We start from the raw sequence: 65,089 nt of genomic DNA, 5'->3' as shown, positions 1-65,089 counted from the left end.
GTGGAAAAATACTTCAGTTCTCTAGTATTAGTTCTAACTTATTTGTCTATACACATGTGCAAAACAAGATAATCCACATGGTCAGGAAAACAACTGAAAGAAATGCATAGAAAATTGTTGTGAGCATATTTATATTTTAATGAAGATCTTTGATACTACTTTAATGCATATTATAATACAAGGTGTCCTGGAGTTACTGAACCTCAATATCTCAAGCAGTCAAAGAAATATGAAATGCAAGAGCGAATCAGATAAAACATTACTACAGTCTGTGTTGATCCTTTCTATTTCCATATAACTGCAAAATTCAGGTAACTTTTTGTCATTGGACATTCTTTATCATATTTCTTATGCATGATTTGTAGGCTAAAAATACAGTTTTGAAAGTACATATTACTAGAATTAATTCACATCTTCATTGCCACTTTTATTAAAAATCAAGGAGAGATGAGGGTTTTTTGTCAAAATTCAATGTCTTAAAATAAAATTGTAATCTATTTTCAAAGAAAAACTGAAAAAAATCCTCCAGTAAACTGAAATTTATTTTATTGACAATATTCACAATATAAGTTTCCTTCTTTTCCTTCATATTAACACTTAAAAGAGTTTAATTTATTCAGTTGTAGCTTTTCAAATCCAAACAATTTAGCAGTGTCTCCTTAATCAAACAAGCAAACATTTACTTTCAGGCATTGCTCTTACAGGTTACTAGAAAATTCTAACCCCCCAGCACTAAAGACTAATAACGTATCACATATCTTTTTGTTGGAACAGAGATAAAAAACTTGAAAAGATGAAAGTGGAAAGAGGATAAAAAAGTGTAGAGTTGCAACCAAAATTAATATGTCTTAAATATCCATGAGTTTTTGAACTATTTTCTAAAATGTCTCAATGGTAACCCCATAAATCACAGACTTCTCAAAATATTTGGGTTCCAGTTTGAAGAGATTCTGACAGCACTGCTTAAAGAACTGGTACGAGTTCAAGGCTCTAAATACTGCTGCTTATGGGGGGAAAAAGAAAAAAAAAGCATTCCCTTCTAGAAATCTGTAGCTTAACAGAACACATTCTATATACGCTAAAATAGAGCCAAAGTTCAATTTAAAGTGCTGTTGCACACTTTACCAAAGCTCTTGACTTTGGAATTTTTTTCTCAACTGGGCTTACAAATCCTATATCTGTTGACCTTCAGAATATGGTACAAGATCATTTATTCTCTCAGCTTTTTGCTTTTGTGTATGTCTGAACGATGTGATGAAAGAGGAAGAATTGTCTGGAGAAGTCACTGGTGTTTCAGCCAACATGGACAAAAATCACTCAGCTGAACCTGCCAGAGAGACATATAAGCAGGATATAATCAACCAAAAGATATTAGGAATACTGCTATCAAACAGGCTAGATTTTGGTCATCTAAACTGGTTTATAGTAGTTATGAAATACAAATATTTCCTGTATTTGTAGGGAAGGAGAACATTTCTATTCCTGATGGCAGCTGGGAATTAAAATTTTTAAGTTCTATTAGTTAATTTAAATTGCTGCTTATGCTTAATGTAAGGATTGTAATACATGGGGAAAAATATTAACCATTACTTACTGATTGGCCAAGTATATTACTAATATTGTCAGACATAGCAGAACAGAAACATTCAGTATTAATATATGTTAGGATATCTTTGCTTAAGTCAACTCTTTTGAAGCTGCTAGTGAATATATTTTATCAAATATGAAGGATACTCTCATAATCATAATCCTGAATTTTATTTATATTTTAAATGAGAGATGAATCACACAAATGGACCTCAGGAACGCTGCAGACATACTGTATACTGTATACCAAATTTCTAACAGATCCTTGTGTTGAGGTGCTTCTGGACTACTCTTCCAAAAGACCAGAGACTCCTACATTGTCTTTTGTTACATTAGATTAAGATTTAAAACTTCACTGCTTTTATACCTGCCATGAAAAGAAAGTAAAACTGAAATATTAATAACTGTGACAAACATATAAATTTTCTGTATATTCTGATGTGTTGTCAGAAAATACTCAATCTGATTCAAAGATGGAAGGAACTAAAGTTAATTGTCTTAGCTACAATAAAATGTTTACTTCTTTTGTTTTGACTCTGTCTGTCTCTTGAGGTTTTTCCTTGAGGCTGTGAGTCATGATTCAAAATACAATCAAGCTTCCTACAGAGTACATTTTTCAAAGGAGCTGATGCTTATGATTTGATGTTTCTGGAAGACAACACGAGATACATCATGTGGCATTTCAAAGGTTTAAACTACATTTATAAAATATGTGTATTACATGTGTTCTGCCTTTTAGGGCACAGCACTAGGCTATACCAGTAGTTGATATTAAATGGTTCCAAGGTGCTACTATCTATTGAGAAAACTGAGTTCTCATAAAGCATATAAACAATTAAGAAAAAGAGAAGCAATGTGAATTAGTAGCATTGTAGTTCTTTCACTGACATCATAAATGGCTCCTTTGAATGTTTTGATGTTGTTTTGACACAGAAATCTTACTACAAATTGACACATTTTCCTATGTGCAGTTGCTTTGTGTAGTATTCTTTTTGCACTGAATCATGGTAAAATGTTGACATTATAAAAGCTAACATTTTTTATCTTCTCTTGCTCCTCTCTATCCATATCCATCAGGCCTTATCTTCAGATGCTTACAAATAAGAAAAGTTCTGTGTTATTCTGTGACAATGTCTCACAGTTGTAAATTTAAGTGAGTTTCTACTAATGAGAAAATCATCTTCCACTTTTTGAGGCCCAGAATCTTCCAAATGCAGAAACTGAAATATGAATCATTTGGCATATAAATTAGCTTTGTAATTAAAAACATTTTTACATTAGAAATTGTCGCTTCCCGATCTGGCAACAAATCAAGGCTGCCTAGTGAAAGTACCATGCCTCCGCGCACAGGGAACAGACAGGACTCACACACGGTATGTAACGCTGAAAGTACAAGTTTAATGCCTCGCCACAAACCATATATAGTGGTCCAGGTGACCGCCCCTGTCAGATACTTGTGACCTCCCTAACTCCACCACTGGTACATGCAGGCACCACCTACCCAATACCCAACAGAAATAAACTCTCTACCTCTACTGTTACCTATTGTAGGGAAGAACACAGTGTTTCTGATTTCTTAGAACCACAGAACCATAGAATGGCTTGAAGAGACCTTGACGATCATGAAGTTCCAACTCTACTGCCCCAGGCAGATTTGCCCAAATGCTTTATCAGGTACTAAATCAGATTGCCCAGGGCTCCATCCAACTTGACCTTAAACACCTCTAGGGATGTTTCACAGCTTCTCTGTGCAGCCTGTCCCAGCACCTCACTATTCTCACAGTAGAAACAGTCCCCCAACATCTTATCTAAATCTCCCTTTGTTTAGTTTAAAAACATTACCTCTTGTCCTATCACTATCTATTCACATATAATATGAAAAATTGCTTTCTATCATGTTTATAAACTCCCCATAAATACTGGAAGGCCACAATGGGATCTCCCTGTAGCCTTCTCATTTCCCAGGCTGAACAAGCCCACTTCTTTCAGACTGTCTTCATAGCAGATGTGCTCCCACCTTCTGATCATCTTCTTGTACTTCCTCTGGACTCTCTCCAAAACATCTATATACTTAATGTGTTGAGAGGCCCAGACTTGGATGCAGTAGTCCAGCTGGAGCTTCATGAGGGCAGAACAGAGGGGGACAATCACATACCCCAAAATGCTGACCACCCATTTTCTGATGGAACGCAGAATAAGCTGGCATTCTGGACTGCAAGCAAACACTTCTGCCTCATGTTAATTTTTTTGTCAGTTAGGACCCTTCAGTCCTTCTCAGCAGGGCTACTCTCAAGAAGTTCTTCTCCCAGTTCGTATGCATATCTGAGATTACCTCAAACCAAAACCTTGCACTTTGCATTGTTGAACCTCTGTAGACTCACAAGGACCCACCTTCCAAGTTTATCAAGGTCCTTCTAGAAGGCATCACTTCCTTCTGCCATACCAACCTCAATGCTCAGCATAGTTTCATCAACAAATTTGCTGAGGGTGCCTTCAATCTCATCATCTATGTCACTGATAAAAATATTAGAGAGTACCAGATCCAGCATGAGCCCATGGGAGGCACTGCTTATAACCAATGCCCACCTGGAGGCCATTGACCACAACCCTCTGACTGATTTCTTGCAATCAATTCCTCATCCACTGAATAGTCCACCTTTCACATCCATTTCTCACCAATTTAGAGATAAGGATGTGGTGGGGAACCATGTCAAAGTCCAGGTAGATGACATCAGTTGCTTTTCCTTTTGTCCACCAGTGCTGTCACTCAATCATAGAAGGCCACCAGTTGGGTCGCACATGATCTTCCCTTGGTGAAGCCATGCTAGCTGTCTCAGATCACTCACTCACCTCACACGTGCTTTAACATGTCTTTCAGGAAGATTTGTTCTATGACCTTCCCAGGCAAAGATGAGAGGTCTGCAGTTTTTGGGGTCCTCCTCTCTCTGTCTTGTAAATTGGAGTGATGTTTCCCTTTTAATAGACAGCCTTGACTTTTCAAATATGATGGAGTGTATCTCGGCCACCACATCATCTTCGTCCCTTAGGACTCTGGTGCATGACATCTGGCTTCATAAACTTATACACATTCAGTCTCATGAATCAGTCTCGAACTTGCTTCACCCTGATAGTGGAAGGGAATTTATTTTCCCACTTCCCACCTAGAGATTCAGGTTCAGGGATGTTAGAACCCTGGCCATCAGAGAAGACTGAGACAAAAGATTTATTGGGTACCTCAGCCTTCTCCATATATTTTGTAGCCACTTTTCACATTTATCAGGGATACTGTTTTTGGTCTGTCTCTTCTAACCTTTGTGTCCGTAGAAATAGTAGTTGGTTAAGACTAGGCATTCATTTTCCTTGAAATACTAAAATTTGAGGTACAAATTTATCAGTAGCTAATTGTGCTGTAGACTCTTGGTCATGTGTGCATATTCCCCCAAAGCTCGACACATTCATGGCAACACATGGCCTGATTAGTTCAGTACTGCATTCGTCCCTGATAACTGACTCCAGTATTTATGATGAAATGAAGTGATATTTATATCACTATGGATTTCCAGCAGTTTCTCAGAATACCAGACTTACAATGGAAGTATCATAGAGACAAATAAACACTGCCTAGTTCTTCTCCCTCTGTGGAGAAGGACTGCTGTTAAAGGTAGTTCAGGTTAGTCATGTTTTCCTCCAGCTGTACTTGAAAAACTTTTTGACAGAGTCCACTGTTTCCCTCGTTGAAGTTCTTAGTGAAAAATGCTACTGCTGCCCTGTGTTTTTACCATCTGCCACCACAAGAAGAGCTTGGTTTTCTCATTGGGAACCTCTGGGAAGCAGTTTTCCCTCATCCTTCTCACCAGATTAAGCAAGGGTATCTGCCTAATAAATCATTATCAAATCAAGCTATTACCACGCTGGGAGTACTCCACTGGATTCCATCCATTTTCCCTTAACTCCTCTTAATCTGAGAGGCCCAACTCTGATCACCATATTCCAGGCATGGCTGAATGAATGTGGGCAACACTGCTTTTCAGTATGCTACTTACACATCTCCTAATGTAGCCCAGTATGCTGCTTTCCTTATACATTATTTGCAAATGATTACAGTTCAAATCTTCTTTGTTCTATTGGAGTTGTAGATGGGGGTCCAAAAAAATGTGTAAAAGTTTTGGGTTTTTTTCCTTTTGAAACCATGCCATAGGTCTCATTTAAATGAATTAATCAACTACATAACACTGGAAGAGTATGAAACATAGTGGTTGAGGCTTATTTATAATTAGTGTTAAAATTATAAAGCATATAAATTATAAAGCTTATAAAGCTTATGTCCAGGGGGAATAATAGATCATTTGGACTGACCTGCTGTATGTCAGAGGCTAATAATTTTCACTCAGTAATGTACTCTTGCCACTATCACAGAAGTCTCCTTGTTAACAAGGTTGCTTCCTTGCAATTGGTTGATGAAGAAGGACAAGAAATGCTGCACATACTTACATGTACAAAGAGCTACTGGGGAAAGAAAACATAAAATAAAAATAGAGTATCACTAGAGAAGTGAAAAGAAGCCATGCAAGGAAGGTCAAAATTCCAGTAGACAGAATCTTAAAGACCTTTTCCACAGCGAGCTCTCCCTTATAGGAAAGAATCAGGCTATCTTAGAGAAGGGATAGAGAGACCTATAAAGCCAGAAAGCTGAAAAACAGAAACAGTGAGTGGGAAGCTCACCTGACTGCTGGGGAATGGAAAAGGAGTAATTATCTCTGTTTGCTGTGATACTAGGTATTAGACTAAAATTTTTTATTCAGCTGGAGCATAAATTCTAATTGTAATGAGCAATTGCTTATACCACTGAAAAAGAAATGAAGGAATTGTATGTTATTTCATTAAAAATGCAGCATGAAAGAAAGGACAAAATCGTGGGTGAAATTCTATTGAGAAATAATAAGACATACGGAACAATTTTAGAAATAATGCCACTTTCTTTGTTCATACTAGAATAGTCTTATGTTGTTTCCAAAAATGGGTACCTTCCATCACTGCCATGTGGTAGCATGCCCTTGGAAGAAGTCCAATTGTAGAAGTATAAAGTGTCGGAATGGAGGAGGTAGAATGTTTGAACTGGACTCAGTTGAATTACTTTTGCTAGTCTGTGTCTAGCTCATAAATATAATTTTACATTCTTCTGAACTGAAACAGTGCTTAATGTAAAAGATGTGAAGAAAACAAACATGATCATCAGAAGTGACAAAGTAAATGTCATCTGTCTTTTTATACAAAGCTGCTTTGTGAAATAACTTTTTATCATTATCTTAGATGATAAATTGTAATATAAAAGTATTTCTGCCTATTTGAAATGTGTTACTATACAGACTATAACTGCTGTGTGATATTATTGGTTGCTGTAGATCAAATATCTTAATGGCTCAGAGGTGTACTGAGTATTTATAACATATTTACACATTTTATGAAGAGTAACCTATGCAAAAAAAGGTCAAATTAGTGATTTTCTATCAGATTTCAGTTTTGTTAGAATAACTGTATTTTTTTTTTTTTAATGTTTCCTCTTTTCATGGCCTAAACATAAAAATATTTACTAGGGCATGTAACTGCTTCTGTTTACCGAAAAACACAATTTTATGTGTGAAACTGTAAAATAGCTAGATGCACTTATTGACTTCATGCAAAGGCTGATGAACCTGGATCTTCTGAGAGATTGACAGTCCTCTCAACCAGTCTCTGTATTGCTTTGATTTTCACTAGTGCACAGCTGCCTTTAATAAATGATCTTGATGTAATATGACAGGTATGAAAACATGAAGGAAAGTGTTCTAATAGTGATTTCCTGAAACTTCAAAGCTTAAAAGAGGAGAGAGGCGGGACTGTGATGAAATACTGACAGTGGTTCATTAATTCTATGACTAATAATCAGTGTTAGAATGTTACTTTGTTGTTGTCCCCTGTTAATGACGTGCTGCACTGAAAATAAAGAAAATCACTTTTAAAATGATACCTACAGACCTTGAGAAATATGATGAAACTGAGGAAAAACTACTTAGAGATTAAATAATTCCAAATGTGTTATAAAATACCTTAAAGACAGATATGAAGGACTACCCACTGCTCCATGAAATAATAAGTATTTGATTGCCATTCTCACACAAAGAAAAATCAGTAAATGTGGGTATGCAGTCTATTCAGTTGTGTTAAAATGACGATTGACAGCATGCATATTTAATGTTTTCACATTTTATATATAGTTTTCTGTCTGCAAAACATTACATTTATGTAGGTGAGTTCATAAGCTTTCCAATGAACTTTCCACAGTATCTTACTCAGGGGAACAACTGTACAAAGGATTACCATTTCTGTAAAATTCAGAAGATCCTTGCTTGAATCCTAGCAAACATGCATTAGCATTTCTAGAGAGGTAAGGGCTATTAACATAATAGAAAGAACAACTTCTTCTCAATCTCTGCACAGCTGCATTCAAAACAATTACTTCACCTGATATTGCAGATGGAGACAAACAAAAATCATCCTATTAACATTCTAGTATTTCTATGAAATATTTCTGAGAGCATCACAATAACATACATCAATACATATACAAAATACATGATTGTGTGGGGCGCTAGAAAGGTTTTCCTGGCATGAGTATGTATTGATCTACATAATTCATGAATGGTGAAGAATAGGACCATTATATACAGCAAAAAGAAGACAGCTCTGAATACTACCAAACTTCATAATGTGTCAGTGTCAAGCTTAGCTTTTCAGAGAATCAAATAGATTTTATTCAAACATTAGAAAGTACAAGGTCAACCAGATTATTAAAATGAATATACAATAAACAGATAGATTCATACCCTGTGCTGAAGTTCATACAGAACTTCATTGGGTTAAGTGGTAGGTCCAGCTGTGTGACAAATGTCAGCACTTGGCCCCTTGCCACAAGCCCTTTTAGAAACATCTCTATTATTTTTCCAAAGGCTGTCAGGGCAGTGAACAATGCAATGCCAAATGATCCACCTTTTCCTCTTCAAGTTGTGCACCAAATGTTGATACTTTTACAAGCACTAAGAACCTTTTATTCCATAAGAAATAAAGGTTTCACAATGATGTTGCCCCTAGGGATCTTTCCTGATGTTCATTTATTTACTTCAGATAATGTCTAAAAAATCAAACTTTCTAAGTAACTTAGATAAAAAGTTGCTGTGTTTTGGTGACTGCAGATGAAGTGTCTGCCTGTACTAAGATGTTAGTAAGATGTGATTAAAATATCTAATTAGATTATAGCATTAAAAGAATATGGTCCAGTTCTAGCTCTTCTTAGTGCATCTTTAAATTGCTGTAGAGTACATGTGCTTATTACAGCATTTCTATGAGGACAGTTTGTGGATTGGCTATGCCAAATCAGTTTTCTCTTTGAAGTGTTTATCTGCCAATAGGTACTATCTCAGTTAACAGCAAACAATAAGCAATATTGAATTATACTGTCTAGAGGTATGAATCATGAATCACTTTAATATCTAGATTATTGTAACGGGTATCTATGTGTAGCGACAGCTTTGTGCTAAATGGAAGAACATCAAATTGATGTTACTAAACAGTTTTGCACTGTTTAGACCTAATTGTTTACTAAGAGATGGACTGAAAAAATGGGGGAGAAAACAAACAAACAAAAAAACCCCACCAAAACAGTGAAAGACATTGAAATGAAAGATCCTTTATACCAATTAAGAGCTAGTAAAACAGGAAATCAGAGAAAAATACAGAGAGGAAGAGTAAAGAGGCCTTAGATCTAGAAAGTATGAAAAGGTGTCTTGGCTGTTAGTGTTACAGTGCACTTCTAAGACATTTTGCTAAGGCTGGAGAGCCATGGCAAGATTGCTCCAGAAAGAAAACAGCCAATCAGATGACTGTTAAAATAAAGGACCTTCCAATCTAATCTTCCTATAAGTTACATACAAATTTCTTTTCCTTTCATTCATGTAAAAAAAAAAAAAAATCTTTTTATTTTGAGTATGATAAATACTTTTAAGTGCTTGGTTTCCATTAAGTCAACTGAAATTCAGGATTATTGAGCCACAGTTATCAGTCAGCATTCCTTGACTTAAGCGCAGCAAATTCTAGCCTGGGGTATCTGAAGCAGCAGGAACAAGTGCCCCAGCCTCTCTGCTTATCACCCACTTAGAGAAAGTGAGTGCCACACAGAATCACACACAAAATTATCAAGGTTGGAAAAGACCTAGAAGATCATCTAGTCCAACCATTACCAATACTTCCCTGCTAAATCATATTCCTCAACACAACATCCAAATATTTCTTGAACACTCCCATGGTCAGTGACTCCACCACCTCCCTGGGCAGTGCATTCCAATGCCTGACTACCCTTTCTGAGAAGTAATACTTCCTAATGTTCAGCCTGAATCTCCCCTGGCACAGCTTGAAACCATTCCCTCTTGTTCTATCACTGATTACACAAAAGAAAAGGCCAACCCCCAGCTCACTACAACCTCCCTTCAGGTAGTTATAGAGAGCAATATGGTCTCCCCTGAGCCTCCTCTTCTCCATGCTGAACAATTCCAGCTCCCTCAGCCGCTCCTCATACGGCCTGTGCTCCAGACCCCTCACCAGCTTCGTAGCCCTCCTCTGAACACATTCCAGGGCCTCAATGTCTTCCTTGCAGTGAGGGGCCCAAAACTGAACACAGTACTCAAGGTGCGGCTGCACCAATGCCGAGTACAGGGGGACAATTACTTCCCTGTTCCTGCTAGTAACACTGTTTTTGATGCGAGTCAGGATGCTGTTGGCCTTCTTGGCCACCCGGGCTCACTGTCGGCTCATGTTCAGCCAAGCATCAATCAGTACCCCCAGGTCCGTTTCCTCAACACAGTCCTCCAGCCACTCCCCCCCCCCAAGCCTATAGAGCTGCCTGGGGTAAGGAATGCACAAGCTGCCTTTTTGAGATACATAGACCAGGTGCCACACCAGAATCAACAGACCAAAAGCAGAAGTGCCTTGAAATGTTATTGAAATGCAAGATTCTCTGGCATGTAATAAGAGCACAGAAATGCCTGGGTTGGAATGGATCTCAGGGATAGTCCAGTTCCAATCCCCTGTCATGGGCAGCAGAGCCAGTCACTAGATCAGGCACTGGATTAGGTTGTCCAAGGCCCCATCCAGGCTGGTCCTGAAAACTTCCAGGGACAGGGCATCCACAGACTCTGAGCAACCTGTTCCAGCACCTCACCACACACTCAGTAAAAAATTTTCCCCAAATTCTAATCTAAATCTCTATTCCTTCAGTTTAAAACCATTCTTCCTTGTCCTATTACCATCTACCCATGTTAGAAGTTGGTTTTCACCATGTTTATTATCTCCCTTTAGATACTGGAAGGCCACAGCAAGGTCTCCCTAGAGCCTTCTCTTCTTCAGAATGAGCTAACCCAGCTCCCTCAGTCTGTAAAGATATTGGGGTATAAGATCAAACTACAAAAATTTTACGAAGAAGTCACAAGAACAGTGTTTGTGAAAACATTTTTCTACTATTTCTAAGCAAAACATGTTTTATTTTATTTGTAATATACTTGAAATCCATATAATCAAAAGTGGTAAGATGCAGGTAGCAAAGTTAGAGAGATGCTTATACTCACTGGAAAGACCTGGACGATTAAATAATAGCATTTATTCCATGTTCTACTACATAGTGATTCAGAGTTACATTGTGTTTGATTGAAGTATAATTCACAAAAAGTCTTATCACCAGTCTCAGAAGACATCAAAATATGCAGGTTTTGCCAGAAAACTTAGTGAAGGCTTTAATGTCCGCACTGAATTTGCATAAATTAACTCTAATCTATCAGGTAGTTCTCAGAGTGTTCTAAAAGTTTAGAAAAACTTCATCAGTACTGTCAAAATCATCATTAGGAAGTGAGCATTTATTTTAGAAATATATATCTTAGTTCATGTGCACACTAGAAACACTGATACTTCAGATGGCTGGAAACAGGAGTTCCCAGATTGTAAACACAGTGTACTTCTTAAGTAAAATAATGGCTAAGTACAGTCTTCAGGTGCAAAAAAAAAAAAAAAAAAAGTTCACCATTAATAAGTAAAATACCTGTCCCTGAACGGTAAGTGGAAACTTCCATTTGTTAATAAAATACTCTATTATCACTCAGTTTCATAGAGACGATTTTTTGCAGTGATGGGGTCAGAAGATCCAACATTCCAAAGCTGATACATCTGTGGAAGCCTTTCAAGCTTTCAGATAAAGCTTGTTCAACAAGCCTTCTAACATGATCACAAGACTATTTTCTTTCTGTCCCTAACTTGTTTTGTTTATGATCAGAGCAGGTGTTTTATAACAATTAGAGGTTCTGAGGCAACCTTATCTCGGAGGTGTAAGCAAATAGAGCAAGTACACTACCAATTCATAGAGGATATTTTTTCTCTCTTAGAAGGACCATCTGGTAACTCAAAAGAAAATGTAGCTGAATGCTTCATACTTTTCTCTGAATAGAGTGACAGAATTAGTGCTACCCCTCTGTTAGTATTAGGGTTATAGTAAATGGTTTTTCTGTACCTTTGTTTCTTTTGTGGGCCTGGAAGAGCACTTTGACATTTCACCATATGCACAGTGTATTATGTATCAAGAAACCAACAGATATTACTGAAGGGTTTTAGCAGGTTTTGTTTTTCAAAAGGAAAGATAATTTTACTGATGCTGGTTCTCTTTGCACAGATTTACGAATATGTTCTTTTATTCTCTTTTTGCCTTGGAACAAAACCTTAATTTCATATCAGTGAAAATTAATTCTTTGACATCACTAGCATTGAAAGCCCTCTGGGGCCAGCTATTTACAGCAGTGCCATTTTACGAGTCTTGCAATCATGGATATCTGACTAAATAAACTGATAAATGGTAGTAGCTTTAAGAAGATTAACCATTTTTTTGCTCTTTACATGATACATATGTTTTGCACAAAAAATTGTCTCATCTTTCTTTGTTTCTACTCTTCATTGTTACAGAACTGATGAAATAATTGATTGATTGACCGTTCTAATTTATAACAGTCTTGTTATTCATAGTAAGCTGCCGTCTCTCACTAAAAACAGCGAAGCAGAAGTCTAAAAAAGAAGAAATTCAGATGGGCACATTATGAAGGATTCCTGGAATTATCCTGGATGTCATTGTGGAGTTTCTTTTGTGGGGGGCTAAAATTCTCAGATTGCTGACACCTTCTGGCTGGAAGGGACCTTGAGTGGTCTCACCTCCTTTATAAAGCCGGTTCAGCACTGAATGCAGTCCACTTTGCTCAGGGCTTTGATATATCTGGTCTAGAGAAATCCAATGATGGACTCAGCCACTCTGGAGATTTTTTTCCAACATGTAGGATTCCAAGGCATTAATGTGATCATCCAAAGAGGGGATAATTAAAAATATACTGGTTTTCTTTGATAATTATCCACTAAAATGCCAGGAGATGTCCTCTTTTTTAAAATTTAATTTAATTTTTTTTAAATTATTTTTTCCCATTCAGAGTTATTTTCTATACAAACTGTATATACAAGATTATATTTTGTGTAAACTTAATATATTATGAGAGTGTATTGACTGTTTTTTCTCTGAAAAAAATGTGGAATAAAATTCTAAGAATGTCACAGGGTAAATTTGAATAGATACTAAGTTCTATGCCTGATCATCCACATTGTTTTAATGAGATTTCTATTCCGTTATACACAGAACAAAACTGAACAAGAGTTTACATGACTAGAAACAATGTGACAAATGAAGAAGTTCAGTATCTGTTTGTTCGGTCCTGATTCATTCCACAAAACACAAAACTAACTGAGCAGTTAGACTGAAAACCTACTTACTCTGAACTACCTCAACAGCCAATAGAGAGATGTGAACACCTCTCTCAGGTGGTTGGAATCAGGAATCAGATTTATGTAGGCTTGAAAATGATGTTTTGGAAGGAATTCTTGTTGAAAACTAATCATCCCCGTTAAATGTGATGAATGGATGCTACAGTTAAATCAGTTTGCCCCTTTTGCCATCAAGGTAAAAGTTGTCTCTTATGATGTACCAGCAGAGGTGTGAGCTGAAATTGAACATTATTCGGGAAAAAAAAAAAAATTTGTGCAATGGAAGATTTAATTTTTGAAAAAACTCAGCCTATGAGCGCAGGAAGCGTTTACCTCAACACTGTGTGCATAGACAAAAACACACCAAGTTGTTTTCTTGGAACAAAACATTTGGCAAGAGTTCAGTAAATAAACGTGCCAATTTTGTTTGAGCAAATCTAAATCAGAAGATGTATTTTGATTTTGGTCACGGTTGAGGTTCATCTGCACCAGAAAACAAACAAAAATGATCAGTTTATTTAGTCACTTGATTCAGAAAGTCTTTAGTCTAACTCTTGGAGCACTGTTCTGTTCCTCACCTCCTCATCACTATTCTAGATCAGACCCAAGGTTCCACCTAGAAAATCTTGGGGTATTTACACAGGAAAACAAGACTAGAAACAGCAGCCATAAATGACCTTATGCCTACTTGATCCGCAGTAGGGATATGTGCCAGGAAGAGGAAATGTTTGTAATTATGCAGGTGAATGTCTACCTCAAAGACCATCCATTCTCTGCTGTATTCCTTTGTGTCCTCTGCAATGTAATTTCTAACATATACAACACTAGCACAGGTGTAAAGGCAGAAGCTTTATCTCATTTGAAACCATACTTTTTTCCTGGAAGAACACCAGCATATATAATTGCAATAAGCACTTATGTATAACCATGTACATTTGAAAATCGATATTATCACAGATCTCAGCATAACAGTACTCCTCACATCAAGACAAAGACTTCTTTGATATGCCAATGACAAAATAAGCCAAACGAGGGTTTATGTTTTTTTTTATAAAGCCATTTATCTGTGTCTCTCACAGCAAGTAAGTTAATATCCAGCCATATAAAATATGATCACGTTTAGCCAGTTTAGCTGCTGAAGAGTGAAGATATTAAGATGGTGAATAGAACAGAAAAGAATAGAATGGAAAATAGAAAATTCTGGTTTTGTTCTTGATATTTTTTAATACTATGGGAAATCTCAGGAATATATTATAAAAAAAAAAAAAAAAATTCTCAAGAAAAAAATCTATGTATGTTCTACTATCTGGTACATCCCTAAAATGATAAAATAGAAGCTGGTTTTACATGTGCCATTTTACAATGTTTGTGAGTTTGGTCTTCTCTCCTTAATGAACAAAATGGTGTAAATTAATGTTTTATTCCTTTCTCTCGCTTGAGAAATTTTAAGTAGAAGTCTTTATTCTTCTCATAAACATATAATTTTCTCATGTGAAAATAAGCCTCTAAAAGAGAAATATTCTGGATTTAACTAGAATAAAAAATAAATACCTCACACTATGCAAGAAAAAACATAAGAAAAGCAAAGAGATCTTGTAATAGAAGCCCCAGTTTGGTAAAATCCCTTTCTCTAATTATGATGCACTTCTGGTTTTCTGTATAGTGATCCTCCTGAAAATAGAAACTTTATGTTTAATTGATTTATTTGTAATGATTCTGGCTCAGGGAAGAGACTCTTTGAAGCTGATTGATTACTGCAACAAGCTTAAGATTTCATACCACAACAAACCTTTTTGTACTAATAAACAGTGGGACAATAAAGCTCTGGGGCATGGTGTTTCCCTTCACATTAAAGTGAGGATTTGCAACATAAGTATGTGAGGGACATAGTTTATGTGCTCCCAAGAAGCAGGCATAATGAACTATTTCTTTTAATGGCAGATTATCCCTGTTTCTATTTCCTGGAGTGAAGACCTCGCAAATTGATGTATCTGTCCTCTGAGGTTTTCAGAGAGGCATTATGGCATTTTAAAATATTAATATGAGAGTACATTTAGCTGAAAGTAGCTAGTCTGGTAGTCTCTTGTGGCTGCCATACAGGTCACCAGAGACCTCCTGTCTCTCAAGGCAAATGATTTACTCTAAGTGTATCATTAAGATACACTTTTTTGGAATTTATGATAGTGCTTTCTTACAAAGTTATACCTTTTCTATAAAAATTTAAGCATTTTTATGCTATTTTCTCCCTTCACTCACTGTTCCTTAAAAACCTGGTCAGTGTCACGGGCAAATTTAAAGTGCCACCCCCTGCACTGCAGTAGTGGGTCTGTGTTGAACACTGATTAGCTAGGACTGGATGTCACATCTTGTTATAACTTTACATAGCTGAAAAATTTCCTAGGAGACTTGAAAAGAACCGCAATTATTCCTCCAATGGAAAAGGAAGAAAGAAAGAAAAAAGATAAAATCAAATGCAATAGATGTCTAGATGTTAGGAGTGGAAAAATATTAAACAAAATCATAGATACTAACATGTTTCTATTATTCCACTCTCACATTTTCTTCTGGAAGACACATGGTAACAAGTTTGTGACCTTCAGAACATCAAGAGAAATGTCACTGGTTTAGCTTGGCATTCTTGGAAAAGTCCAGAATACAGGCAGGTCTCGTTTCTGTCTAATGAAATTGGATTGTGTTTGGCACTATTACCTTTGTGCTCACATACACATTGTCTTTTGCCTTCTCAAAGGTGCTGAAAAGAGTTTGGTTCTGCTCACACGCCCATGCTCTCGGCATAATAGAGACAAGTTCAGGGGATGAAATCTTCACAGTGAACTTATTTTCTGGAGGCCACACCCACTGCCAGACAAAATCATTGCTCACCAGTACAAGATCATGGCCAAGAAGACTAGAGGTACCAACTTAAATACTAGTGTTTATTTTCTGTCTTTCATTACTTAAACCTGAGTAGATTTAAAGCAAAGGAGCACTATAATACATTAGCTGAAGTGCTGCAGTTTATATTAATACTACTACACTTGAAGTGTACCTGGCAGATTTCACCTCTTTTCATTAGTCAGTTTTGGGTTAGCCATGCACAGAGAGAAATAAAGAGTTCATTTGAACAAGAAACTGAAAGTTCAGTGAGAGTGCAGCTCAGTGACACTTGCATGTACAGTACATCTCCAAGAAAATCATAAAAGCATCAGTTAAATAATTGAAAAATATTCTTCCTTTGCTAGCATTGTTAAGACCACATTCATAACTGGGTTCAGATCCTAAAAATGCTGCTAAAGGCCTCAGTCCTGTTAGCTTCAAATGGTTTATCTTAGCTGATGTTTTGGTCCCAGGTACGTATGTCATTTGTTTTACTGCCCATTTGTTTAAGCACAAGTATACTCTCCAGCATGTGTAGTAGAGAGGAGCAGATGGGCCTGTGTTAAAGACAGAAGACCCTGGGGTGTCTGCATGCAGGAGAAATGCATCCATGTGGCCTCAGAGCAAGGCATTAGATAGCTGCCACCTGCTCCTTTGTGCCACCGTATTGGTTAGCAGTTCACTAAAGAAGATAGTGGAGATGCAAATGGGGAATAGCTACAGTCAGACATCCTAGATGATGTGCTCCCTTTCCAAAGCTGGGGGATTTCACATAGCTGTACAGTGACGACAAGTCAATATGAGCTGCTTCACAGCCCTTTAACCACTCTGGGGGAACTCAGAATTGGCACAGCTGCAGTCACATTCCCTTAGGCATCTCAGTACTAAGGGCACTCATAGGCACAGAAGGGCATGTGGAGCCAAGTACCAGTTCCCCTCTGCTTTTCCCCAGTGTAAAACTCACCTGTGCATGGCATCATGTACTTTCTCATCTCTAAATAAGGCAGATTGCACAGACTCTCTCATCGGTAGAGGAAAACTGTATCAATGTTTGTGACTGCTGGCTTTGAGATCTAAACTATGGCCCATGTTAATCTTTAAGTTAACCTTCATCACACTATTTTCTGTTTTCAGTTGCAGGTACTACCTTTATATCTGTAAACAACATGATGCAATTCATGTGCATAAAATAATTATTGTGAGATATTTTTTCTAAATAATAAATGTCATCAACACCTTGTCCAAAAGCTGAAGAGAAAAACAAATGTGATACTCTAAAAAAACGATATCTTTTTATTTTATTTTTTTTTAATTGAAATTGACCTTACCTTTAATTTTGGATTATTCTGATCCTTCTATCTTCTCAAGAAACAAAGACTTTACGTTTTTTCATTGGCAAAACACATTCAATAAATAAATAAATAAATAAATTTTGAAACAAAGGGGAAAAAATGAGGGACCAGATAAAGAAAAAAAACAGAAAGAAAGAAAAAACTCAAGGCCTGGAATGGATAAAGAGCAAAAACAAACTACTAATATAATCAGAGTTATAGAAATACAATCTGTGAAATTAAGAATAGTGATCTTGGTAATATTAGAGTGATTTACCATCTTCTTTGAATAATTCCATTTATACCAAAGTATTTCAGATGGTTCAATATTTCACACAAGCTTTTGTGTGGTTTTTATAAGAGAAGTCAGGTATAGACTGTTTCATTTATGAGGTTGTTTTATCCCTTATTTCATATGCCTATACCCATCTGTTTTTCTTTGGTAATTCAAACGGTTGAAATAAACCAGTAAGGACTGTAGGCATAATAGAAAGTCCCGAAGCATATTGAAAGCCCTACCCTTTCATTTACCCTTGTTCAGCTGTTTGTTAGAGACATTTCTGGCATTTATATTATTAAAAATTTGTTACCTAATTAGGCAAAAGTCAGTTTTCTTTAGGTAAGGAATCCTTACCATCACAAGTGCAAAGGCCGATGGGTACCCTTGTAATTCTCCTCCAGTTTTCATTTACATATATTCTTACAGGGTTTTCATATGGAAAGATATGTTCCAAATTTATCTGGCACACATAACATCTACATAAAACACGAGGTCGTTACTGCATAGCATATCACAAAGTGTTTCCTGTAGAAAATATTACAAGACCATTTGTTTTTCTCTCTTTGCTGTGTCAGTCACAAATACAAACAACCATGGTTAATTCCACATTTAAACTGGGGAGGGAGGAGGATATCTTTTAAGCAGCTTCCTTAAATATGATATGGCAGAAAGTAAGAGTGGCAGCTCCTGCAATGATAAGTGTGAGTACTCCACTTTCAAAACAGATAATACAAGGATCTTGTCAACTGAGGCATGTGGGACAGAAGTATCAGAGAGCATCCAGCTTCTTCTTGTTGTACTGCGGGAGCACTTGTATCTTCTGCTCGTCAAGTGCTTAGAGTGCATACTAAGTGATATTGAAGGGATTTTTATCAGCAATCAGTTCAAATAAATTAAGCACTTTACTTTCCTAAAAACTAATCTTAAATGCATCTTTAAATTTAACCTTAGCCAGGAGGTTGAATGCTGTCTGTTAGAAAATACAACAAGAGCAATGAGAATTAAAGGGACGCTTAAAACTTCTTTTGTTAATTTATCTCCTTCTAATCCTCAAATTTCAGCAACAAAATAGTTATGTCTGAGGATAGTGGTTTTTTCTTAAGAACTTTATATAGTATCCAAGAAGCAAAACCAAGCAATTTATGTGTTATTCAGTTGTAATGAAAATTGTGCCCATGTACGCAACAAAACTGTTTCATTTTCAATAGATATTTAACAGTGGCTATCATTTGTCAGTGGAATCGAGATATTCAATGTCTTTAAACATCTACTCCTTCAACATTAGTCCTGTCATGCATCTGCCCAGGAAGACCTGGTTTAGTGTTGCTGCAAGACAGAGTTTGCATCATTCATGTGGAGCAGCCACTGTTTCTGGGCTTGCCGGGAATTCTGCTTGTCTGTCAAAGAGCTATTAGATGAGATCTATGAAGCCTCTATTTCTTGGCCAAAATTTTTACAATCAAAATTTTAAGTGTTTGAAAAGCTGTAGTTAGTTCAACTACAAGTTACTGGTTAGTGCTCCCTCAATAAAGAATAATTCTCCACATTGGAAGAACAGATATGTGAAGAGTTTATAGTAAGTAAAACATTAGAATCAGGGCTGGATCACCTGATTTTAGTTATCTTAAACCAACAAAACCAGCATAAGACTTCAGTCTGCTCATTTTGATAGTCAGTGACAAGACTCAGGTGTCCAAAGGGAAATATCTTTATAATAATAATAATATATAATATTATATATTATATATATTATGTATATAATATATATAATCTTTGACACTGATGTTATGAAAGATGAACCTCTATCCACGTATTCTGAGTTCTATGATGACTACAGAAGAAAACATGAGAACTCATACAGACTAACTTGCTGCCACTAAACAAGTTAGGATGAAACAGTCTTTGCAATCATAGTGATGTCTTTTGACCTTAAAGCTTGCTTATGGATTTTTTGCCAATAAGTTTCAGTTGTCACTTTTACCTTCTTTAGAGAAAATCCTTGCAGAATACAGGCCAATATTCTATGATAAAGAGAAACTCCAGCTAAATTCAACAAAGGATATGACTAGCAGGGGAAAAAAAAAAAAAAGTTGCATTTTTTTAAAACTAACTGGTTTATCATCCTTTAAGGATTTGGAGATATAAATATATACCCAGTGATAGATGTATGTATGTCATTTCAAAGTGCTCTCTGGTTCTGGAAATTAATTTTCAAGCCTTGAGTCTAGTATTCCAAATGTGTCAGCCAATATCTCCTCAAGGTTGTGAAACTGCTTTTATTAAATAAAATAAATAAATAAATAAATAAATAAATAAGACAAAAGAATCTGTCAGTCTCACCTGTATATGCCTGTATATTTCCACACTGTACAAATTTCTCCTATAGAATTACTTAAAATTCATTCTTACTTATAAATTGAGGACATGTTGCATTATATATAAAAACTGATTGCTAATATTATGAGATAATGAAAACTGTGTTATGGGTGTACTGAATATAGTTTACATCACATTTTTGCACTTAACATATATTTCCATGTATATTGTCTGAGAGGGACATAAGTCATTTTTAATAAATGTGTGGAAAAGGTCTGAGGTGAAATGAGGTTGGTGGTCGGGGCTCAGATTCTAATAAGATAAATTAGGGCTACTCACTCAGCTAACACTCGGTGCAGTTGTCAGCAGTCTTGGTTTCAAAAAGAAGAGAAGATCGAAGAAAAGATTTAAAGATGAACAAGCCATGTAGGCTAAAATACCCACTCCTTTCAGTAGAGAGAGATTCTGTAGGGTCAAAGTTGAGGAATGATGAGAAGAGTATTAACAAATCTAGCAATTTACAATTGAGATATATTTTCACAGGCATTAATTACATCTTCAGAAGACATGAACTGGGATTCAAAAGGGATAATTCTTCTACCATTAGGAGAGGTTCTGGCCTTATCCTTGAACTTAAATGTGAATTTTCTAGTTTCCAATAAGTTTTCAAATTTGTATGAACAAGAATTATCCCTTAGAGTCCTGTAATCCCTTGTCATACAGATCCCACATCATTGTTTTGGGGAGTTTCATATGTGAAAGGACCACAGAAGGGGTCTTTAATTTTCAAATTACATATTTGATAAATTATGCTGCTGAATCCATACTGTTAATTCTCTACAGTGATGTTTATAAAGTAACTGATATTACATACATACAGCACTGTAAATAGGTCACGTTTTATTGTTTATTTTAACAATGGATAGAGTTGCATTAGCATTTGGGAAAATGTATAAATATTGATTTGAAAACCTAGTGTGTACAATAAAAAAGCAACCCTTATAACCCTTTTAGAGAAACTCAGTCATAAATAAAGTTCATCTCCATTTTTATATTTTTTTTTAACTGAAACAATTAATACATAATTCATTCTGGAAGTATTATCATCCCATAGCTACCAATAACAACAGAAGTACCTGAGCACATCTGTGAAGATGATACTTGTATGTATACCTGTGGAAGGGATGGAATGGTATCAATCACAATAAGATTTTATTTGTGGTGCAATCTATAAGGGTGACTTTTAATAGTTCTGCATGATCTGAATGCTAAAGGATGCAGCTGACAAATGTTTGTATTATTCTGACCATGGTGAAAACAAAATCAATAAATGCAGCTTTTGGAACTAAAGAAACAGTTATGTATTATCCTAGGTCATGTCATGTTCATTTACTTTATATCTTCCTGTACGCAGAAAGCTCTGTTCAAGAATATTAATGGTATGCAGCTGTATATACAAGTGCTACTCCAAAAACAATGCCTCCTCTTATATGATGTTAGACCACAGTATCAGTGGTGGATGTCAGTGGTGCAGCAGTAGATGTTGAGCCTTCTGGCCAATAACCCTTGCATTTTGATGCCATGTGATAGATGCAGCAGAGGGGAAGTCTGACGGAATGAAGTCTGACATGGAAGTGCATACAAAGAAAAGGTATGTCACTGAATTTCTCCATACAGAAAAAAATGGCACCAGTTGATATTCATCAGTGCTTTCTGAACATGGATGGAATCCAAACAGCAAATGTGAGTACTGTGGTGGGGGTTATATTTCTGCCATGGTGACAGAAGGTCACTTCTGCTGGTGCATATTGTGATCAGCACAGAATACAAGATCTTGTTCATTACTGGCAAAAACACACAGCTAATGGTGGTCACTATGCTGAAAAACAGTATTTTCTAGGTGAATATCAAACAATGGTACTGTGCTCTTTATATTTGTTTATAATTTCCATGGTAAGAAAAAATGAGAAGCATTATTTTCAGAAAGACCAACTTTTTTATTAAGCAAAGTTTCTTTAGGCAGAATATTACCTGGATGACTGCAGCATATTTGTAGTACCTCAAACAAAACTGTTCTAAAATTCAAAAGATGCATTTCATTTTGAATGAAACCAAACATCGTTATAGTCTTATGCTTTGAGAACTGGGATTTAATTCTTGTAACTTACATCTTCCAGTTATACTACCAAATCTCTCTTGCACTCACTGGGCTGAAAGCAAGAAGGTAACTAACACTTCATCATATTCTGTGAAGATTAGATGTACTTGGAGAAAAAACAAACACAGGGAATTTTTCCATGCCCTCCAGGGCCACAAATATTCTTTGTGGCATATTCTTTAGACGGGTCTCATGTACCTAATGCATCACAACTCTAGGGAGAATGACAACATGGAAGTTGGTAAACATGATTAATGGAGCTTCAGGGCCACTAACTGGCATCCATAAATGGTTGGTAGTGTGTGTTAGCTGGAAGACAAGAAGCTAACCAATAGATGCCAAGAGATAAGCACAAAACAAACACTTTCCTGCTACTGGAAGTCATAGTATCATCTGAGTAGTTAATAACATTTCTAAAATACTAAATTTTGCTTCTGAGGTTAAAATAAATAAATAAATAAATAACAAAAAAGCTTCTTTATTTAGCAAAAATATCTGAAATGTTTAATAAAATCTTTTCATTTTAGCATAACTGCTTTTTGCATTCTGGTTAATTTATTAATAAATATTCAGAATTAGATCAAATAAATTTTGCTTTTCCATTATAAAAAAAAAAAAAACAAACACAAAAATCAAAAAACAAACCTGATAGGAACAGCATTTATTACTCCGTGAACTTCTAATTGTTACACTGAATTTGATAGGAGGTTTTCCATCTTTGTAATCATCAAAATCTAAGAAACTGTACACACTGTTATAATGGATCCCTGCAGTACATTCATATTGCATGCAAAAAAACAAAACAAAAAAAAAAAACAAAAAAAAACAAAAAAATAACCAAAAACAACCAGAAGGACATGTCAAAAAGACATGTGATTCCCTTAGGAAAAATTTTACATTTAGTTTAAGAAGTACCTTTTTGACATTCTAGGATAGAGATGTTAGATGTTAGATGTTACAAGCAAGCACATATTGAAAATCAAATCTGCATTTAGTTGGCTAAAGATTCAGCAATTAAGTGTTTGAACAAAATGTCATAACATTACAGTTTTAGATTATTTCTCCTCATAAAAGTTTAGCATACCAGAATGACTGAAGACTTCAAATATGTTCACAGAAATGTACATTAATGTATGGCTCAGTTTCTTGACTATATTATTTTCAGCTTATACCTTGAGAAAATAACCTTAAAATAATAAATATAGAAAAGAGTAGTTTCACTAAACTCCTTTTGTACATTTACAAATACAAGCATTAGATTTGGTTCTATTTTACTGAGAGCTACAAATCTGAAAAATGTTTCTGTAGGACAAACTGTGGGAGTATTTGAAATATAGTTGTCTGGAGTCTGAGATAATTTCAAGCTTGATAAAATAAAAACTGGTCAGTGACACAGGAGATTTTACTTTATTAAAGTAGTTTATTTATTCTTATCTCTAATACTTGAACTTGAGTGGTTTGTAGTGTAAAAGTAAATAGTGTGATTTCTAGAATATATATTCTATATCCTATGTAATGGTAAAGAATTCTTGAAGTTTTACTCTTATTCATGAAATAACTTTTTGAACTATTTTTGAACAAAATGTTGAAAGAAATGTAGAAAGCAAATATACATTTTCTTTTCAGAGCTGGCTATTCATGCCTTTGAACATCATATACGGGGTAGAATGAAACTGCTTTTAAAAGCAATTTATTCCTTTTAGCCTATCTGGATAAAAAGAATAAATAAAAAATCTCTCTGAGACATGGAAGTTTCTGTCTGTGCATGAACAAAGGCTGAAGAACTTCACCCAAGATCACTTTATTTCAGAAAAAATAAATAAAAAAATAATTGCAGCAAGAGAAAACTGAAAACAGAAGTAATATCTATATATATTATATAGAGATAGATAGATAGATAGATATACAGATGATAGATATAGATATAGATGATATATAGTTATATAGATACAGTTATATATATATCTAACTATATAGATATGTGCTAGACTTAAATGTTGTAAAAACTGCTTATAAAACCCTTGACTAAATGGAGTACTTGATTCAAGATGAATGAATTTCAAGAGTAAGATTCGTTTTATCTGAAGTTTCTAAAGGAGGCTCCCTCTAGACATAAGAGCTTTTCTCAGAGAGATACCTGAACTCTCCCCATATCATCTTGTTTTTGGAAGAGTTCCTATGGTTGTGTTTCCTAAGGAGAGCTATGTAAGTAAAATAAAATACCATCCCTCTCACCACCAGATGGTCTTTCCTGTAAAAAGCACTGTTGATTACCAGTACATTCTTCTTGTTTCTAATTCATTTAAAAAAGGGTTCTACCTTCCATTATTACAATATAATTCTCCCTGAGGTGTTGTAATTGGAGTCTTCTGACTTATGATGCCTAAATAGTGATATGAGAGACAAATAACTTCAAAAACAATTTTCCTTTCCTAGCAGGGAAAGGACAGGAGTTACCCCTAAGATTTCTCAGCCCTTTAACCCCCTCAGTGAACCATGTCAGTAACAGCGTCCTGTGCACTGACTGTAGTGGCACAAGGGTAAGCTTCAACACTCCTCACCAGAAGAGCCCAGTTCAGGTAGTATGGTTTACAAACAACAGGAGATATTCTTTCACAAAAGCTATGATTTAAAATCAACCCGTAAAATCATCCTTGTAATGGTAACTAATTAGTCTCCTTGAGAAAGGTACAAAAGCTGTGTCCCTATTACACCGTCTGTCACTGGATTTCCTGCTAGGAGAAATATCATAGTGTTGCATTTACCTTCCCATAGACATTTTATGTCTCTGAATGTCCACTCAATTTTTAGGACATAAATTTATAGGAAGAAACCAGATACTCATTTACGTTTTATTCCTTATAGAGCTGCTATACTTAAGATGTATTCTAGAATACTCTGCAAGTTGTTTCCTAGTCTGCTGTTCTTAACTGATATATACAGAAAAAAAGTGATTGCTCCCTGCTTTGATGACAGTCAAGTTAAAGAATTAAAAGGCTAAAATTCTGGACACTTGCAATTAAAACAAAGAGATACTCTCAGAATGCAAGGCCAGTTAATAAGAAACAAAAATAAAAACCCTCTTATGGGATACTGAAATTATTTGAATCATTTAAAACCAGTCTGGAAGGAATATAGGAATATTATGCCATGAAGGATGATACTAAGATATTTAAGATATTTGTAAACAACACTGAAGGCCTTCCTCTCTGTTTAACCATGCAATTTTCATTCAACTATATATTTGGAATTTTACATGATTAAATCCAAAATTTTGCTGTGTATTTCACTCTAGTAATTCTCAAAGACAGTGTGATATTTTTTGCAGATATCATACAGAAAAAAGTAATTCAGACTGTAAGTTTAAGTTGAAACCCAAACTGAAACTTAACTGGAGATTTTGTGAGAAAAATGTGGCTGATCCAGTACACGAAAAAGTCAGAACTAGATGTTAATACAGTCACAAGCATATTCAATTACTAGATGCCAGTTTTTCAGTTGAAGTTTCACAGTAATTATATATATCTCTAATATAAGTGTCTGTACCAACATTAGTGGATTTTTGTCAGTAATCTGTCTTCTTCAAAAGAAGAAATAGAAATAAACAAACTTAAAAAAAAGCACTGGACATACGATGGTTAAAAATGTTACAATACTTCAAACGTGGATATTAATCTATTTGCTTCAGGTTTCCAGTTCAGTCCCACAGTAATTAACAAAAGGCAGAAAACAGATTTAAATACTATTCTTCTCTGTCAAAATATGTATTGAATTGTGTTTTATGCAATGGATGATTCCAGTACCATTTGAATTGCATGTTAGATTATGCCCAGATCTCATGTATAAGGACAATTAATGCATCTTTATATTGTTATCCATACAAAACTCATACATAGGTGCAATATCTACAATATAGATAGATGAAATTATGTACGTATTTTTAGAATGTTTTTTATGTTTTTAATCTCTAAGCAGTTTCTGAATTTTCACTGACTGCATTCTGACATAATTGAGAGGTTCCTAAAGAATTAGCCTGTCACCTTCAATCTTCCCTTTTCAAGTACTGCCATCATAACCTAAGGTACGTAACATTTCCTCGGTGATTTTCTGCAGCAAGAGCTTCTGTGCATGTCAAATCAAGTATGTCAAAGCAGGCTTCCATAGGATAAATTTCAGTTGTTTTCAGCTTCTCAGAAAACATATTCATACCTTTTTTTCAAGAGAAATCTTTACTTTTACTGATGTGTTTCAATAATGAAAATAGCAATAGGGGCATAAAGACATTTTATATAATTCAAAAAATATAAACTATAGGATGGAGTATTATTTCCTTCATCTTTGGGGAGTAAACAGAAATAAACAGAAATAAGTAGTGGGTATAGTGAGTACTTGCTTATCTAGAAATTAACATAACATAAATGGCTTGAATGTATGAAATTTCACATGAATAAACAAACAAGTGGCAAAGAGTAGATGTTGGGAGCTATAAGATGAGGAAGTTATTGCTGCTTTGAGGAAGACCTAGAATCCTTCTACATCCAAAGTCAAGAGGAGTTTCCCAGTTTCACCATTGTTTTCCAAACTGCCCTGCAGCCTACAAAAAAAGGAAAAAAAAAAAAAAAAAAAGAAAAAGAAAAGGAAATGGAAATACATTAATGAGACAAATATAAATCACTGCATTTAAAAGTTAATGCAGAAATTCAGCATCAACCATCTCAAATTATAATGATGTTAGAGTATACAGTCAAGCAGGAAAATCATTTTCACATCTCATTGAGAGTCCTCACATTGCAAGGAGAATGCTGATACTGTTCCCTTATGTATTGCTGATGCTCTGCTGTACCACACTGAAAGCATCTTAGATTGGGTTTCCTGCATCATGACTATTCCATGAATGAGTCAATATGCCACAAGGCCTTCATATTCTGAAATATAATTTAAAGTAATTGAAACAGAAAGAATGTACTTGAAAGCATTGAAAAAACAGTTCTGTTAAAATGATACCTGAAGTTTCATGTGGATCTGTATTGTGTTAAACATATGAAGGAGAAGGAACCTTCAACGTTCCTGTTTCACAACGTGAATATTGAATAATCTGACTCTTCTTTGTTTGGGTCATGAAGTTTGAATAATTAAACAATAAGTCATTTGAGCTCTGTTGTGTCATCAACTAATTACTACATTTACGTTTGTCAATAGCAAAGCCACAGTAGTATTTTAAATTCCATTTATTGTGCTTTAGCTTAATGCTTACTGTTACTTTTCCTCTGCATTTTTTCCCGTCATGAAAATTAACCCACAATATATCTTTCTGGAAAGAAAATAAACAGCTCCCTTGCCAAGCCTTTCATTACACTGCTTCTTTCCATCATGAATTGTGATCTAACAGTAGCCTAGTAAAAAGCCAGGGCCTTTGAAGTGTTGTGCTAATTTGATTAATACGTAGTTACATCCTGTTATGATGCACTTTGCCTTATGCATTTTAAATGGAAAATGCAGAGTGGATTACATTTGTGTTAAAAACACAGCACACTAAATGAACTTCATGGAAAGTGGGTTATAATAACAAGCACTGCAACCACTTTATAAACATGTAAAAGGTTATTGCTTGCAGGTTAATGATAATTATACCAAAATACATGTTTTTATAACAATTAAGAGGTCAATATAAATACAAGTGAGAACCATACAGCTGCTGGAAGAAGTACTTACCTGATTTAAATTCCTTGATTAAAAACAAAACAAAGACTATAGTCAAAATAATCCTTTGAAGTAATGTACCTCTACTCATCCCTGCAAATTTTCTTAGGTCTGAAGTCACTTCTAACTCAGTTTCCATCAAATCTGAAAAGAATTTAATATGCTTTTCTTTTTTTAAATGAAGATTCAAACTTGATTTCTATGTTATACCAAGTAGTATGTCACTTCTTGTAGTAAGATGCATTATTTCAGAGCAGGTATTGTACAGATACATTTTGGATTTGTTTCCTCAACTTGATAAAATAAAAAGTCTTTTCACAGTACCTTGAGATAATAATATGCACTGCAGAATAAGAAATATATCACTACACAATCTCGTTTTTCAGGTCTTATGGTTAAAAAAATGTATCAGCATCCAACTTAGTGCTTTGAAGAGTTACATAATGATTGCAGCTACTAAATTTGTAGAGTTTCCATAGACTTGAGTAAGCTCCTAATTAGAAAAGTCCTTTTATGTACTTGCATTAAAACAGGTAAAATATCACCCAGGCACTGATGACCCTGAAACCTAAATGTGCATTTTAAAAATCCAGATATTGATTATGATTTGCATAGGAACAGCTTATAGGTTGTGTTTCACATTTTATAGCTCTGCTTGAAAGCAGGAGGGTGTCATTCTATTAACTCAATGTATTATCATGTCTTTTAGTACTTAGTGACATTGTATCTCTAGTTTTCTTGCTCTTAGAAGCCTACTGACTCTTCTCTTTATTTTAGGTGAAAATGGTGAAATGTAGCATCATTTTATTGAAGGGGAGTGATAGGGAAAGACACAGAATTAGGTTAAAAAGAATTAAATTACTAAAAGCAACAGCAAAGTGTGGGGCCTATTTTTTCCTATTGAATGATTTTGCTGCCAAATTCAGGGTGACTGATGCCACTTTCTTTTCCATCTACCTCCCTCCAGTGCAAGAAAGCATGCCTTCATTTCTTTCTAATTTAATTTTTAATTACTTAATTAATATTTCTAGTTAATCACACAGAAAACTGTACCCTCAGTTTTTATTTTCATTTGTGTTCTGATATTAAATCTAATTGATTTATTTCCTTAGTACAGACATCTCAGTACAGACATCTCAGTTCTGCCTTTATTTATCCATAAACAATACATTCAAAATCATTTTCATAAAGTTTCCATATGTTTACAGTTTACTTGTAGTTTACGTTTGCTCTTAAGTCAGAAACTATATTAACTATTAGATAATCTCAGAAGACAGATTTATCATCATCAATTTAACTTCTCAATATTTTCAGCTTTTTTTTTTTTCCCAGCTTTTTTTTTTTTTTTCAGCTTTTTTTTTTTTTTTTCCCAGTATCTATCACCCATTGTTAATGGAAATCATTCTCCAAGAAACAGATTGAGTGTGTACTTAAGGAAAAAAAAATAAAAATCACACAATTTCAGTGACTTTTGTCAGGCCACTGCAATCTGATCAGAATGCAACATTCACTGTAAAACAGGTGAAATTAAATACAAGCCTTTGGATTTCATGGGCTTTTGGACTAGGACCACCTTGTCCTGTTATCTCTGTTGGCATTCATGTTCTACATCAAGATATTGAAATTTTCCTTTTACTTCCGATTCTTTTAGTGATGCTACTTTGAAAACTTAAAAATGATTGAATGTCTTTGTATAGAAATATTTTTAGCATTTTTCCATAGGGTTGCTTTACTTAGAGAAGTTTGTATCAATACTATTAATGTTTAATCATCCAAATTCTTGATCTATTTTATGATAAGTAAATTGACCTACTCTGCACTATCCTTGATAATTAGATGTTTAAACGTAACCATTCCTTCAAACACTGTCAGCTTTTAATGTGTGCATTTGCATTTATATGATTATGCACATTTTGAGGCTTTGATAATAAGCCAAACTTGTCTTCCTAGTATATACCAGTTATGCTGGCAGCTTGGCTAAGTCTTTATTTCATCATCATCTAATGCTAATAACACAGAAAAGAATGTGTCTCTGTCTCAGATGCCAGTCCTTAACAGTTAATTTCAAATAGTAATACTCAGTGGATACTCTAGTGCAACATTTGACTGAGTTGCATAAAAGATTTTTTTATAATAGATTAATGCAGTGTAAACCAGAGTAAGCCAGAAGTAATATTATTTAGAATTTAACTGATATTTTTATTTTTCATAATATGAAAAATGATTTTGAGCTACTCAATAATCATATTAAGCGTAATCATTCTTAAAAGATGAATCCTGTGGGCCAGTGAGATCCTGGGGTGCACTAAAAGGAGTGTGGCCAGCAGGTCAAGGGAAGTGATCCTCGCCCTCGACTTTGCCCTGGTCAGGCCTCAGCTGGAGTATTGTATCCATTTCTGGGCTCCCCAGTACACAAAAAGACATGGAGTTCCTGGACAGAGTCCAGCAGAGGGCCACAAAGATGACAAAGGGCCTGGAGCATCTCTGCTGTGAGGAAAGGCTGAGCACCCTGGGTCTGTCCCGCCTTGAGGAAAGTAGGCCGAGAGGGGAACTGATTGGTGTTTATGATTGGTGTTATGGTGTGGGAGACAAAGGTGTGTGGCCAACTTCTTTTCAGTGGTCTGTGAGGATGGGACATTGGGAAATTTAAAAACTTGAGCATAGGAAGTTCCACACCAATATGTGAAGGACGTTTTCACAGTGAGGGTGAAGCACAGGAACAGGCTGCCCAAGGTGGCTGTGGAGTTTTCTTTTCTGGAGATATTCAAGACCCACCTGGACACCTACCTGTGTAGCCTGCTGCAGTGTGCCTGCTTTCCAGGGGGGTTAGACTTGATTTCTGGAGGTCCCTTCCAACTCCTATAATTGTGTGATGTCGTGATTCTGTGAATCCCATGCTTGAATGTCATTATCACCAGCAGAGAGATCTGAACAGCAAAAGTATGTTCTTCTATAATGTTTGATCTTTGTTTACCAGGAGTCACAGAGATTTCCCACTTTGAGATGGAGAAGATAAGGGGCTGGTAACCTAAGATAAACATTTTCTCCCCTTTTCCTCATGACAAGTTTCACGATCCTTCTACAATGGAGCTTGTATTCTGAACTATCGATATACAAATCTAAACAGTGCACAGATGTAGTACAAATGCATTATTAAAGATTTATGAGCTCAACCAAATCTGTCACCATGCTACCTGTGTGTCTGCAGAGAAACTGAAACAAACCTTCATAGATTAAAATTTTCTATTCTGCTACATCTGATACATCACTTGCTCTGCCAATATTCAAGTTAAAGTGTATTTTTTATATCTGAAGAAAAAGAGAGATTATTGTATCCATTTTCAGTTCCATTGCTTTAGAAAGGCTCCTCAGAGGCGCTGCAAAGTTGCAAAATAAGAGTTCTTCTCTGTTCAGTCATTGGATTGAGCTGGCAGTGTCTTACATGATCTGCTCAGTATCAAATAAGGCAGCTAATCTTCCAAACCAAAGCCCTAGAGACATAGACAAAAAATATTCAAATCCTGTGCAAGAAAAGGTGCCTTCCACATTTCTTAAGATGACTATAAGCTAAAAGTGAATGTAAAAATTAATATTGAACATTTTATGATTAGTTAAAATGGTGGGCAAATAATATTTTTTTCCTTGACACCATACATATGAACCTCATTTTTGTATTGGTAATCTAGCATTGGTAACAAGGATGATATAACAGAATAAAAAAATCAATCATCCCTCTTGATCATTTTGTACAAATACTTTGAAAAGGAAATAGTATGTATCACTTGGTTTTCTAGTTTTCCATTATCACACAGCAGCAGTTTTCTGTAGAGGTCTACCAGGGCAGATGTCCTAACAGCGTTGTATTCCTCTACATCCATTATTTGGAAACCGAAAAGGAAGCATAACATTTCTACTAAAGTGCCTCAGAATTCTGCTGACCTATTCAGGGTGAAAGCCACAACATAGAGTTTAAAAACAAATAAATAGAATCTTGGGCTCAGTCACAGAATGTGTTTGCCTGCATTTCTCAGCTTTTTTCAAATAGCAAAAAAAAATAAAAAATTTTTTAAAAAAATTGCAGGATTGGAATTATTTTTTACAGTTGAGTATTTGCAGTGGGTTAGACACAGACAGTTTGCTTATTTATTTCAATAGATAGGAAAGCTTTACACTGCAAGAAATTCAAATGCAGGTACTTAAATAATCAGATGTTTTAAATCTCACTGATTTATCACAGGGATATATTAAAATGTACAGTTTCAGCAAATTCGTACAGAAAAGGTCTGCTAGCCAAACTCTAGTTTCTCACTTTCTATCTGATCCATGTGTAATTCATGAACCTTTAGACATTACAGGATTATAGATAGCTACCCTGACATCTTTACTTTCATTTAGCAGCCTGAAAAATTGGTACACTCCGAGCATTTTGAATACTAAAGTAATCATTGCTTTGAATTCATCTTGTGATGTCATAGCATCTGATGACTGACATAATAAATTTTAAGAATATGAAAGCTCAAAAAGAATGTTAGTAGTTTTTCTTAACTTTAATACATAGCAATTATATAATCTATAATTAGCAGTATATTCTGATGTTATAATTAACAAAATACTCTCTAAGTGTGTGATTTATCATTATTGATTTTCTACTTCTGGACAAGGAAACAATTCACTGATTTTTTTGTTAATTTCCCTCAAAGGCAGGAATAAAGGTATGTAAAAAAGGTAAAAAAATTAATTTCTTGAAGAAGAATGGAAATTCAGTGATGAAAATTAGAAATTTTATTTTTGCAGGAACTTTGTTGTCTTATCCTCTTTTGGAGCTGATAAGTACCAAACTTTTATAGTTTATACTCAATATAGTTTGACATAGGAGCTACTTCTAAGTAAGTGACATCAAACTAAGCACGCAACTGATATAGGAAAGGCAGAGAAACCTAGACAATTAAAGCACAGTGAAGATCCTGGTCTCTCAGTTCAGATACCACCACTGAAGACTGAGGCCAGATCCATTTCTGTTTAGGCAATCCCTGGAACACAAGTCCATAATCTGTAGTAGTACAGATCAGTTCTTTTCTGGTCACTGTAATTCGAAAAAGATTTGATATCCGTATGGGAAGGAGAAGAAATCCACCAAAGCAACATGTGATTTTTGGAGACTAAGAGCTGAGAATTGCACTTAGCGCTGCCTAAGTAATTTGGGAAATGCTGCTGTCAGTTGGAAGGGCATCAACAAAGAAAAGAAATAAAGGCAAACATAATTCTTGGGCTTAATTAAATAACCCTTCATGATCAATACATTTGCATGATGATATTTACATTTATATCTCATGCAGCATAAAGCTAGTCTAGAGATAGTTTAACATATTATGTTTTGTTTCCATGACACCTATCCTTATTTTTTTCATCTTAATTATCTCATTTAATATTAATACAAGAAGAAAATTTGTGTTCACAACTAAGCTTGACAAGACATTACAAGAATCTTGCAGTCCATAGTCTAAAACTTCAAAATTATCACTAGAGAGGTGATATGATCTTTGGGCTCATCACCTTCAATTTAGTTTCTTTTTTGTTGCCCTCAATTATAAACAGAACATATGCTGATTATTGACATAGTGGGTTGAGAAGAAAGAAGCAGCATCTGCCTTTTTCAAAAATCTTTAATTATTTTGGGGGGGGGAGTATTAGTCATAAAAGCTGATCATATCTGCTAATTGTTTAAAGGTAAACCTGTGTGAGCAACAGAGCATATATTAATATAAAATTTTATTTATGTTACAGCAGGACCAGACATTCACAAGGAAGGCTGGTACGCTTGCTTTCAACACACCATGATCAATGACAACAGAAAGCATTTTCTTGGGAAATAGCATGTTTCGTCTCAGAGAAAATATCCTGTACTTAGTCATTTATCACATATGTAAGGACAAGAGTGAACCAATCAATCAATTTTTTGAAGTGGCATTACAGTAAGTAATGTAATTACTTATGTCATGTTAACAGCCTAGATTTTAAACTGAAAAAAATTAAGGTTGTTATTCTTCATATCTAAGTCTACAAGTCCAAATATGAGACCTTTCTCTAAACTAGCTGTCTAACACCCTCTGCAGTCAATGGGGAAAAAAGTCCTTCATGGAACAATTCAATCTATCACTAGAACAGATGAGATAAATCATTCTAGAGATCCCTCTCTTTCTTTATTAGCTGGTAGACTAATCCAGATTACTAGTTTTAGTGGAAAATGTTTTTCTTTTTGTGTTGCAGAAATAGCTCATGCAAATGCACTGCATTGCTCATCACAATATGGTGCTAGTCCAAAAGTCTGCTATTTAGCCTGTAACTCATATAAGCAAAGGTAACATATGGAAAAAAAATTCTTGTTCTTCAAGTTTACAACAAATAATCGCCAAAAAAACAGGCACATATCTTCCTTCTAAAGGTCTGTAAATGTAAAATAGGCTCAGACTTTAAAGCACAGTGCCTGTAGTAGTGATAACTAAAGATTTTGGAATGCTTGAATGGGATACAGTAAATATTCATGTCCACTGAGAAACTTCAATTGAAATAAATATAAAATCAATTTGTTTTGCTGAATGAATTTTCTCTGAGATATCTGGCTGTTTGAGATCTCAGATAATAGTTGTTCTTAACATTATTCTAGCAAAACACAAGAGCCTAGAAATATGGCCTTTTCACAGAAAATCCTTTAACTATCAGTGAAATGAAAAAGTTAATCCTTTTCTATTCTCAGAATTAGTCTAGTTTCCCTAAAAGGATTGCAATAAGAATTTCTCTTTGTACTCAATTAACTGGTATCTAAAGATTGTTTTATTTCATATATTTCTTTTAAGTTTGTTAATAGTATATATAGGTAGCAGAACTGGGAAATGCATGCCTAGCACTTAAGTGTCAAGCAGCGATCATGATAAAAGAATGATTAAACTGCAGTCCTCCATAAATCATGGTAGTGACAAAAACTCCCATGACAACAGTCTATAAACAAGTCGAGTTCTCTACTAGAGAAGTGTTTTTGCATTTTCTAAAATGAGTGAACAAAGAATTCCATATGAATAATTACCATAAGACTGACTGGGGTTTATGCAAAATAAATTACTCAAATATTCCTGTCAATTCGTCAGATGAGAGACAACACAATAAGGGAATTAATCATAAAGATAATTCTACCACAGTATCTGGGAACAAAAATACTGAATTATTTGTAATTTGTAATTGCTTTGGTGACTGCTGTAAATGCAAAGGAATTTGAAAATTCAAAGATTGACAAGATGTCTTCTGCATAGGCAAGTGTGCCATCTCATTATCTACAACAGCAAATTAAAGTGTTGTTTCCCAAGTTTCACTTGTAGCTACAATGACTCACCATATTTTAGTTTTCCATATACCATCAGTGCATTAACTCCTCTGTAATTGAAGAAACAATTAAAGAGTTGATTGCAAAAGACATATTTGTTTTCTGTCATCTCAGATGCTCAAAACAATAGAAATACAAAAACACTGATGAAACACCTTCATTACTATAGAACCAAGAGGGGAATAATCCACCTCTCCTTCATTATTTTAAAAACAGGAAACTATATTTAAAGTATCTACAAAGGTCAACTGTACACTTCAATAAAATGTTTGAACTTCAGTTACATAGAATAACTCACAAATTAAAATGTTAACTTTAGAGGACGGCTCTTTCTCTGTAAATTATTGGAAAAAATTAGAATGGATATTTAATTCTTTCTTACAATTTCAAATATTTCAATTATTTTAATTTTAATGTTCATCTGCCAAGAGAATTTCAGAACCAAAGGAGGTATATCACAGAATCATGCAATCATAGGTCAATTTGAGCGGAAAGGACCTAAAAGACCTAAATAACTTTTCACTAGCAGTCTTGAATTTTCCTTTTACAAACATTTTAATACAGGTTAGAGAGATCTGGTGAATACCATTTTGGGTTTGAATTTCCAGATAAATTTAGTTTAAATATTCCGTATTAATATTTTAATTAGTAATTTTCTAAAAGCAGAAACTGAAATGCATATAAACTGTTAGTTCAATTAAAATAACTAACTTAAGAATGCTGTAACTGGATTGTACATTCAAAACCATAGAAATAAACTTTTAGGGTGGAAATACATGTAGTTTTGCTAGCACTGCATTTAGCATTGCCTGTTATTCATGTTGCCTGTCTGATGAAACAGAAAAGACGGCTATTCTGTTCTCTATCTCTCTTTCACAATCTGCATGAATACTATCACAGGAAGATTAATAATAATTAGATTTATAAACAATAATTAATTATTTATTTTGGTGTTCACAAGATTAGTTATCCTGCCTACAGCCCCATCGGCTGGACACCCATATTTTTCTGCTTCTTTATGAAAAATGAGATGCTCAGGTAGTAGCTCTACTCCAGTATCAGTTATTTGAAGTTTTGCCGTGAAAGAGTGAGAGCTGGCAACGATGCAGTACAAACACATCATGAAATTTTATAGAAGCTGAATCTGATGGGGGAACGTATAAGAGTCATGAAAGATGTCCCAGAGGACCGAATGTTTTTCTGCAGTATTTTTTTCCAAATGTAGAATGAAATCGTAAAGCATTTGTTTCTAAAATCTCTGCTATAAACTCTCCCTCCCCTATAATCTCGTCAGTTCTGGGGCAGCAGAATCTCAAAGGTCAGCCTTGTTGTTAACAACAATGCTTATATTTCTCTTCTATTTCATGGCAGTAGAAAGGAACAGATGATTTATTTTTAGTGAGTTGCTCAACCCTATACAAGGAACTCAGTAAGTGACTTTTTTTCTTAAACTGATAGGATTGCCAGCAATAGTGCTGCTTACAGTAGTATTAACTACATCTATAAACCTCAGCACCACTTCTCTTGCCTCAGTCACAGCCTTATGTCTTTCAATTATTCTTTCTGATATTTTAGGCTCTTTTTTTTTTTTTTGTAATGTGTTGAGTAATGTGTGAGATAAAATGGCATGTGTTATGAGATCAGTACAGCATGCGTGGGTGAATTAGTTACCTTACCAGTATAAATGACAAAATAGATTTCTGACCCATAGCATATGTTTGGGTGAAAAAAAGCAAGAGACGTGAGAGAAAGCAATAATTACATTATACTACTTTAATGCCTTAACATGTACGTTTCTTTTAATGAAACAGTAACGGTAATAACAACAACAAAAAGATTTATTTCAACAATCTTTTTATTTATTTATTTATTTATTTATGGCTGATTGGTTGGTTTCTTACAGAAATAAAGCACTGTAAGGGGGTGAGGGGGGTAGGAAACCTTCTCTATTCCCAAACTGAGCAATTTCACTTTTGACCTCTACAACATTAAGTAGGTCTTACCTGCTTAAAAGTGTTCTGCAAAGGTAAAAGAATGGATCCTATCGCATTCCTATCAGAAATTTTTCTCTTTCCAGAAATAACTATTCAGCGTCCAAATAATAATCTGTAAAACCAGACAAAATATCAAAGAAGAATTTAGAAAATGAGATAGTGGGTGCTTTCAGGGATGTTGCAGAAAGGAAGCCATTTTATAAGTTGTGAATAAGGATGATTTTCAATACTTGTTGGTCTAATATTACAATTTAAAAAAAAAGAAAAGGAAAAAAAAAAGAACAAGAAGAAGAAGAAGAAGAAGAAGAAGAAGAAGAAATAGAAAGCAAGATTTATTGTCTATTAAAGTCATTCTGTAAAAGATTTTTTCAATAATAATATACAGATGCATGTCTGCAAATGCTGACTGCAGAAGTGAGTTCATTTTACAGCCAGCACAGAAGAGCTGAAAGCACCAGTCCCAGGCAGCTGAGAATGGCAACGCTATTTGTTATACTAGTAAGAGGCACCTTGGTGCTCCCTCTCTTCCTACCTCACAGATTTCCAGGAAGGTTTACATAAGCAGTCCTGAGCAATTTCATTATCATTCTTCAAACCTCACCATTCACTATGATGCCTCCATGGGGCACAATCAAAATAAAACTTCCGTCCTGAGGTGGCTGCTGCTCGGCTGTGCTCCAGTTAAGCTACAAATTTAGATGGCAAAGTGAGGTATCCTCTCAGCACTGCTGTTGACATAAGAAGAGAAAAGTCTCAGAACATCACCCGGTGCTGCTGGGAAGCCCATTTCTGATCATGGAGATAACCTTCTGCCAGAGCTGATGGATCTCTTTGCTCGGGTGAAGCTGTTCTGAGGTAGGCAGAGGCTTCACATGGAACAGAAGGACTCAGCAGGCAAGGGAGATGGTGTTTCTTTGGGGGCAGAAAGGAGCGTGTTCTGAGGCTGCTGGGAATCAGCAGCAGAGATTCATAGAGTCTGCAAGGGATTTCTTCTTTTCCTTTCCCCATGTCTGAGGTATAAGTTAATGAGTTAAGTAAATGACAGAGGCAAAATCCAAGACAGAGTTCCTATTAATATGCAGATCCAGAATACTTTTGACTCCAGCTAAGTTGCATTTATACTAACAAATGAAAACACAAAGCTGTATTTGTGCAAAACGTATTAATCTAAAGAGATGTTCTGTCAGAAAATCTTTCTCATAACCATCTCTGTTTATGTTATATTCTTTCTCCAAATAATTTACTACATAATCTTAGCAGAATTTTTTCTGACTGAGGTGAGGACTTTATTTTCATTTATTTTTATGGCACCAATGAAAGGAAAAAGAGAATGTTCATAGCTGTCATTGGACATTATTCCATTGCTTTTCTGCTCTCAATAAACACTGATAAAGCCTATTCATATGTTAATTATTTACATTGAAAGACTCCATCATGTGCAAACAAGAACTTCAGAATAAACTAGAATAAAAATATTATTGTATTTTCACATTAAAATAACTGGTATAATTTTTAGATATGAAAAGTATCTCCACTACCACTGAAATGAAGAGCTGAAAAAAAATTCTCTATCCAGTCAGTCTAAAAGCTGGATTTAAAAACTATAAAACTATGTAGATGAATTTTAAAATCAGAATATTTGGAGGCAAGAAGGCACCTGAAAAGCAATAGTAAAATATACTGTTATTTGAATATTCCTCTTGAGAACATGAGCCATGAAATAGTTATCAACTTTCTATTTAAACTGCTGTTGTCAGGCTTCAGGACTGGTATTCACAATGAAAATGTGCAGACTTAGATCTCCTCCTAGAGCTTCTGTGCACCTTTCAAGTCCACAGTGCACATTTTCAGTGACTGTCACATTTGTTCGAGCTCTCACAAGCACAAGAGCTCATCCTGGGTTTTTGGCTTAGGCACAGCACTAAGAACCAGAGTAGGAAATCTGCCATTTGTATTTTTTATCTCAGTTGAACCCATTTCTTCTTCAGGAGACATAATTCTTCTTTATCTTAATGTATTTTTCCTGAAAAAAGAATGGCTAGTGTGAACTAAACATATTTAACATTTACTGCATTTTATGACTAGTAACAATCCTTTTAAAAAAAAAATAAATAATAATAGTAATATATTAAAAATAATAAAAATAATAAAGATCTACTCCAAACTGCAAGCCTGCCTCATTTTAAAATAACACTAAGCTGGTTTACATAGAGACCTTACAATCACATTATTTTTCAATAACTTATTTTCATTGATCAGTCTAACAGTTTGACATGTTATTTATGGGCTACTGTGATGAATCACATCCGTTTCCAAGGTAAAGTAAGCAAATTCTCTGTTTATAGGATTAAAGTTGAAGGTCAAACTTTGATTATATTCTCTATTCTACTACAGCAGTATAAAGCAAGGCCTTTAGACTTCAGAATTGGCAACCAGTCATATGAGATGCTTTTATATTTAAAAATTGACCACAAATCTTGAGTAAATCATAATTAACATCTAAGAGGCAGGAAACTGAGCAGATGACTGTGATAGACTTTCTGAGAAATTTGTGTTTTGAATATGCATTCTAATATATATATATATATATATTTCTTTTTTTTTTTTTTTTTTGCTAAGAGGATTTATTTATTTTTAATCTGTTTTAAGAAAAGAGTTTATGTCTACCAGAGTGTGAGAGCTGGGAAAACACTAACCTTCAATGCTTATGGTGTCATGTGGCATTTATCTAACTCACTGGCCCACTGCTGTTTAACTTCTACCAGTGTATATTTATCAGTAAGCCATTGGCAGGTGCAAGTGAAATTTGCCGCGTCCAGAAATGTGATGTATAAACAACATTTAACCCCCTTTTTAGCAACACGTTATTAAAGTCTGGGTTGGGATCTCGGAGCTGCTGAAGCACTGGCAACCTTAAATTGTAAAGGATGCTGTTGTGCAAGGTAATAATGAAAAGTAATTACCAGAATGCCCACCACTCCAACCACACACAATGCCCAGCCAGCTCAGATAGCCCAAGGGAGGGGGAGGAGATGGGGAACCATTTGTGCTAAAAGATAAATGCGTGCCGATGAGAATCTCATCCAAAATATCCCTGCTAAATTATGTAACAAAGAAAGCATGAAAGGGAAGATTGTGAAGTGTGCAATTTCAGCAAGCCATGGAAAGGTTGCTTCTTGTGATATAACATAAGGATTGTTGCATTTAGATTAGAGGGACTGACCTTGCTTCATTGCCCAGCTTTATAAAATTGTCTCTTCTGTGCATGCTTTTTTTGCCTTGGAAGGATTCAAGTCAAATAATTTGATATCACAGATGTTTCTGTGCCAAGACTTCAAATCCTGGATTGCAACAGAGGCAATCTTTTTAGGTCAATATTAAGAAATATTTTGGAGAGTTCAAGAAAAGCAGGCACAATTCTTTCTTCATGCTAGAATTCTTCCTTAGAGAAGGCCTGACCTTTCAAGATTTTTGTACAGTTAAGTTTTGCTGTCAGCAGACTCCCTCTCCTGAAAGCCTGGGAGGGGAAGGAAGTGGCCATTCACTCCAAGGCACTCACAGTCCACAGAGCTTTGTGCCCTGCTGGTATTGGGTTTGTCCAGTGACCTATAATGGGGGTAGAAGGAAAATGGCTGAGCTAAAAAAGTGGGTAGTGCAGAAACACGGATAAAGACTATGTTGTGGCACTACAAGGAGAGAATGAGTGAGGCTGTGAAGTATCTGCTCTCTGTAACTACTGAGATAAACCTTGGGATCTCTCTAGCTGCTGAGCCTAAACCCGCATTGGCCCTTTTGGCTTTTCTGATGTTCTCTGATGGACTGGAGAAAGTTGGCTCAATCAAGGATACTGGGACACCTCCTGGGTCTTAAAGCCTTCACTGTACTGAGATAGGGGTGAGTGTAGGTAAAGCACAAGAGGAGCATTCCAGAGCTGACTGCCTTCATGAGACCTGACCTGGATGCAAAACTCTCACAGACACTGAGGGCTGGCCATCAGCTCAGAACTTCACAGCTCAGAGGGACTGGGTAAATGTCTCATTCCATGAACAGCTGCAGGAAGTGCAAAATCTCCAAAATGGTATATCTCCAGGGCATAGTTTGTGTCCATCCCTGCAAATTGCTCTATTCCCCTGTGCAGATGGCCTGGCTGAAATGGTAAGTATACCATAGAAACAGAACAGAGATCGTATCAATTTACTTCATTGGCTATTTGCTGCCTTAGGGATGAATCCACATCCTGCAGTGAAGCCCAGAAATGAGCATTGTAATGTGGGAGCTGTGAAATCCAGGCTCCTGGCAGCCACTCATGGGTACTTCCTGCACTCAGCCACACACAGAGTCCAGCAAGGCATGACTGGCAGTGCATGTGGTTTGATCAAGATGCAACACAAGACGCTTGGCCTCCTATTTTCAGACACAGGTAATGGGTTTCACTTGCAATTTCATTCTTACTGTTTGAAGTTCTGCATTTTCTTCAGCAACATACTCTTTATCACCCAGTAAAAGCACCCACACCAACTAAATTACTCCCTCTTTCATACATAAAATCATCTCTCTGGTGCATAGTAGGTCTTCAGCTTAAATATTTAGTGCCGTTAAAACTAAATGCTACAAATTAGGGCTTCAGCTATTACTCAAATGAATTCTGCTGTCGTGACTTAGGACAGCTCACATGAGCCAGAAGCGTCAGGACTGGATTTCATGTCCAGAAAGGAAAATACTGCTTTTCCTGAAATTGCAGACAGCAGATGGATCACAAGGGGACCCTTACACAGCATAAAGTTGAGCAAATAGATAATGATTTACAGGATCAGAGCCTTCCTGAATGCTCTGCTTGCACTTCACCAGTTTCTGCTAACAGGAATTAAAATGTGCACCCTCTTTTTGTGTGCCGTGACTTTTGACAACAATAAAATGTTCCCTCTTGCCATATGACACAGCCAACTCCAGATGTGCTATTTTGGTTTGAGATGGTTAAACTTTTTTTGTTACTATGGAGATTATCTACTGAATGGTTTACTTACTGCCCCTAAGCTGTCATCACGTGCATTTAATTTATAAAGCTGGTCCAAATCTCTGTGGAAAAAAAAAGTTGCCAATATTTCTCACAACTTTCTTTGATTTGTTTTTCAGTGTCAGCCAAGACATAACATTTATTATGATTCACCTTAGCATGATGACATTTCATTTTTCTTACTGAAGAAGATGTTCCTGAAAAAGGAGATCAAAATCTCCTTAGCCTTCTGGATATCACATAATAAATGAGGGAGTCTGGTTTTCCTCAGAGCCTCAATAGGAAGAAGTGTTTATGTTTCAGGACCAAGCCCCCACAGAATATTTACAAAATTTGTTGTGAGGTGTTGAGCCATAAATCTCAAATCCAAAACCTACATCAAATAGAAATGAAGACCCATAAAACACAGTGTAAAACAAAAAGTCAGAAGAAAAAAAATGTAAATATTTTAAAGAATTATTGAAATCCTTAAGTGTCTTCCCCGTAAATAACACATAAAATTTATTTTATCAAATGGACTTTGTTGCTAACATTCTAAATATTATGCACGGATTAAATATTTTCATTGCAGAGTGCTAAAATAGGAGTCAAGCACTCCAGGGTTGCTATAGATAGCCAATCAAAGCCCATTACACTATTCCTTAAGTGAGAATGAGAGAGAGAGACTTAAAATAGCTTCTGCTTTACATAAGAAATTGTTATCAGAAGCTAAAGCCCTAAACTGAAAGTTAATTTGAATTTCATTATGGTAAATGAATATGAATTTATTTTATTAAGGGGAAAAGTATCTTCTAGAAAGCTCAGGGAAAACAACCCACAGTAGGATAGCATAAAAAAAGAGAAAGTGAGAATAGCCAGATGATTCTGTCATTCAATAATTGAACCGTAGTTCCTTAGAGAACAGCATCATCCTCATGACTGCTTCATAATAACACTCGTGTTATCTCATTGCATGGTCTGTGTGGCATACTAGGATTTTATTGCCTCTGGAAAGGCTAAGAAAAGCATCTTGTTATGTTTATATATAGCTGGTGTTTGCTGAAGTGTGCATACTTATTTTTCTGTATTTTTTCATTTATTAGCATTAATAAATTGATACTATTTGAATTTCTACAGAAATAGAATGAATATCCTCTTCTATCTAGCACTGTATGCAGAGGGAAACAGTCTTGGACACATTTCTGTTCTGGGGCCCAGATCACTTCTCAAGTCACACGAAGACAGATGTCATGGGGCCATACAGAGGTCTCCATTCTGATACCAGCTTTAAGGAGACCCTCCAAGGTAACAGCCATGTCAGGAGACGATGAGCTCTGAAAACACATCGTCCAGCCTGTCAGTGCAGGACTAGCTAGGATATACCCAATTCTTACAGATTCATATCTGAGGAAAAGGCTGCTACAAAAAGAAATGCTTATTTGCTACAACTTTGTTTGTGAGCATTGAATGCAAGTTTTCACTGCTCGTACAGCTTGGAACCATAAAGCTGATTTATTTCTCCAATTTTATGTCTTCTTGTTGAGTCCTACATCTGAAAAACTCCCTCATTCTTCTCCTCTTGAGTTATATTCCTCTCACTCTTCTCACCATCCCCCCTTCATGCTGTGCAGACAACTGCTTATTTCCCAGGATTTTAGAGTAATTCTAGGGAAGCTTATTAACTAAAGCCTCACAGCACTGTGGCTTTACACAGATGAAACATTGCCATGGATTTGGGGTACTTTTAGTGGGTTATTTTTAGCTCAGTTATTCCCTGCTCCCAGCACAGGTGCTGTTGCACAAACATGCACAGCAGCACAGCGCTGGGAGAGGTGCAGAGGAGGAACTGAGGGGCTGGAGGAGCAGAGCTGCAGTGCTGCAGTTCACATCCCATTACAGCCTCACTCAGTTGCTCTTGCTCAGGGCTGTACTCAGCCCCATATCCCACCAGCTGCATCTTCTGAGTTTTCAGCTATTTTGCAGTAAGGCGTTTAGTGGTGTTCTCATTTCACCTGGAGGAAGGAGATGTAACATATTTGTTAGTCTTAACTTGCTCTGTGGTGACAGTTTGAAGGTTACTGTGGTAGGTGTCCCTACCACTGCCAGTACAGCTACACAGTGCTGTGCAGAGAATGGATAGGGTTGTTTTAAACTGAATGTGTGTTTTCTTGTCACAGTTGATCCTCAAGTTCCATATCCTCAGACAACTTATAGTATGTCCAGACCACATATGCCCTGCTCCAGCTCTGCAAAGCACAGTAGGCGTACTAAGCTGGGCATGCTGGGATGGACATACTGTCTGGCTCACAGCACTGATGGGTTTGGAAGGTTGCAGAAATCCAGAAAAAGAGGATAAGAAATGAGCATCAGAAGTCTGCAATTAGAGCTGCAAAGCAGAAGACAGAAATGGTGAGAAGTTGAAACAGCAGAGCACTGGTGGTAAAGGCAAGAAGGCACAGCTGTGTGCAGGACTGGTGCACAGATGGCAGAGAAGCTTCAGCCCACATCCAGCTTGAAGGTGCTGGAGTTAACCCACAGCCCACTGTGGGGGCTCACTGGATGCTGAGAGCTTTGGCTCTGCACCTGACTGCACTGCACAGAGCAGATCAGCCCTAAGACTCTTCTACATCATTCTGGAAATGAAACACAAACACATCCAGATTAAGGTTTGTTTATACTGCCAGTGAGGGATAAAGCTTTGCTTTCCCTGATACACACACACTCGCACACCGCACACACCAGCTTAAGATACCCTTGTTTCATGCATGGACTGAAAGCCAACCTCATTTGTGGCATGCTGGTGTAACCATGTCTGCCCTATCACTGCCTGTGACCAAAATATCCCCTGCATATAGCCTGTGCCACCATGCTGCCCATGGCTGAGTTTGGCCCTAAAATATCATTAGCATTAGGTTTGTTTTTATATTCCATGTTTGTCCAAAGATCTTTGGTAATGATGTAAATCACAGCCAAAGCTGAATGCTAATCTCCTGAATTTTGAAAGCACAACAGGCAAAGTCAACCCCTGAGTATATTCAAAACACTTGGAATGCAAACATTCACAGGAAATAACAAAGAAAGCCCTGCTATTTCTGCAGTCAAATAATAGTACTGGTGCTGAACAGAGAACAATTTTAGAGTACAAAAATATGGCAAGATTAAAGATATACATGATTAAAAATGAATCTTTGTTTTGCCAAAACCTCAAGCTTTTGTTAGAAATAGAGAATTTCCTTCAGTTGTGAGGGTCAAAATTTACAGGCATAGAATCAACAAAGAAGGTATAAGACATGATTTTCTGCAATGAGTGGCCAAGCAGTTACTTCTCCACAGTGTTGCAGCAATAGAGATTTAGTTTCTATTTGCCTATGTGTGGACTGTAAGCACAGGGGGTGGGGGGTGTTAGCCCACAGTGATCTCACTGAGGTGCACCTTGCTCTGATGCCAAGAGCAAGGAATACATAAAACACAATTTATTTACAAAGTGGTCCTTTCTTTTTTGCTGTTCCCACTGCATGGCTGTGTCCTACTGCTGGTGTCACATCTGGTGTCATCTGCCACAGGTGAAATAAGAAGTGTTTACAGACACAGAATCAGACTTTCTTACAAAAGTACTGTCCACAATTAGGAACGTGCAATTGCTTTCCAAAGAAAGCTTCTCACTCCTTCATTCATTTGTAATTATTATTCAATGGGGAAACACTCCTGCATGTAGTGAAAAGGTTTTATCAAACCATGATCAATCCCAAAAAATAGAACAGAAAATTTGTCCTTGGTGACAAGTGGTAGCTGGAAGAGATCCTGACAAAAAGGGAATGATCATGTTTTCAGCTAGTCTGGCCACCATACAAAACTGATATATCTTGGTAAGTGACTGGAATCTCAGGTTTCAGAGCATCTTTCATGGTCTGCCTGGCAAGGAGAAACACTGCCTAGAGCTCCAGTCTACTACTGTGGTCTCAGAGATGTGCCCCACCTGCACCACAGAAATGTCTGCAAGGGATATCCAGCCACCCACTGTCTGGCATGACCAACCCAGTCTGTTCTCCTTCTCTGTGTGTATGGCACAGTATGAAATAGTCCCTGAGTTGACAGTTGGGCCAGGCTCAAGGATGAAGGAAGCTGAGCAGCTCAAATCACTACCTCCTAAGTTATTACTCACTTCACTTACACCAGGTCTTACCAGACATTGACTTTTACTGAGCAGCATTTGGTTGATAGTCAGTGTGATCAGTGTGAACTTCTCTCAGTTATCTTCCAAGTTAGGGGATCTTGTTAGCAGGGCAATATCAGGGTGCATCATCTATCCAAGGGTGCCATGTTCTCAGCAGAGATAAATTGCTTCCACTGCCAGAGTCATTGGTTTTCTTCCCAGCCTTTGGGAACAAAAGAAAATTTACTATTCAGAATCCAGTTTTCCTATCTGGTTGTTCCCTTCTTACTGCTCACCAGTCACAATCACAAACATCTACACAACATGGAGCACCCAAACTCCACTCCTGAGGTTTACCTTGTTGATTTACTGGCAATCACCCACCACCTCAGTCCTTTATCCTTCTCTCTTAGCACTAGAAGAGCTATAGGATGATACATTTCCATGACAGGTTGCTCAATTAGGATTTGGTGAGAAGTTCCAAGTATGTGTGTGGTGTGTGAGTGCACATGCGTATACACAGATGAGACTGGGAGAGGCAGAAGGATGACTTGGCAGAGTTGAGAATATGAACAGGGTCTTTTCTGCCTGGAATGGCTCCCTTCCCTCAGTGCACTGAGCCATACTTGTTCTCTCCGCTCCTTTCTTCCTTGGCACAGCTGCCCAAGGTGCCTGAGAAATCCATTACGATTCCAAGGACGTAAGGGAGTGGTGAGACAAAGGACAACAGTTTCAAAGGCCTTCTGGAAAATATTTCTTGGTAATGGAGTCACCATCCCTCGAAGTGTTCAAGAACAGGTTAGATGTGGCATTAAGTGATATGGTTAGTGAGCATGGTGGGGGTGGGCTGGTGGTTGGATCAGATGATCTTAGAGATGTTTCCATTCTTAATGATTCTATGAGAATAAAAATATGCATGTAATGTCAGTAACTCCTTCTCTGAACAGTGTATTTCACCCTGAATATAACAGCATTCTTTCCCTTCTCTCCCATTTTTCTGTTGTTGTTTGTTGTTTTGGAGAGGAGGAGGTTGTTTACTTGTTGTTGGTTTTGTTTTAATTTGTTTTGTTTTGTTTTGTTTTTTTCCTGAGCCTTACCTCAGAAGATTTAGCTTAATCTATTATGTTTTATTCAACTTTGCTGCACCTTATGCTATGGTGAAGTGGTGCTGCTAACAACAGTGACACAACCAAACCTGACAAAATAGGGGGCAGGATTTCCTGTTTGTGAAAGAAGAACCAGGCAGGGACAAGCATTCTGGTTCCTTGTTTGATTAGTGTCTGGCACAACAGAGTTTGACCTTTGACAGGATCAGCAGGAACAGCTGCAATAATATTCAAAACACAAATAATCTGCCAATTCATTATTCTCTAAAAGCCACTCCACTTGCCCATGGCCACTCCAGGAGCTGTGTGCTGTGTGGAGCTGGTGTTCAAATAACATGAACGAAATAGCTCTTGTTTTGTGATAAATGATAAATCCAGTAGGAGAATCTGTAGTCTGACTTTGTCCCACTGAATGCACCCTGATAGTCCTTGCTTATTTTTGTTCATAGGCACCATCACAGAAGCCAAGAAGGGAGGCTGATAGTTTCAAATATAAACCTATGGAGAAGTGGGTTCTATTCTTTCAGTTTTGATATTCATTATCATACTCATTTTATGAACCCTGGAGTTCCCAGGAAGAGCCAGGTATCGTTATGAGCAGACATGGAAGTGAACAAAAATTCATGCACTTCATAGATGACTCAAAAGAGCTTTAAAATAAGTATTAGTCCCATTCAAAGTGGATACATTCTGGAATCCATTGCATGCCTGTCCAGAATGTCTTGGATACATTTTTCAACTATTTCAACATAAAAAAAACCAAACATTAAAATTATAGTAGAAAGTGTAGAAAAGCACTGTCTTCTACAGTAAAATCCAGTTGATAATCTTAAATATCAGAGATTTCTATTTTCAATTTTTCATTGCTATAAAATGAATCTATCACCATCTTCATTTGAGTTCATGGTTGTTTTATTAAAAAAAGCAAAACAAAAACAGCTCTAACCTTTAAAAGCTTTAAAAAATAAAATTAAATTAAATGGAGAAAAACTGACTAGAGCAATATTTAACTATATTTCATAAGAAGTTTAGGAATTAAGAAGATAAAATTTTTTTTCTGCTAACCAGCAAATGTATGTCCTGGAGCTCTACAGAGCTTTGAACTGTACATGCACATAGGTGAAAGACGCTGACCCCAAACTATCACCTGCTCATCAATGGGAGGAAGAACGAATGCATTTGGCACTGACCCCATAGAAGACTTGTTATTCCAGAACAAGAAACAACCAGAATGATGCAAGCTCTTTGTTTTATTGAGAAATCAGAGATTTAATAGGAAAATAATAACTTCTTGAAGGGAAGTACATTGCTTAGGATAAACAGAACTGTGCAATAAGCTGAAATTTCAGGAACAAAAGGAACCCAAGGCTTGCTGCTAGGAAAGGATTTGTTCTTCCTAATCTTTTAGGATTCCCAGGTCAAGCTTGGGAGCTCATGATCTGAAAATCATCTCTAAAGACATTGGGGGGGGGGGAAAAAAAAAAAAAGAAAGAAAAAAAAAAAAAGACTAGTTTGGAACTGGAAAGCTTATAAGCTTATGTAAATTGTTTCTTTGCCTGCTTGTTCAAATACCATAACTTGGAAGTGGCTGTTAAAACCCAGAAGACCCCATGCTTGTTGCCTGAGGTGCCTTCTCCAGCAATGGTGTCTTCTCATTCTACCATCAGCTGTTTGTCCCAACCACAATTGAGTAGACCACTGATGCAAACTGTTAGCACCAAGATCAGTTATTTTTTTTTTGACATGGTAACTGTGGTGCATGATCTGCAGAGTTCCAAGAGCAGTTAGATTAGTCCACCTGCACTTTTAGAATAAAGATTTATTGTTCATAGGGAACAAAGAAACAGTAACACACTGGATGGTATCTCAGAGACAGGTACACTAAGCTGGCATGTTACAGATCATGGAAATGCTGGCATTGTGCTGTGCCATGTGCTTTGCTATGCGTGTGTCAGAGAGACACTTCTTGGCCTTTGCCTTGTTATTCCCGCTCTGTTACTAGGGGGAAAGCTGGGAGCTGTTAGACGTTCTCTCCCTGTAAGATGACTGTCACGCAAAAATGCAAACGTTACAAATTCACTGCTGTGAATTTTAAGCAGGTCGTCAATTTTCTGTAATTCATGAGCTGGATGCTAGTCAGCTTTTGAGTCATGTATCGGATAGCTGCTACCGGGTGTTAAGGCAGCTTGTGGAAAGGCAGGAGCAAGGCTGAGCCTGAGAGCACTCGAGAGCCCCGCGGCAGACCCCGGCAGTGTCCCCAGCAGTGTCCCTGCAGTGTCCCTGGCAGAGCTGGAGGCAGTGACACTCCTCTGTGCTCGAGCTGCAGGGTTGCTCTCAGCTGGGCTGAGGCATGTTGTAACGCCTGGAGGTACAAACTGCAGGCATTTTCCTCTCACTGGAGAGCGAGGGAGATGCGCTTTGCTTTAAAAGCTACAGTTACAGGCAAACATGGATTGTAAGGCATATGGGTGCGTGAGGGCAAGAGATAGCTGCTTAGGTGGAAGGGGATCGTGGATGTGTGTTTCTATGTGCGTAACTTCCCCGTCATTAATCAGGGAAAGCTTTTAGAATAATCGACTCGGAAAGCAAGCAGGAGGGAAAAGACCCGCCGGGCGATGCGGAGTGGGAGGCAGCCGGGCGCGGGAGGAGCTCGGCGCTGCTCGGCGCGGGTCCGCAGCCCATTGATGCGCTGTGCTCCGCGTTCGGAGGCGTGGGTGTGCTGCCTAAAATTATGCAGACTTGGGTTTTTATATATACTAGTTTAAATCATTGGTAAAACGGGGAGGAGGGGACAATTGGACTGCGGTGAGAGGTGATCTGCAGTGGAATAGGATTAAAGAGGCCAATAATTATACGGAAGAATCCTGTTTCCTAACCTCCTCTGTGATGAAGTGTAAAGTGGAATTGGAAATTGCAATTAGCCGTAGAATAAAGGTTTCCCCGGGGGTGGGGTGGAATTTCACCGCGGTGTGTCGTTGAATATTCAGCCCCAGTGGCTCGACCGGAACCGCGGGGCCGCCGATGTGCCCCTCCGGAGGGCTCTGCGGGGCCGCTCCCGGCGCGGCAGAGTCAGGCGCCCGAGGCTGCGGCTCCGCCGCGGGCAGGAGAGGGACAGCGGCTAATCGGATTGGGAAGGCTCCCGTAATCCCAGCCCGGTCGGCTGCAGCGTCTGCCTCTCTCTCCAATATCACTAATGTCGCTTCTATTGGCTGCATTAGACAGATGTTCAAAAGCTCCCTCTCGCTCGCCCGCTAAATCTGATCTCCCTGTAATACTTTCACTGCTATTAAATCCACATGCACCCACTCTTCTTTCTCTCTCCCCCCGCCTCCCCCCCCCCTAAGCCCCCCTCCGCCTCCCCATCCCTTTTACTTTCCTGAGTGGACCCTGGCTGCGTTTGATCGCCTTTTCCAGGGCAAAACGAGATCTTCTGGCAAACAGACAATGAGATTGCCCTCCCTCCCCATCTGGTTGTCTCCCAATGAACCCTGTCCCCTCCACGACCAAAAAAAAGGAACACAAACAGACAAGCAAACACAAGCAAACTGAAGTCAAACCAGTACTGCTTGAGATACAGCTGTTGATCACAATTCAAAGGATTTGGCTTTCCGTTCAGAAAAGAGAGAGTTACACGACTTACCTTTTCGATGTACGATTGCCATTAGAGCATTGGTGTGCTCTAGATCTCCCCACTATAAAAGTATAAATGGAAAAACACACGTGTGGGCACAGATCATACACACATTTTCATCAGGTGCGTCTTCCCAGTTTGTTTATCCAGATAGAGCTGTCTTTTTCCAGCTCTCCTTTTTAAAAAGGCTGGGGAACATCTAGGGGGACCTTAACTTCTTCTTTTTCTTGAACAGTTCTTCCTGACACTCTGCTTCATTTCTACTGTTCTTCCTTACTTTTTGTAGTCTTTTTCGTTATACTCGCCTACCCCTCTTTCAGGGTCAAAATCCCCTTTGTAAGTGTGTCTTATCCTCCCCCCCCTTACCCCCCCCTCCAGCTGTCCTTTTGTTGTTTTCTCTGACTAACCCGCAGAAATGAAACACATATGCAACTGTGTCTCCTTGCATTTTCAGATGTTTCTCTCACTATTGTCTGCTACAGCTCATTGAAAGAGCAAAGTGAAAACAGATGCATGAAAGATAAAAAATATACGCACACACGTACCAACTCCATGGTGCAGAGAATAAATCTGGTAAATCCCATTAGGAAAAAAAAAAAAAAAAAAAAAAAAAAAAAAAAAAAGGAGAGAGAGAGAAAGGAAGGAAGGAAGGAAGAGAGAAGAAAAGAGGGAATGAGAAAGAGGAAAGAGAGGGGGCAAGAAATAGAAAGAGGAAAGAGAGGGGGCAAGAAATAGAGAAAGCAGGAAAGAAAATAGAGGGGAAAAAGAAGAGAAGAGAAGAGAAGAGAAGAGAAGAGAAGAGAAGAGAAGAGAAGAGAAGAGAAGAGAAGAGAAGAGAAGAGAAGAGAAGAGAAGAGAAGAGAAGAGAAGAGAAGAGAAGAGAAGAGAAGAGAAGAGAAGTATTAATATATAATGTACATCTCGGGTTCCTAATTAGTACAAAAGGGTATTTTCATGAGATTTGATCATTTCCCTCTGCCTGGACAAGAAGAAATCAATGAGGTAAGAATCTATAAATCAGCCATCATGTCAGGACAAATCAAAATAATGCTTCTATTATTTCAATCAATAAACCATTTTTATACTTAACATCTGATCTACACAATGTGTTTGTGTTGGAAATTTGCAGAGCAGCTTTGCACAAAAACAAACCATTAACATATGTGTCAATCACGTTTGAAGCTGTTGGAAATGGCCGGAGATTTCAGCATGGGGCTGACCTGAAAAATGTCGGGAGAAACACAAATCACAGGGGGGCTGGTTCGGCTAAAAACACTTCCGAAAGTTTGTCTCTTCTTTATTCTCTCCCTCCCAAAAGCACCCCCCCCCCCTTCCTCCCTTCTCCCCCCGCCAAACTTTGACGCGGGGCTGAGAGGAGCGGGCCAGGAGGGAGGAGGCGCGGGGTGCGGTGCCGAGGGCAGGGCAGCAGCAGCGGCTCCATCTGAGAGTCCCCTGCAGCCGGCAGAGGCAGGTGGCCGCGGCCCCCGCCCGCAGCGCAGGTCGGCAGCCGCAGGACGGAGCAGCCTGCTGCTGGCGGCTTTGCTCCCTGTGGGCCAAGTCTGCTCTCCTCTACCTGCCCTGAACACCCCCAGCTCCAGGTGGAGAGAGGGAAGGTGCCAGATGGGTTTCCCCTACATCTTGCTGTACAGTGCTGCGCCTTGCTTGTTTGCAAATCCACCAAATAATTCATGCCAAACAACCATTTAGAAACCATTTTCTTTGTTTCTTTGAAGCCCTACTGTACAGCTCCATCTGTCTGATATAAATGAATAATCCTTCTTGATACCATTCCTAATCCATTTCTTTACAGTCGAATTGAAAAGGGGGGCGGAGGTGGGATTAATCATCTTTAAAAATGGAAACCCCCAAACAGCCACAGATCCGGCATATTTATTGCTTGAAATTAAACAGATGTCGCACCCCCCCACCCCCCCGGCCTCCCCCCCATCACCAGGCCCCCTCCTTTGTGGTTGGATTTAGGACAAACAGGGGCATTTCCCAGAACCAAAATCCCATACCAAATTCTTGGGAGTTTAGAGCTCCGATTCGTTTTTCCAAAGGCGTCAAGCATAACTCATGTCTTAGTCCGTCCTTTATTAGACAAGAAGAGGAGGAAGAAGAGGAAGGCGTGTGAGGAGGATACGTTGGTCCTCGTGGAGGGAGGCCGTCCCGCGCTGCCCTGGATGCTCCCGCAGCGCTCGACTCCCCTCCCGTGCCCGCTCCCTCCCGTTTACTCCCTGTCGCTGCGTTTCACCGGGAGCGGGGCGATCATCTGTAACTCATTGTTTGTTTGGGAAGGAGTGAGGGGGAGGGAAGGGGAGAGCGAGTAGCAACTGAAAAGGTTGCAGATTTTTTTTTTTTTCCCCCCCAGGAATGATAAACAGGGTGGGGAAGCTGTTTAGCTCGTAATATACAATCCCCAGTGTTTCTGCTTTGCTAGGTGTTTTTGTCCTTTATTTATTATTATTATTTTTTCTTCTCGTAGGTGCTAATATTTTAGTGACGATAATGATGATTTTCGAGCGCCTCTAGGAAGGCGCATCGGAACAAAGAACATTTACACGACTTCCCTTGGTCAGTCAGCTCCTGTTCACACCATACACATTTGCTCAGCCCCTGTCCTCTCACTCCTCGGGTTGTTGGTTGTCTTTTTCTTGTTGTTTGTTTGTTTGTTGATGATTTTTTTGGGGGGGGGGGAGGTTAGGGGAGTTAGGGGGGGAGGAGTGGGTGGGAGGGGAGGAAAGGGGTTCACTCTTAAGAAAAAAAAAAAATGAAAAAAATATCCTAATCGAATTGCTTATTTCCCTCCCTGCTATTTTCATAGATGCCTTATTTCCCGCCTCCCCTACCATTTCCAGATCAAACGAAAGCGTCCCTATCTTCCCTGGAGGGGAGAGGCGGGGGCGGAGGGAATAGTTTATTATTAGAGAGCCAGATTCCCACAGTCGAAATGGGAGAGAAGGGGGGAAAGAACACCCCAGGATCTGACGGAGCTACCAGTCTACTGCGCAACGCGAGGACGCCGGCTGGCACCAGCCAAGACACCCGGCAGCTCCGGAGGTGTAGCTCAGCGCAGCGCAGCTGGGGTGGGCCCCGCCGCCCCACCTCGCCCCAGCGGCCCCGTCCCAAGCGGGGTCAGCCGGCTACGGGCAGCGCCGGGGCGAAGGAGCGGAGCGCGGAGCCCCAAGAGCACGGGTGGGCTGCGCGGGGAGCCGCGGGATCACACCGCACCCTGCGGCAGGACTCACTCAACTCCGTCCTTCACCCCGAAACAAAGTGGCAGGGAGGTGGCTCCCAGCAGACGCCTAGTTTTATTTTATGTTTTTCTTTTTGAATCTTAGAGACGATGAGAGCACATTTTCGGCACGGAAAAAAAAATAAAAAAATAATAATGATAATAATAAAAACTACCAAAAACTAGCAGTGATAATTAATGGATTTACTAAAACGTTATTACTGTCGTAGTTGCTATTATTCCCGAGACAACCCTGGGGCTGGGCAGGCCGGTTCCGAACCGAGACCTAAACATTTCTTTCCGTTCCATAATTTCAAACCGACTTAAGTGCTGGATCATCAGTTTTTCCCTTTGTCTGCCCCAGTTGTAAATAATGACTTTGAGATTAGCTAATTACGGTGCATTAATCACTGATAGAAAGGAAATAAATCAAAGCCGGGTTCGAATTTTCAAACTCACTAGTAGAGACGTGCATAGCAACTCTATCTGCAGCAGATAGGTGCTGTTTAAATTACTGAGGCTGCAGAGTAAACCACATCCATGTCACTTTAAAAAATGAAGATTTTATTTATACATACCAGTTGTGCCGTTAAGTGGAGGTTTGGGGGACTTTTTTTTTTTTCAGCCTAGTTTTGTAAAAAAAATAAAAAAGAAGAAAAAAGGGAAAGAAAAAAAAAAAAGAGAGAGAAAAGAGTTCCTGTAGCACTGTAGTCTGAAGCCACCAACGCTGAAATGCTGAATTAACAAACTTCTTGTAATAAAAGCAGAATATAGAGAAGACAAACAGAAAGATGTATGTGCATGAGAGAGAGAGATGCAGATGGAAGTCTTGTCAGAAAGACCTATTATAGTATTTTTCTCGTGGCTAGATTACACAGAACTCTATGCAACAACACTCATATTAGATGCTGCATTTTTAAGCATTTCAGTAGCCCTCACATCCATCCTGCTGTCCTCCCCACAGCACAGTGCATTTGCAGGGATGTCCTCTCCGTGTTCTGAAGCATTTATCTTCAGGGGTGAGGGTTAGATAAGTACACGCCAGAAAGCAAGACAGTTTCTAGGGGAAGAAATCATGTAGGTCTTAAAGGGGCTGGGGAGTCGGGAGGGGGGAGGGAGGAAAGAGAGAAAAGAGAGAGAAAAGGGAGAGAAGGAGAGAAAGAGAGAAAACAGCTCCCAGCAGGGAAACCTAAAAGCTGCCCCTTTCCCAGCCGGACGCGGCTCCTCACCCCAAAAAGCGCTCCTCCACCTCCACCTGGAGGCGGCTGTGCCCCCCCGCCGGCCGCCCCCGAGGCCGTACCTTCGTCGAGCTGTGCTGCCCGCAGCGGCCGGGAGCTCCGAACCCGGGCGGACCGAGAAGTGGAGCTGAGAAGCCGCCCAGCCCCGCCGCTGCCCCGAGCCGGGCACCGCTGCCAAGCGCAGGTGGCCCGGGCTCTGAATACAAAACCCACTTAATGACACTGCCTCCCCCCTTTCCTTTTAGCCAGGAACCTTGCAATTAATTTTAAGTTACTCCGCGTACCGTGTCATTAAAAACAGACTGGGAAACAGCATCAGACCGCGGGAGCGGGGGATGGGGAAGGGGAGGGCGATTTGCACGAAGCTTTGTCTTTAGAATGGGCTGAACCGGCGCGGATTATAACGCTAATTGCAATAGATTAATGCGTGGGTCGGTCTCCGCTGCGATTCTACGTGTGGTGTAAACCCGGAGCCCGCAACACGCTCGTCCTCCACGCCTGTCCGTTCCCCGCGCTGACCTCTCTGGGTCTGACCCCGTAGCGCTGCCAGCGCTGCCTCGGCGGGGGGAGCGCGCTGCCGTGCCCGCAGCCCGGCCCGCCCCGTCGGAGCGGGCAGCGGCAGCAGCGGCGGTGCAGCAGCGCGGCCCCGCGGAGGCGGCGGGCAGCGGCATCCTGCTGAGCTCCTCGGCGTCCCGCGGTGCTGTACCGCCACCTGCCGGCCGCGGAGGGATGGGGGGGGGGGGGGCTACGCGGCTCTGCTTCGGCGGGGCGAGCCGTGATGTCCTGGAGCCCGCGGCTGTGTGAGGACAAGGCCACTAGGAAATGGCGACTTCACCCACGACTGCACTCTCCCTTCTCAGCATTGGGAGCACACGGGCTGCCCAGCTTCTCTGCAAAACATGGTCGTGATGGAAGAAGAAAATGGGGAGAGAGAAAGAAGGAGCAGTGCCCAGAGCACACCACGTGCTTTTCTCCTGCTGAATCTGTTGTCTGATGCTTGCAGGATAAGAGGACTATAGGCCCGGTTTTTATAGGAATGTCCTTAAAAAGAATTCTACTCAGGTAGTGTCTGGGGCAGGGATGCAGCAGATGCTTATCCCTCTGTTCTGTTGCTGGAACGCCAAAACACAATGCAACAGTGACCAGCAGCCAGCAGTCGAACACAAGACCATTTTCCTGCCATTTAAGCTAATTAGGAGTCAGCAGTCATTTCCAGCAGGCCTGAGGCTAGCAAGCAGTAAATTGCTGGGCACGAACTAGGGTTTACCTGCCAGAAATATTACTGCGCATCCATACAGAGCCTGATGGATGGCAGGCACATCTCAGGGGATCAAGACTGCAACAGGTTTTCCAAACAAATAATCATTTCTCTCAATTATTAGTGTCATCTAGTTAGTTATCTTTAGCTTGGTGTAATCAACCACGATTGTCTCTACTCTGTGGCAAGAGAAAAAGCCACACTCTGCTCCTATTATTGCACAAGTGTCGCAGCTGGTCCTAACGGACGGCACATTGCATACTTCAAAGCACTCATCAGCCACGAATCCCATGACAAACATCTGTTTGACCTTAAAGTTTAGTTTGTGCCTTCCTCCACTGGCTGCATTAACTCTTTCCTAAAATCTCCAGAATCAAATTCATGGATAAATATGGGGAGAAAACAGTCAGAATATTTATGTTTATTTCCAGAAATCTGCAGGTCAGCAGCATTTGTGGAGGAAATATTTCACTCTAAATTACTCAAAATTTGTAGCTGATTTGTGTGTAAATTTCACAGAGCCATTCTGTCTGTTGTCAAGTTAAGGGCAAAAGACTTTCTGTGCTTTGAAGACCAATAGCTCTTGTACCTTTTCTGTTACCCCCATTATCCCGTGGAATATAAGCAGTTTATTGACATCCCCCAGGATTTTCATGACAAATTTTTCACCCAGGACAATGCCAAAGGATTCAAAAACATGGAACAACATGGTGAATTGTTTTTTTTAGTCAGAAAAGGCTATCACATCATTTTCTTTTATCCATGCCCTTTTTCCTGGGAGTGGGTTGCAGGAGGGCCCTCACCAGGGTTTAAATCCTCCTTCCATCACTGTCTCATCAGTTCTGTGTATCTGAGACAATTCCTGGGGCAAGACTCTGGCAGAGCAGCTCATGAAGAGGTGGCTTTGCTCTGGTGAGGGCAGCAGCTAAGTGCAGCAGGCTGAGCAGCGCAGAGTGGGCACGGGGGGACAAGAGCACTCTCATGATGGAGAGACTGAAAAGGATGTGGTTTCATGAAAATCAAGAGTGCTTGGGATCAGGCCAGTTAGAAACAAGAAATATGCACTAAAAACCAGCACGTTTGCTTTCTGTGGAAAGTACAAAGATGAGAAAAAATAAAAAGATTCCCTTTAACAGAAGAGAATCTTTTGAGGATAAACACTGAATCAAAGCTTAATGTATGGCCACATCAATAGTTGTATCTAGGGTGCTGTGAACACATGCGTTGTTAGACTGTGCATTTTGTGAGCAAGTTCCATCTGTCTTTGCTCCAGCTCTGACTGCAGGAACTAGACATGCCAGGCTCTTAAAACAACTTCCAACAAGTCTGTGAAAACCTAAGGTCTCACGCAAAGCACAGCATCACGGACTACATGAATAATGGGTCCAATGAGAGTCCCTCTTACAAATTCCCATAACTGAATTATTAAATTTCTTGTATCTTGTGGAAAAGCTCTTCCAGTCCTCTCTTTCTGCTCTTGGACATTTGCATTTATGGTAGAAAATTATTCCTACAAGCACAGTCATCTCAGAAATAAAATCTGCTTTTGCCTTGCTTATGGAATTCATCCTGAAATAAAATCAAATCATCTTCCATGCAAACCAATAACAAAACAAGCAATCTAAAAAAAAAATAAAAAATAAAAAAATAAAAAAAATTTTAAAAAGCACATCAGAAAATCAGTCTTCTAAAATTGTTTAAATATTTATGCTAATAAAAGTGCTCTGTGGTGCATTTTCCAACCAGCAGGTGAAATTAGAAACAGGTAGAATTAAACATGAAAAAGTGTAACAGTTCATAGACAGTCTGTGTGTTTCCACACATGAAAAAAGAGTCCCAGATGTACGTCTAAAATTGCTTACATCTAAAACCCCAAATACATGTGATGAAGATTGCTGCTAAAAGGTCAGTAGCTGCGCAGAGAAGGTTCCTGCACAGATTATGACCGATTCACCGACAGGTGACACTGGTGTACAGTGAAGTAAGCTTTAATTCCTCCTTTGAGCTCTTGAAACACAGGAGAAAACTCAGGTACTGCAAACTTTTCTTGAGGAAGTAGGATGGCAGAGGTGCAGCTGGCAGCATCCCTGCTATGTTACTGCTTAACCTCTGTGCTTTGGTCTTACACATAAATGTGTTGGTGTGCTGGACTCTCTGACTGTCCTGATGTTTGTCCACAGCCCCCAGTAGGATTTTCAGCCGTGGAGTACTTCACAGTGCTACAGCATCTTGTTGATGGGGTCAGGTTAGGTGAATCTTTGCCTCACAAAAAGAATTACATTAAAAATGCTGAGCTAGCAAAGCTCACACAATGCATAATAAACCATTTCTAAATATGGCGCTGCATTCAGTAACCTTAAATGTGGGATAATTATTGGGCATATCTGTTAAAACAGTTTCATATAGAATGGCCATGGTGTAAGAAAACAACCCCAGTTTAATCTTAACAGCTATGCCAACCTGCAAGTTAATTCCATATGTTGTGTATGTAAGCACTCATTTTCCTGGAAGCAGGAAAAATAGCTGTTTTTTTAGGCCAAGCCACTAAAGATGTACTAAAAATTGGGTAAGGATTGAATCATCAAAGAAGATAATTAGAAAAAAAGCTTAACAATGATGCATCTGAGCATAGAACTCTCCACTATTCTTCGTGTGTTATCACTTCAAGGCAAAGATTTCTCAGGAAATAAATAGCACCACAGTGAGAAGACAGGGCTCTGAAACACTAGTTTGTAAATTTTTTATCATATATAAATAAACAATGTTTTGAGCACATACCCACAGTGTATGTATACTTCTTTGTTTATCAGTTACACACGTGTTTTTGAAGTTCTAATCGACCACACACCAATAGATCACCTTGTGCACTCTCTAGGGTACACCTACCCTACTGTGGAGACCACAGCTATAGCATAACTCATACCAGTGTTATACATTGTCCTAAGAAATATTTTGCATTATCTTATTCAAGAAAGAATGAAGAGAAAAACCAACACATTATAGGCTAAGTGGAATACTGACACTGAGAAACATCTTCAGCATCAGCACCTTAAAATATTCAGGGACTATAAAAGACTCTATATATTCCCAGGAAGAGCTGTTTATGGGCACAGAAATAAATAAACAAATAAGCAAATAAATAAATAAATAAGATTGTTGATAAAATTTGACAAGAGGATTTGTAACAAAAGCAGCTGTGAATAGCAGACATCTGTCCGGAGCATGTGGAGATGGTGTACCTTGGACAGTCTCCAGTGTATTTGGAAGAACATGGACCCTCTTTGTAATTTCAGCCATTAATAGAAATGCAAAAAAATTACAGTGCTTTCTCTCTGTTTTCCTAGAAATCCACACTGTGTTACTTAGCAGAGTCTCCCTTACACTCTGAGGGCTGATACAGGTAGCATCAACATTATCTCCTACGTATGAGCAGCCACCACTGAGACATAATCAAATTCTACTTATCCATCTTCAGAAATCTAACTGCCGTGAACACTGAGGACATCTTCTGTACTGACATTTATGTTTCTTTTGTCCCTTTTGATGTACAAAAGTGGTGTTCTCACACTAAGTGATGTTCTGAGAAACTGCAGAATGAATAACGTGTGGGTTAATGTTTTAGGTTGCAGCCATCCCAGAGCTGAGTGCTGAAGCCTTTGAGTTAGACATGAAACACCCCTGACATCAGCCTTTCACATTCATCCCCAGCCCATCTCTTCAGCACGTGTGAGGCTCATTACAAGGCACCTAATCTTCCTGGGCTTGGCATGAGACCAAGCTGACAGACTTTGGGGCATGCAAAGAAACTGACAGTGTGAGAATCAGACTCCTAAGTCTGGGGATCAGGATCGCTTTCCTGTGTGGATCCAGTTTGGTATAGTTTTCCCATGGTTACAGAAGAGGCAGATGACAAAATGGGGAATTATGGCCCTGGTGCACTTAGGGGCAAGTGCAGGAACAGGCAGCCTGCAGCAGTCCTGAGGAGATGCTTAAATTTGTGTTTTTGTGGAGGTGGGGTACAAGAGTACATTGACATACATCAGAAAAGAGAGGGAGCTGAGCCAAGGTTTGGCTGGGATTTCCTCCTAGGTTTGGCTCACATCTGGAAATCCTCATCCAGTATATCCAACCTCCAATTTCTCTGTCCCAACCCTCCAACTCTGATCCTACTCATCTGGGGACCTGGGACAGCTGAAATACCTGTTCCTGGGCAGAACCTTTCTTCTGAGTGACACAATCTGCCAGGACTTGACAAACCCAATCCAGCTGATGGATTCCTGTCCCAGTTTCTGCTCCATGCCTCTAATGGAATAGCACTTTTATGATTCTGAAAACCTGTAGAATCATTCTCAGAGTGGTTTGCAAACACTAGGCTGTATAATTAGTAGAAATCACCACCTCTATATGCCTCACAGTAAAACATCTACAAAAAGGTTATTTTCTGTTAAAAGCTGCAGTCTTCTTCTTGAGGAACTGACACTTTAAATGTTGCTCATAAATACTCCGGCATCTCCCACCTTTTTGGCAGTAGTTTCTTTCATAATATTCTGCTGTGCTACAGATGATAAAAGAGATGGCTGAGTTTCAGCCGGATGCTTTTGAAACTCTAGTGGGCGATCAGCAATGAGATGATTGCCTGTCATACAGTTGGTTCAATTTGTCATGCTCTTCAGGGATTTTAGCAAATGTGAAAGAGGAAAAAAAGTCATTTGCGTAGAGTCAGAAATTGATCTGAACTTCTCCCCAGTACACTGAAGAGATTTCAGAACACCTCAGTTCTTTTCTTTCTTTCCTTCTTATTAGTTTTCTTTTCTTTTCTTTTCTTTTCTTTTCTTTTCTTTTCTTTTCTTTTCTTTTCTTTTCTTTTCTTTTCTTTTCTTTTCTTTTCTTTTCTTTTCTTTTCTTTTCTTTTCTTTTCTTTTCTTTTCTTTTCTTTTCTTTTCTTTTCTTTTCTTTTCTTTTCTTTTCTTTTCTTTTCTTTTCTTTTCTTCCTTTCAGAAAGAACAAGCTATAAATTTCAAAATAAGATTATTATCCAGGTTTAAGCCACAATGAAGCCTAGTCAGGATGTTTGGCTATGGCTGTTGGTCGTCCAATTACAACAGTAAGAAGCTCACCATAACATTTAAGATTCAGATTATTTTAATGTTTTCTTCCTTGGAAAGATGTTTTGATTTGGAGTTTTGGCTACAGCACAGTATAAGTTTTTATCTGTGTTTTTACAAGCACATTTTCATCCAAAAGTGGTTTAACTCCAAGCTCTGCTTGGGGAGGAGAACCTTGTTCCTGCTAGTTTTCTCAGAGAAAAAAGGCATGGAGTATCTCCCTGATCTAGCAGGCTGAGAGAGAAAGGAATGGTAGACTTTCATGTACATTTGGACAAACACCTGCACTTTTAGATGACTATCTAAAAACATTCTTCCAAACTTTTGGAAAGCTGCTTATTCTTTGTCAATATGTGTGAATAACTAGTCCCTCTGGTGTCTGAATCTGGATTGCAAGTAATTGCACAAAGTCCAATTGAATCACATTGTATTGATTACATTTTTCGGTAGGAGTTAGAAAAAATCTCAACACAACATTGTCTTAAGACAAAGTAAAGCCTTCCTGTTTATTACTGATCTTTCCTGTTGATTGTTACTTTCTGAGAATTACTTTTTTAATTAATCTGAGTCTGAACTTGTCACATTGTTTAGACTTTCCCTGTTGTGAGAGTTGTGAAGTAGTAGAGTCAGTGTGCCCCACCAAACTAAGCACTTCTTAAATGTCTGGAATCCTTTAATTTCTTCTTTACCAATTTAACAGCCTTCTTCAGGGCACCTGTCTAAAAGCTATTACAACCAGCAGCATCTCTTAACCTGGCAAGAGTAACTTTCACGAATAAGACAGGTACTGGCACTCTGAAACTGGCTTCTTCAGGAGACTTTGATTACATCCACTGTATCCAAAAATTTCCATGGTTAACCATTTGTTATTATCTGCTATGGAGTTGTGTTGGCAGCACTTTCCTGTGATGTCACCAGAAAAGCAGTAGGAATGATTTAAAAGCCAGAAGCTTTGAGTTATTGTTTAAGGTATTCGATTAGCTAGGTACTGTATTCTCCTCACATTTATCTACAAGAAAAGATGCATTTATGGGAAGTTTTCCAGATCTCTCTTCATTAAAGTGAAGAGGTCACATTTTATTTGCTGCTAAGTAAAATAGTATAGTACACTGCAGATTATTATACCTAAGTGTGTGTGCTTGGACGATACTTCACAGAAAGCAAGTCAAGTGCAGAGCTATAATTTGTTTCATCTTGAGAGCCACCTTGGCTCAGAAAAGATCTTTTCTCTCCAAATGTTAAAGGTTCTGTGGAACACTTGTAATCTTGTGTTCTCTATATCACCATTTCGAATGCTTTCTGTTGTCTATTTAAGCATAAATCAAAACATAACAGAGCAAATTTTGACTTGCAAAGGCCTGGAAACTAAATACTGCTGGATTAGAGCTCTAAAGGAGATGTATTTGGTTTTGTAATGTTCAACTTTCATGTGTATTTCTGCCTCTTCAGTTTAACAGCTCCAGCTGTGTGTCTACAGTGCAATTAGACAATCTAACAGAGATTGTAACTCAGAAGTACTGATCTCCCTGTTTGGGAGTAAAAAACAAACAAAACAAACAAAACAAACAAACAAAAAACAAAAACAAAAAACCACCTTGATTCAGGAAAAAACTCAAAACTGAAACACTCTCATCCCATTTTTTGCAATAGCACAGCTTTATTTCATATAAATAAAGATTACAGGATAGGCAGCAATCAGAGGAAGAGTTAATTAGTATATGCAGGAGGAGTGGTACCTTCACACAAAGGAACCAGCTGATGAATAAGTAACCTTTCCTGGCTGTGTCTGCAGGAGCTCACCTATTTCACAGCTAACCGCAGCCTTTTCCTTCATAGCTGTATACGACAGAGCTTGAGCCCAGATCATAAAGAGTATTTCACATCTACCTTCCATTTGAAAGTGGTGCTGCACTTATCCTGCAAAGGTCCTGATGCTTTTTCAATAATTCATTTATAACAATCATGTTTCTGTGACACTGATATCTTGTATTTGATTTATCTTTATGGGTAGCTCACAGTTGTCTTGTCAGTTCAAGCAGAGAAATCAGTTTCATTCCCAGTATCTCCTACATCTGATCTAATATTGAACCGTGTTAATAGAAACTTTCCTTGCTAAGGCAGAACACAACAATGAGTTATGTTTTAAAAATAGAAACTTCATGGAAGTACAAAGTTGGAAGCTTCAAAAGTTCATAAATGTACCTACGTGACTCACAGTAAAATCAATTATACACTTATTACTTTTGATAGATGTTTAGCAAACTTATTTTTTTTACAGCTTCTGATGATTGAAAATCCACAGGCTGTCCAAAGTATTCCAGTGCTCTACTGTTTATGTTAGAATGTTTCCACAATGATGTCTAACGGGAACTTTTCCGGTTGCAATTAGAACTGTCCCCTCCTCAAAATTACACAACACAGATAATTTTCTTCTTGTCTGAAGCAGGTTTTGTGTAGCTTTTAGTGTTTCTCCTCACTTTGTCAAAACAACATTAAAAAGCCCCACAAATAACCACTATATACAAAAAATAGTTTTTCTGTATGTTTTGACTGTTTGTTTGTTTTTTAAGGCTTGGTTTATTGGGCAAATGAAAGAAGAAAACAGAGAGATGGAGTGGTTATGCTAAAAATTCTGGTAAACAACTTGCTGTGAATTTTTACCTCAGACATACCTTGCTATACAAGTCTGCAAATTATTGCATGAGTGATATTCAGTGTAGTGTCAGTTCAAGAGGCAGCATGCTTACAGACAGGAATGGCATAGCTGTTGTTGGTAGAACTGGAAGGCCTGGTTTCTCAGAAGTTTGTACATATGTTATAAAAAAGATTTATCTTAAATCCTTTCTTTATTGTTGAGATTAGTCGTCATGCTGGTCTTATT

General features: G+C 38.1%; 1 long non-coding RNA gene across 3 annotated transcripts; it reads right to left on the bottom strand.

Annotated features, from left to right (window-relative positions):
- Nucleotides 1–26,543: 26,543 nt before the first annotated feature.
- LOC116652530 (uncharacterized) lies at nt 26,544–51,696 on the bottom strand. Of its 3 annotated transcripts, XR_014939692.1 has the most exons (5): nt 51,382–51,696; nt 46,666–46,858; nt 38,091–38,217; nt 37,499–37,601; nt 35,475–35,545 (listed from the first exon to the last, which is right to left on the bottom strand). It is a non-coding gene; the product is annotated as an uncharacterized LOC116652530 (long non-coding RNA). The 3 variants fall into 3 exon arrangements; XR_014939694.1 differs by lacking the exons at nt 35,475–35,545; nt 46,666–46,858; nt 51,382–51,696 and adding an exon at nt 26,544–27,014 and having other exon boundaries at nt 38,091–38,344; XR_014939693.1 differs by lacking the exons at nt 35,475–35,545; nt 46,666–46,858 and having other exon boundaries at nt 37,075–37,601; nt 51,382–51,683.
- Between the last annotated feature and the right edge of the window lie 13,393 nt (nt 51,697–65,089).

This window comes from Coturnix japonica, chromosome Z (assembly GCF_054131305.1).
Source record: "Coturnix japonica strain WE chromosome Z, WE-NBRP24, whole genome shotgun sequence".
Lineage (NCBI taxonomy): Eukaryota > Metazoa > Chordata > Aves > Galliformes > Phasianidae > Coturnix > Coturnix japonica.
The sequence above is the reverse complement of the archived record's forward strand: the minus strand, read 5'-3'. Positions and strand labels throughout refer to the sequence as shown.